The sequence below is a fragment of the Artibeus jamaicensis genome, unplaced genomic scaffold (assembly GCF_021234435.1).
Source record: "Artibeus jamaicensis isolate MK-2021 breed Jamaican fruit bat unplaced genomic scaffold, CSHL_Jam_final scaffold_1031, whole genome shotgun sequence".
NCBI classification, from domain to species: Eukaryota; Metazoa; Chordata; class Mammalia; order Chiroptera; family Phyllostomidae; genus Artibeus; species Artibeus jamaicensis.
Window position 1 is genome coordinate 258,167 of NW_026522026.1, and position 72,089 is coordinate 330,255.

The following is a 72,089-nucleotide window of genomic DNA, read 5'->3' on the forward strand; positions in this document are numbered from 1 at the left end:
CAATTTGATGAAGTTAATTCTTCCCTCCCATGAACACAGTGTATACTTCCATTTATTTGTGTTCCTTAATTTTTTTCTTTAGATTTCTGAATACAGGTCTTTTCTCTCTTTTGTTACATTTATTCCTAAGCATGTTATGATTTTTTTTGCCAAATTACAGAATACTTCTCAATTACAACATGATTCCCTTGATGACTACATTACCTTTTGAGTAGTCATCTAGTGGTTTCATGACCTGTTTTGTTCCCTCATCATTATGCACATAATCAAAAAATGCAGATTATAACAACACAGAGGCACAGAAAATCATGGCTTGCTTCCTGTCTTCCTCCTTACTCAGCCACAAGAACAACAACAGAACAACTATTACCCAATATAAAAAAAAGTCAGCTGTATGAGAATGCTGTCAAACAAGAATTTTTAAAAATCAGAGAGGAGTCAGCTACGGGATCTGGGACACTCAGCGATGGTAGGCGACCAGCACAGAGACCAGCGTGAGGACCAGCACAGGAGTAGGTGGAGATGGAGAACATCAAGATACCTGAAGGAGTCTGCACCACTGAAATTCACAGGTATTATACCACAGAAGTTCACACCATAAACCCAGGGAGTCAGAACAGGTCAATTTAGGAGCTGAGGCTAACAAGAAGAGTCCCACAAACAATGGGGAGACAAAGAAACAATCGCCAAATGAAAGAAATAGCAGAAGCTTCAGAAAGAATGTTAGATGAAATAGAGGCAAGTCAGCTATCAAATACTAAATTCAAAGCACTGGTTATTATGAAGTTCAAAGAGCTCACAATGAACTACCAGAAACTACAGGGTAACTACAATGACCTCTCTGCAAACTACATCAACAAGAAAAAGGAAATAGAAAATATCAGCAAGGGACAAGAGGAAATGAAGAATACAATTTCCCAATTGAAGAACACAGTAGAAAGTTTCCAAAGTAGAATAGATCAGGCGGTGGATCAGATTAGCGAGTTGGAGGACAAAGTAGAAAGCATCTTACAGAAAGAGCAAGAAAATGAAAAGAGGATCTGAAAGAATGAAGAGGGATTAAGAGAAATGCAAGACAATATGAAACGTAATAATATCCGAATAATAGGAATCCCAGAAGGAGAAGAAGAACAAGGGATAGAAAACATATTTGAAAGAGTAATGAGAGAAAATTTCTCTAAATTAATGAGAGAAAAAGTCACACAAATCCAGGAATCACAGAGAGTCCCAATCAAGAGGAACCCAAAGAGGCCTACTTCAAGACACATCATCATTAAAATGGCAAAATTCCAAGACAAAGAGAGAATCTTAAAGGCAGCAAAGGAAAAAAAGGAAGTAACTAACATACAAGGGAGCCCCAATAAGGTTAGCTACTGACTTCTCAATAAAAACACTCCAAGCAAGAAGAGAATGGCAAGAAATATTCCAAGTAATGAGAACCAGAGGCCTACAACCAAGGCTACTTTACCCAGCAAGGCTCTCAATCAAGATAGAAGGCCAAATAAAGAGCTTCCAAGACAAAAGAAGTCTAAAAGAATATGCCTCCACCAAACCAGCTCTACAAGAAATACTAAAAGGACTGCTTTAAGGAAAGGAAGGAAAAGAGGGAGACAGAGAGGAACACAGGTACAAAAATGGCAATGAATAAGTACCTATCAATAATAACCTTAAACGTAAATGAATTAAATGCTCAAATCAAAAGACACAATAGAGGATAACAGATAAGAAAGCATGACCCACTCATATGCTGCCTACAAGAGACCCACCTCAGGACAAAAGGCCATCATAGACTAAAAGTGAAAGGCTGGAAACAAATTTTCCAAGCAAACAGACAAGAAAAGAAAGCTGGGGTAGCAATTCTCATATCAGACAAAATAGACTTCAATAAAGGACCATAAAGAGAAAGCCAAAAAATCACTTCATAATACTCAAGGGAAGAATTCACGAAGAAGACATTAACATCATAAATATCAAACATAGAGGCACACAAATATATCAAGAAAATCTTAGAGGACTTCAAGAAAGATATTGACAGCAACACAATTATACTAGGGGATTTTAACACCCCACTGTCAAAAATGGTCAGATATTCCAAACAAAATATCAACAAAGATATTGGGGCATTACCACACCCTAGATGAAATGGACTACACTGATTTATACAGAGCTCTTCATCCCAAAGAAGCTAAATACGCATTCTTTTCAAATGCACATGGAACAGTTTCAAAGATAGACCACATAAGACATGAAACGAGCCTCAACAAATTCAAAAAAATTTAAATTATACCAAGCATCTTCTCTGACCACAATTTACTGAAATTAGAAACCAACCCCAAAGGAAAAAACCCAAAGCACCCAAAATCATGCAGACTGAATGGTATGCTATTAAACCTCAAATGGATCAAGAATGAAATTAGGGTCTATTCATTTACTGATGGGCACCTAGGTTGCTTCCAACTCTTGGCTATTGTAAATTGAGCTGCTATGAACATTATGGTGCATAGGTTCTTTGATATTGATGTTTTAGGAATCTTAGGATATAATCCTAGCAGTGGAATTGCTGGGTCAAAAGGCAGGTCGATTTTTATTTTTCTGAGAAAATTCCATACTGTTTTCCATAATGGTTGTACCAGTCTGCAATCCCACCAACAGTGAACTAAGGACCCCTTTTCTCCACACCCTCTCCAACATTTATTGTTTGTTGCTTTGTTTATAATAGGCCAGGCATTGAAAGACAAATACCATATGATCTCACCTTTAACAGGAAGCTAAACAACAAAACAAATAAGCAAGCAGAAAAAAACAACAACAATAAAAAACAAAGACACTGAAATAGAAAACAAGGGGACGGTGACAAGAGGGGAGAGGGAAGGGAAGTTAAGGGGAAAAAAGGGGAGGGATTTGGAGAAACAAATAGGAAGGACACAGGGATGAGAACTAAGGGGGGTGGAAATGGGAAGGAGGTGGGGAGCAAGGGGCGGGGGAGGCTGGGATGGGAGAAATAGACAAAAAAACTGTATGTGAAAAAAAAACTAAATAAAAGTAATAAAAAAGAATGAAATTAGGGAAGAAATCAAAATGTTCCTGGAAACAAATTAAAATGAACTCACAACAACCCAAAACTTATGGGACACAGCCAAGGCAGTCCTGAGAGGAAAGTTTAGAGTAATACAGGCCTACCTAAAGAAGATAGAAACATTTCAAACAAACAACCTAACCCTACGCCTGCAAGAACTCAAGGAACAAAAACAAAGACAGCCCAGAGCAAGCAGAAGGAAGGAAATAACCAAGATTAGAGCAGAATTAAATGACATAGAGACTAAAAGCACAATTCTAAGGATCAATGAATCCAGGAGGTGGTTCTTTGAAAAGATAAACAAAATAGACAAGCCTTTAAGTAGGCTCATCAAGAAAAGAAGAGAGAGGATACAAAAAACACAATCATAAATGAAAGAGGAGAGATTACAGCTGATACCACAGAAATAGAAGGGACTGTAAGAAATTACTATAAAGAACTGTATGCCAAGAAATTTGAAAACCTAGGGGAAATGAAAACATTTCTAAAAAAATATAATCTTCCAAAACTCAATGAAAAAGAAGCAGAAAGCCTGAACAGACCAATAACAGGAGATGAAATTAAAGCAGTAATCAAAAAACTTCCATCACACAAAAGCCCTGGACCAGATGGTTTCACAGGAGAATTCTACAAAGCATTTAAGGAAGAGCTAACCCCTATTCCCCACAGACTATTCCAAAAAATCCAGAAGGATGGAAACTCCCAAATTCTTTTTATGAAGCCAGCATCATCTTAATTCCAAAACCAGATAGAGACACAACAAAGAAAGAAAACTTCAGGCCAATATCGCTGATGAACATAGATGCTAAAATCCTCAACAAAATATTGGCAAATCGCATCCAACAATATATCAAAAGGATCATACACCATGACCAAGTGGAATTCATTCCAGGGATGCAAGGATGGTTCAATATTCGCAAATCAGTAAATGTAATATATCACATAAATAAAAGCAAAGACAAAAACCACATGATCATATAAATAGATGCGGAAAAAGCTTTGGATAAGGTACAACACCCATTTGTGATAAAAACACTCAGCAAAGTGGGAATACAGGGAGCATTTCTCAAAATAATAAAGGCCATACATGAGAGACCTATAGCCAACATCATACTCAATGGGCAAAAACTAAAAGCTTTTCCACTAAGATCAGGAACAAGACAAGGATGTCCACTTTCACCACTTCTATTCAATATAGTTTCGGAAGTTTTAGCCACAACCATCAGGTAAGAAAAGGAAATAAAAGGCATCCAAATAGGAAAGGAGGAAACAAATCTGTCACTGTTTGCACATGACGTGATAGTATACATGGAAAAACCTATAGACTCTACCCTAAAACTGCTTGGACTAATTAATAAATTTGGCAAAACAGCGAGTTACAAAGTCAATATCCAGAAATCAAAGGCATTTTTGTATACTAACAATGAATCAGCAGAAGCAGAAATCAAAGGAAAAATCACATTCAATATAGCAAAAACAAAAATAAAATATCTGGGAATAAACCTAACCAAGGAGGTAAAAGACCTGTATGCAGAAAAGTACACAGCCCCGAAAAAAGAAATCAGGGAAGACACAAACAAATGGAAACATACACCTTGTTCATGGATTGGAAGAATTAACATCATCAAAATGTCAATACTACCCAAAGCAATTTACAGATTCAATGCAATACCTAATAAGTACCAATGGCATATTTCACAGACATAGAACAAACACTTCAAAAATTTATATGGCACCATAAATGAGCCCAAATAGCAGCTGCTATTTTGAGAAAGAAGAACAAAGTAGGTTTAATCATAATACCTGATATCAAATTGTATTACAAGGCCACTGTAATCAAAACAGCCTGGTACTGGTATAAAAATAGGCACATAGACCAATGGAAGAAAACAAAGAACCCAGAAATAAACCCAACACTCTACAATCAGTTAATATTCGACAAAGGGGGCGGTAACATAAAATGGAGCCTCTTCAACAAATTTTGTTGGGATAACTGGACAACTGCATGCAAAAAAATGAAACTTGGGCACCAACTTACACCATATACCAAAATAAATTGAAGGTGGATAAAAGACTTAAATATAAGCCTTGAAACCATTAAAATCCTAGAGGAGAACATTGGCAGCAACACCTCGGATATTTCAAGTAGCAACATTTTTACTGATATGTCCCCTAGAGCAAGGAATATAAAGGAAAGAATAAACAAATGGGATCTCATCAACATAAAAAGTTTCTGCATGGCTAAAAAAAAAAGTATTAAATAAAAAACCCAACCAGCAGTATGGGAAAACATATTTGCCAATGATAGCTCAGACAAAGGGTTAATCTCCAAAATATACAAAGAACTTACATGACTCCACTCTAAGACAACCAACCCAATTAAAAAATGGGAAAATGACTTGAACAGACATTTCTCCAAGGAGGACATACAGAAGATCCAGACACACATGAAGAGATGCTCAATATCGTTAGCTATGAGAGAGATGCAAATTAAAACCACAATGAGATACCACTTTACACCAGTCAGGATGGCTATCATAAACAAAGCAACAAACAACAAATGTTGGAGAGGTTGTGGGGAAAAGGGGACCTTAGTTCACTGTTGGTGGGATTGCAGGCTGGTACAACCATTATGGAAAACAGTATGGAATTTTCTCAGAGAAATAAAAATAGACCTGCCTTTTGACCCAGCAGTTACTCTGCTAGGATTATATCCAAGAACCCGGAAACATCAATTTCAAAGAACCTATGCAACACAATGTCCATAGCTGCACAATTTACAATAGCCAAGAGCTGGAAGCAACTTAGGTGCCTGTCAATAAATGAATGGATCAAAAAATTGTGGTACCTATACACAATGGAATTCTATGCAGCAGAGAGAAAGAAGGAGGTACTACCCTTTGCAACAACATGGATGGAACTGGAAAGCATTAATCTGAGTGAAATAAGCCAGGTGTTGAAAGACAAATACCATATAATCTCGCCTTTAAGAGGAAGCTAAACAACAAAACAAACAAGCAAGCAAAATTAAAACAAAGACACTGAAATAGAGAACAAGGGGACAGGGACCAGAGGGGAGAGGGGAGGGAATTTAAGGGGAAAAATGGCAGGGATTTAGAGGAACAAGTACAAAAACACATGGACAAAAAACTAAGGGGGGGTGGAGCCCTGGCTGGTGTAGCTCAGTGGATTGAGCATGGGCCTGCGAACCAGACAATCACGGTTCGATTCCCAGTCAGGGCACATGCCAGGGTTGCAGGCAGGTTCCCTGCAGGCCACTTCCCAGCAGGGACGCACGGAAGGCAACCATACATTGATGTTTCTCTCCCTCTCTCCTTCCCTTCCCCTCTAAAGATAAATAAATAAAATCTTTAAAAAAAAAAACTAAGGGGGGTGGAAATGGCAAGGAGGTGGGGTGCCTGGGGTGTCATGGGCTGGGATGATAAAATAAACAGAAAACTGTACTTGAAAATTAAGTAAATAAAATTTTTAAAGAAAAGAAAAATAAATAAATAAATAAAAATTAAAAAATAAAATAAAATAAAAAACACAAACATCCAGATATGTAGGAGGATCAGCGGTATAGAGATGAGGAGCATGTGGTCCCACACCCATTTGTGGTCGATAAATATCAGGAGGGATATCTTAGGGTCCAGGAATCCTAGCACCAACACAGACAACCCAGCCCAGGGTTGCAGTGCCAGGAAGATAAGATCCCATAACTTCTTTAAAAAACAGTGGATGTTGTGGCAGTGAAAGAAACTTTGGGATTCTCAGGTATCTTCCCTTAAAGAATCCAAAACAGACTTAGGGTGTATGAAGACTCATTCCTTCCAGGCTCCAGCACTGGAGCAGCAGCTATAAGGGCACCAGTGGCATATGGGGAGAAAATGAAGTATCTGGCCTCAGGGCAAGGGCAGCAGGACAGCTTCCTCCTGGAAAAAACTCCAGAGGATTGGCAGCAGCAATTGTCCTTTTATTTAGCCCTCTCCTGCACAGAGCCACAGAACACTGACCCCATATCTGATACTCCATCAACCTCATTCACATGAGTTGCCCAGCCCTGGTGATCACCTAAGACTCTGTCCCATTCAACTTCTGTATGCACTTTTCAGCAATAGCCCATGTTACTAAGACAAAAAATATGTCAGCTATGCCTAATACACAGAAACAAACACAGGGAGGATGTCAAATTGAAGAGTCTAAGAAATGTAGGCAAAATGAAAGAACAAAACAAAACTCCAGAAGAAGAATAAAGAAAATGCAGATAAGAATTCTATCTGATGCAGAGTTAAAAACACTTGTTTTTAAGAGGCTCAAGTAACTCATTGGTTACTGTAGGAACATAAAAAAGACCAAGGCATAAACAAATGTTACACTAAATATAATTTTAAAAAATTACAGTGAATCAACAGTGGAGTTGATGAAGAGAATGAAATCAATAATTTGGAATGTAAGAAAGAAAGAAATGAAACATTCAATTAGAACAGTAAGAAGTAAGAACAATACAAAGTAATGGAGGATAGAATAAAGAGCCTCTGGAAAAACTTCAAATGTATCAGCACTTGATTCATAGGGATTCAGAAAGAGAACAGAAAGAGCAAAAAATTGAAAACGTATTTAAAAACAATGTTCAAGGAAAATGTCCTTAACTTGGTGAAAGATATAAACATACAAGTCCAGGAATCACAGAGAGTCCCAAAGGTGGACAAAAGAAGACCACAACCAGACACATCACTATTAACATGACACAGGTTAAATATAAGGGAGAATTTTAACAGCAGCAAGAGGAAAGCAGATGGTTAACTACCACTGAGTTCCCAAGAGACCGATTCCTCAAAAGAAACTTTGTAGGCTACGAGGAATTGGCAAGAAGTATTCAAAGTGATGAAAAGTAGTAATCTAGTAATCTAGTACTCTACAAACTAGATTACTCTGTCCAGCAAAGCTATCATTTTGAATGAAAGACAAGACAAAGTGCTTTCCAATAAGGCAATACTAAAGAGTTCACCATCAGCAAATCATTATTATATGAAATGTTATAAAGAATTATTTAAGAAAAAGTAGGAGTTCAATCTATAGGGATTAAATTATAATTAATTCACCATTATAAAAGAAAACTAAGCAAACAATCACAACAGAAAAGTCATAGATATAGAAATTATATGGAGGATCATTAGTTGGGAGGGGGAAGTAGAAGAATTGGGGTAAAGGTGCAGGGATTAAGAGGTACCAATTGGTAGGTAATGAATAGACAGGGATTTGCCAAAAACAGTACAGGAAATAGAGAAGTCAAAGAACTTAAATGAGTGATCCATAGATATGAACTAAGGGGAGGGTTGGTGAAGCGAGAGGGCGGTATGTGATGGATGGGCCAAAGGAGGACAAATTGAGAGAACTGTAATAGCATAACCAATAATATATAGAAATGTTAATGAGAATCAAGAGAAACACTGGTACTCTGCATTCAGTTGTGTCCTTACCTGAACATAAATTTCTGTCCTAAATCTCCATTTTTCAGAATATGATCTCACTTGAAAATATGGGTAATTGCAGATGTAATTATTTAAGATCTGAAAATCCAGGACTAAGGGTTTGTGTCCTCAATTAAATATGACTAATGTTTTTGTAAGAAGAGGCACATTGGATGAAGATGGTTTTCTGACTACAGAGACAAAGATTGCAGTGATGCACTGGCAAACCAAGGGTTCTCAAGGATTACAGGTAATGCTGAGAAAAAAGAAATGCAAAGAACTATCACAAAATGCTGTTGCTTCTCTGCTGTTCTTTTTTGCCACAAGATTTTGTGCTGGGTTTCATCAGTGTTAGGAAATTAAAACAATGGATATCCAGTATATGCTTCACAGATCGATTTATTGTTCCAGAAAAGATTTTTTTTGTTTAATTGTATGATACTTCAATACAGAGAACAAAACAGAAAACAATAAAATAGTGAAGAGATTATCAGCATTACTGTTACAATTATTGATCATGGATGAATCTGGGGTGTGTGTTTTTCATCTAACATGATTTGATTGACTTTTTCATCATAGCTGGAATGTGTACACAGAAAGTTTATTGTTGGGTTACATTTTTTAAGTCCCAATCTAATACATGAGAGAATACAAGTCATGATCTACTTTTGAAATTGTTTCACACAATATGCTTTCCAAGGTACTTCAGATGTATTTATTGTACACAGGCTGATAATATCTTGCTAGAAGTGGAAATTGTTCTTGAGTAAGAAGAATGGTCAAGGGTAGAGAGCAAAGAAGACTTCTGACCAAGGCTGTGGAGAAAGAGAAACATTCTTTTCGTTAAACTACAGACTAAGTCATTGGTGATACCATTATGCTTTCCTGGTTTTCAATTACATCTAGTTTGGCTCCTCTGTGTCTGACCAAGTGTTCACAATTGCCTTTTTGTTACTGTTTTCTTGGTCTCCATCAAATGATAGTCAGGCTCCTCTTGACCTCTCATTTCTGCTTGTTCTAAAGCTTGAAAAAGAACTAAAAATAGAACATGCTATTTTTTTTATCAACTTATCCTAAGAATCCATTCACCACAGAGCACCTATTTTCTACAGGTTATTTAAATGCTTGTCCACCCTCCCTTTAAAAGCTAGTGCCAATCTTTGCATACCTCTGTGTACCCGTAAAAAAAAACAAGCTTTGCTGTTAGATTTTGAGATGCTTTGAGGTTTCTGAGATTTGAGTACTCTCCTAATGGCCATGGTCTTTTTTCTGAATAAAGTCAGTCCTTGTCTGTTTTTGTGTAAGTAGTTCCCTGACATGACTGAGGATCCTTGACACAAACAATACAAAAGCATTCACATGGAAAAGCTTTACTAAAATTATCTAAAGTAGTTATGCACTCAAACTCTGTTTTAGAATTAATTGCTGGTATATCTACTACTTTCTTTTTTGGTTCAAGCTCTTCTTTTCACCTTAAGTAACTGCGATAGTTTCCCAATGAACTTCCTGATGGTCTGTCAGTACTCCCCGTCACCCTCTGGCCAGAATCCTGCCTGTGTAATATGCCTCAAGAACACAGCAATCAAAGCCATCACACCACTGCTTTGTCAAATGGTATTCTGACTGCTGATGGCCAGCTTTGATATCCATTTTTATCATAGGTAATAAGCTGTATACTGCAGAAACTCTGGCTCAATGGTATTTATATTCCAGTGCTATCTCACTGCTTGCTCACAGTGAGGCTCAGAAGCAGTGTCTGGTGACTCAATGAATACATATGTCAGCTGAACCCTATTTCCTCAAATAATATCACAAGTAACAGCTGTTATTCCCAATTGTTTCTTTCTGTCCACTTAAAGAATTCCTTATTTCTATGTCTTTAAATCTTTAATTCTCATCACGAAACTAATTATATAACAAGCTATGACTTTTTCTTGTACCTATCTCAGGGTCTTCAGAAACATTGAACAAATAATGAAAAATTTATTAAATAAATTTCTACCATTTTTGTTTTCACTTGTAACTTCTCACGTGAGGTTCAGTTCTGCATGCTAGCTCCAGTGACTTTTGAATTTGCATGCTATTCAATTTCAAACCAAACACACTTTTAACGTTTGATAATTTAAACCTAGTCACAGAGGCACAAAGCAAAATTCCCTCAAAACTAAAACACAAAAAGAGAACCCTCACCACCTCCCCAAACAGACAGAAATCACAGGATAACATTGGATCTTTTCTGAGAAGCATACTTGCTGAGCACTTTTATGCCCTAGTCCACTTTTGAGAATTTACATCCATTTTGTTTTGCAAATTATGTATTTATTTATGTTTAAAGAGAGGGGAAGGTAAGGAGAAAGAGGGGAGAGAAACATCAATGTGTGCTTGCCTCTTGTTTGCCCCACACTGGGGCCACGACTTGGCTTACAACCCAGGCATGTGCCCTGACTGGGAATCAAACCAGTGACCTTTGGTTTTCAGGCAAATGCTCAGTCCATTGAGCCACACCAGCCAGGGCTCCATTTCTTTTTCTTCCCCTTCCTTGCCTGGTTTCATCTTTCATTCAATCCATCATCAGATCTGATGATGCCTTTTCATAGCCTTTCTCCTAATACTTTTAAGTCTTTCTATCCTAAGCCTATTTCAGGTTCCCTGCCCCTTTCCTTAAATACATCATACACATTTCATTCATATTTGTGTCTCTCAAATGATATTCTTAATATATTCTTTCTTGATATATTATACTCACCTATTACCTAATGACTGGGGAGTAAATTCAGACTGTTTGTCCCGTCAATAATCGGAATTCTTTTAAAAATATTATCCATGTGCATTCAAAAGTAATTGAAATTTACTAGAAGCATTTCAACTTTGAATTATAGAACTACTCTATTCTCTAGAGATATTTAATCTTTCCTGAATTTTATATTGGAGCAGTGTCCCCATCCTTAATGTTCACTACAAAGCCAAGGCAAAGTGGCTCAAACTGTCCTGGTGTCTGATTCCCCTGGGGGCCTTATTTAAAATACAGATTCTGATTGAATAGCTCTGGGTGGGCTTCAGACTCTAAATTTCTGACAAGTTTCCAGGTGGCATGTGTGCTGCTAGTGCAAACATTACACCTTAGAAAGATGCCCAGGCACAGATTAGGTGGCAGGGCATCATGGAGTCACCGTTACATACAACTCTAATCACGGGCATTGATGGAATATGTCTCTCAATAGTCTCTCTGATTTTATGAAGTGGTCATCTAGTGATATAATGCCTGTTTGTCCATGATTAAAAAGCAGCTTAGAAAAGATTAGGAATAGTCAGGTAATGAAACTGCTAGTTGCTGAACCAGAATTAAAAAAAAAACACCAGAGCCCCCACTTGAAAATCTCACCTCTAATCACACTAAGACAGGTGTTTTCTCTTAGAAACTTTTAGATGAATAAATGCACTTTAGGAGAGGAACACTTGTTTATGTTGCTTCAGCTGTTCTGCTTTGGTTGGCTGGCTTGGTTTGGTTTATTCTTGTTTTAAGTATCACCACTGAAATTTCTGGAGAACTAAAAATGTCACTAGATCATTGGCTGGGTGGCTCCGTTGGTGAACCATTCTTTGCATTAGAATGGTTAGATGTTCCCTCTCCTGTCATGGGACCTACCTAGTTTGCAGATTAGATTCCTAATGGAAGCACATATGAGAGGCAACCATCCTATGTTTAACTGTCAGACATTAAAGTTTCTCTCTCTCTCTCTCTCTTTCTCCCTCAATTTGTCCCTCTCAATCTTTCCAAAATCAATAAAAACATATTCTGTAGTGAGGATTTAAAATTAATAATAAATGCAAATAGAGATAAACATAGTTTTTAATGTTATTATTTGTAGCTTACTTCTAGAATCCATCCCGTGCTTATTACTTTCTTCCATATAGAATAGGCCCTGGATATTCCTGTGAGTTCGATTGAGATGAATATGGGTCATCCCCTCCCTGGAGAGACAATGGCAGAGAATTGACAGAATGACAGTGTAAATATTTCACAGTAATTTCAATTAGAAGCTGAGTTTTAAAACGTAGACCCTCATAGATCATCTACATGTTTAATTTTTCAAATTTTTATTGGGCTTTCACTTTGTTAGAAAAAATGGTGAAGTGAAGAGATAAGTAGTAATCCATGTGCAGGTATACTGTTTATTGACAATTCTATTATTTTATATTATAGGTAAATCCATTCATTACAGACAACTACTCATACAATTTTAAGTGGTTTTAAAACTACCTCTGAGCTCCTACTTGCCAATCCTTGAACTTTCCAAGGAAAAACTATTTTTCAATTTTAGGTTTGGTGGAGTTGCTACTTCTCACTCTTGACCTATAATGAATGACCTTGCTCTCTCTTAAAACTTCTACTTTCTAAAATATTCGCTCCTGTTCATTTCACTATCTTTCATTTATTCCTTTTGATCTTTTAATTTGGTAGCATGTAAATTTCATCCATTTACTGTATTAGTAAGAATTTTGAGACCTTATTATATTGATATGGAATGTGAAAATTATATGTTATGAAGAATATATTTTTTAAAAAATGCTAGGTAAATGAAATTTCCTATCTTATGTAACAAGATCAATTTAACCTACCCTGATGACTTCAGCATCCCTCAAAAGGTGAAAACTTGCCACCTTTTAGCAGTCTTCTGCACTCCCTTTGACATGTATTATATTGTATAGATCTAGAATTTCAATTATTCTTTAGGCCTAAGAAAGGATTTACCAAAGATACTTACATTTTGTGAAATCTCTTGGCTTCTTCAGGGTAGCCTTAGAAGTCTCTATCTAAATGCTACCAGTACACACCCTGTGGATCCTTGACCAGTACATCATAGGTAAATTAACTCAGTGTATACTTTATGTCCTCTCTCAAGAACCATGTGTTCGAGATAAGCTTTAATTCTTCGAATAGAATAAATACACAAAGATGTCTTTCATTATATCACAGATAGGGAATACTTACTTTGTTCGGGTGTTGATTGAATTTATCTCTATAGAGACGATATCTCTGTTAAAATAAAGAACCATTAAAATTGTTCTCCATGTTTTAATATCGAGTGTTCTAGAATGTGAAAGTGTCTTACCGCTTCATCTGAAGCTAAATCAGCTCCCTTAAAAAAGAAAGAGAAGACAAGAGTGAACATCTCAGTTTCATAATTTTTGATTGAATATCAAAAGGCACTTAGCTGCCTCAATTATGATTAAACAAATGGAGGCAAAGTCTTAGGTAACTGAAACCTTAAGCTAGGGGTTTTATTTTTAGTGACCTCTTTAACATGAATGAGGACCTAGGCTTTGGCTACAGTTTATTTCTACATTCTCATACAAGTTCCCTTCAGTCATAGTTTCTGTTGTTTGTGATTAGAAACACTCTATCCCTGTGACTAGGAGACCAAAATGGAAAAATTAAAATTGGGTTAGCTCAAGACAAATATTTTAGGTGCGTATGTTTTAAGTTACCGAAATTCTATGGCTCTTGAAATATAGATTGGACAGATTTTTGGTGTTATGATTATGCTTTCTCTGTTCTTGGATTTTCATTTCTTCTCACTTGCACTTCTGTGTGTGTGCAGTTCTGGTCTCGTGCACTAGTGACTCTGAGTGGGCACCTAAGAAATATCCAAAGTCTTTAAAGTACTAATGTAAGGTAATACAAAGAAAATGTTCATTCAAAACATTAGAATTGACAAAGCCATGTTTGGGCAATGGAAACATGGTTCTTAGTGCAAGAAAATAGAACCTTTCTCTGAATAATTACTGAACACATATTCTTTAACATTTTCTGCTATACTTACAATCATGGCAAACATGAGAGCCATGATAAAGGCCAAGGCAAGGATCTTCATATTTGGCTGAGTCCTGTGAAAGTACATGTGACAAGTCAGTAATACATTCATTCCTGTGCTTTTAGATCATCTGTTGATCAGAGTATGACCTGCAATCTATGTGAATCTGGCTGGAGGTACAGAATATCCACACCCATTGCATTGCATCATGCAACTTAAGACAAGTTGGGGACATTGTTGTTCTATACAGATACTGAAAGATCATGAAAACAGATGAAATGGACATCTGAAACTGACCAAGACAGGAAAGGGATAGTAAAGAAAAAAGATAAATCTTCTGTAAGATTATATCTTGGGGAGGTCAGAAAAATTGTTTAGTTTTCTTCCATACCATGGCTTTAGTAGTGCTTAGTTGTCTTTTACTTCATTTGAAACAATTTTGTTAAATTGTATTCTGATAATTGTCATATCAGAATGCCTTTGAAGGCTGGGATGGAAGTAAAAGACAGAATACTGTACTTGAAAAATCATTAAATAATAAAGTAATAAAAATTATCAAAATTGGTGAATTTTTTGTAGCCATTTTTATAGTGAAGATGGAAGAAAAACAACATTTTCAGAATATTATGCTTTATTATTTCGAGAAGATAATACAACCGAAACACCAAAGATTTCAGCAGTATATACAGGAGGTGCTGTGACAGATTGACATTTTGGCCAAATAATACTTTGTTGTGGGAATGCATTGAAGGATGGTTAGCAGCAACCCTGTCCTCTGCCAACTAGAGGCAGGGGATATCCTACATAGTCAAAATATCCAAATCAATAAAGTTATTGGTGAAAAATGAAAGAAAACACTGTCCTCTTTTTGGTTAAACAGAAAATAGTAAATGGACTATTTGGCCAACCAATAGAATATATAAGGCACTGTTTGGAAAAGCTGGAAATAGACAAACTGAGAGTGAAGATAGCATGTAGAAAATGAACTCATTCACCAGGTAAGAAGAACAAAAATGAAGACAGGCTGATCATGTAGGTTGCTCTGAAATTATAGGGACTTTACCTAGAACGTATGGGGCATTGATTGGTTAAGGCAGAGTTTAAAGAAATATTAAGAAGTTAGAATGATAAGCAACAGGGACTGCTTTTGTAATACAGATAGAGAAGCAGTTGAGTTCCTGACGAGAATTATGGAGTTGGTATAACCCTAGTATTAGAACATGAAACATGATGGCAAAAGGACAATCAAATTATAAAGAAGTTTCAGAGAAAATATTTGAAGATACTTTGAGACATTGATTTAATCTCCAAATTATCTTTATCAATGAAATTACCCTATTCTGGAACTCTTTTATATGTTTTTTTTAATTCAGTGGATACAAATGAACTCAGTTCTCTTGATATTATATAAGAAATAAAGCAGACTATTCATTTCTCACTTATAGATTTCTAAATGAAAACTGTTTATGAACTATAAAGGTAAATAAAGATGAAAGGTTTTTTCTTCTACATCACTTTGGCCATCGGTTTTGCTAGAAGAATAGAATGACTATTTTTTCTGATTATAGGGTATCTTTTCCTCTGCCTAATAAGTTTAAATGTCTAACATATAAAACAGAATTTGTGACTGATGTTATTTTTCTTATCCCTGACCTGCTGATATTGCTGCATTTGTAGAAATTCAGGACTGTCTCATTGGAAAAATTTAAATATATATATTTATTTCTTGAAAAAGTTTTTATTGTTCTCTACTAAATATTCACTTGTGTTATGATACAAAGAGGGATGTAGCTTTTAGTGTTATTCAAACCTTAAATTTGATTGAAAGTAGAGGATTAAGGATAATTCACAGAAATTGGCCTTCTGCAGATAAACAGAAACCCACATGGAAATTTTAAGATTTTCAAAAGAATGTTATCTGAAGAAGACAATGTTGAAGTTTGACATAGTACAAAAACTTCTTTTTTACCAAATCACAAATGCAATGAATATAAATTAAATAAAATACATCAATAAAATCTGTTACACTGAGCTAATAATGCAAAAAGTCAGAAACTATTTTAATGATAGAAAGAATGAAGAAAAGGTAAATAAAATGAGTTAGTGATAGTACTGCAGTAACACAGATGAAGGTTAATTAAACCTTTAGAACAATATCCACATTCACCAAAAGAGAGCTTATGTTGTTCTAATGATTGTTTTCTTATAAAATATAACCATTCAATTTAACTTCAATGTAAAACACATGAGCAAATACTAGATATTTTGTATTTAGTCAAGAAAATATAAAGAGGTCTGGGTTCTGTCCCCAGCAGAGACCACTGAGAGGAGCTCACCCTGGCCCTCCTCATTCATTTTTTTTCAGTGTTGCTGTCAGTGCAGAGGCATTGTGACCCTGTCCTCACCTTCAGATCATGACAAAGGATCATTGGTTCCTTAAGTTTCTTTAGAAAAGTTATCAATAAATTATAAACATTTAAAAATAATTTAAAAGTCATTCTAGCAAACAAAAATTAGAATAAGACATCATATCAGGTTCTCAAAGAATACATTACCTTTACCCAAGATGAGACACAAAAGTTCAAGGTGAAATGGCGAAGCCCTTTCTTCTGATATTCTTTTCTAGAAGACTGGTGTATTTATATACACTGAAATCCTGCACTTGTTTTTCTAAACTATGTCAATTATGAGATCATATTACTGAACTAAAAATAATGCTCAATATCTGTCTTGGCAGGTACAACAAAAAAAACATATACTTTACAATAGATGATTGTGAAGTAGAGCCACCAGGAAAATATTTTTCCCATCACATTTTAATCCCAGTGTTTGTCTAGGTATGCATGAATAAGACACAGAAAGGGATGCTAAAATAAGCGTAGAGATGACTTAAAATGTTAGAAGCATTTCTGTAGAACACTGTCTGCCCTATCTCAACAAATGCATATCCAAAATGGAACTACTCTATGCCCCAAATGATGCCTTCTTAATAAAATTTTACTGGTTCTCTACTATAGGGTGACAAATGGCATCATAAAATTGAAGCTATTTAATTCAAATGTGTCTCCTAAAATTATTACAATGTATCCTTCTTCTACTGAATTTAGTGTATTTTTAATCTTTTTTGGAAAGAGATTTTATTTCTTCATTTTTAGAAAGAGGGAAAGGGAAGAAAAAAGTGAGGGAGAGTAACATTAAAGTGTAGTTGCCTCTCACATGGCCCCTGCTGAAGTCCTGACCTGCAACCCAGACCTGTGCCCTGACAGGGAATTGAACCAGTGACCCTTTCATTTGCAGGCTGGAATCCAATCCACTGAGGCACCACACGAGCCAGAGATGTATATTAAGTTTAAAGTATATTAAAATGTTTTACAGAATACAGTATTCCATTAGAATACAATAAAACAGTTCTTATTTTTAAAGCCCAATGACCACAGAAGCTCGGCATTCTATGTCTCATATAGGAACTTGATGTATATGTTTGGGTATCGATTTTACATCCTTGAGTCTTTAGGGGTTTGTGTTGCTCACTGGAAGCCATGTGTTAAGTAAGTAGGAGGAAGAGTTAGTGTTCACTTACTTCCTAGGCAAATTTGTATAAAATTCACCTCTTTGCTACTGGTTGGATAATGTAATAAACTCACAACTAAATATACCCCCAACACACCACTTTTAAAGTTTAGGTATATTTTATGTCCTAGTCCATTGTTACTCAAAATGTAGTACATGTGAACATCAGAGTCAGCATCATCGGAGATCTTGTCGCAAATGCATGTTCATAGGCTCTCTTTCTAGACATTTGTGTCAGAAGTTAGGAGATGCAGCTGGAATCTAATGTTATGAATATCTCCAGGTGATTCTTGGTTGACCATGAATTTTCAGAAACCCCATAATTAACTCATCATTATATTATGTACCCAGAGGCCTGAGCCTATAAATATAATTTAAGCTATACTTCTGTAGCAGATGTTTTAAGGAAATATTTATTAAGTCTATCTTCTCCACTAGGTTTGGATAAATGTATTGGAAATTATTGGTATTCTCTGAATGGAAAACAAAACATTATAAATGTTTAACTAGGGCCAATAAAGTCCAATTCCATTCAATCATTCTGATTTTTTATTGATTTCTATGCCTTTTAGGTATATAGTTGACTTTCAATGTAAAACAAATCTAATCTATAGTATATTTGTAATGAAACAAAGTTATACAAGGTTCAATAACTATTGAAATAAGTTGGCTATTTTAAAGGGAAATCCTGCTTTAACCATTTTGAAAATTTCAAATTGAGTTCTTTCCTTCCTCTTGGTTCCTCTCTTCATTACTTACTTACTGCACCTTCTTTCTTCCTTCATTTAGTCCTTTGGTGATTTCTCTCAAGCCATGTTAAAAGGCAGTACTCTAACAGGTTTATGGTATTCACAACCTATTAAACAATATGTGAACTAGTGCTTCAAAGGCACTAAGAACCAGAGATATCATAATACAAAAGAAAAGAAAACCTGCCAAGGTAATAAAAAAAAACAAATGATAAGATACTGAAATTAAACTTAAATTTAGTTGAACTTAGTCATATTTCACGTAGGGATACAAAAATGTAGACATTATTTCACACATCATTTTCTTCTTCAAAATGTCAGGAAATGTGGGGATTACCTGTGACAGAAGGAATCAAGAAAAGTGGACTCTGAACACAGGAGTAGCTTTGTATGTTTCTCATGGTTTTATCCTCTACAAACAGGTCGACTGACAATATTGATGAATCAGAACTTGTGCTGTTATTGTATAATTAAGTAATATAGGTATCATATTTGCTATAACCCAACACCACACTGTATGAAAATGCCATGGTATTTTATGCAAGAGACCAATCAATAAAGAGTGACTGGCACAACACAAATGTCGGTTTAAATTGGTGGCATTAACACACAGTGTCTGAATGGGTATTTATGGTGATATTTATGCTGGATTTCACATCTCATCTTCTTCCCTGTTATTTTTCTTTCTCACGTTTCTCCACTTTCTCTTTCCTTTCCTGCTCTTCCTCTTTTACTTATGCTAAAATGAAATTGTGCTCTGCAGTATATGAGGTAATCCATGATGTTTATTTATTTAATAAAAAAGGCTTGTGTTATATTCTTGTAGAGTCACACTAGCAGCAAGCACAGGACAGAACCCTTTGACAAAAAGTAGGTAATGTGGGAGAAAAACAGAGAAGTCCTTAAAATCTCCAGAAAGGAAAGGAAAGCAGAAGAAAGAATAAATTCTAGGCATTAGTGAATGCAAGCCAAAAATAGGAAATATCAGAAAGGAAGGTTAATGTTTGTGAACAAATTTTACATAGCCTTGGAGATTGCATAAGCTCCTTAAACTACAATTTTCTTATCTAGAATACATATAATATAATAGGACTGGATTAAATGAGAAGGTATATAAATTATATATGAACACTGCAGATAGAAATATTCATATATAGCCCTGGTTAGTGTAGCTCAGTGGATTGAGCATGGGCTGTGAAACAAAGGGTCACCAGTCTGGTTCCTAGTCAGGGCAGATGCCTGGGTGGTGGACCAGATCCCCATCCAGGGACACAAGAGATGCAACCACACATTAATGTTTCTATCCCTCTCTTTCTTACTCCCTTCCCCTCTCTACAGAAATAAATAAAGTCTTCAAAAATTTTAAACAAGAAATGTTCAGATATACATTTAAGTGTCATTTTTATGCTTTATCATAATCTTCATTAGGTAGACCATTCTAATGGACACGTGGACAAACCAACAAGGGGTAGGATCAAGAGCTGGGAGTGGGGACGTCTGGGGTGGGAAGAATGGTGGGGGTAAAATGGATGCATTTGTACTTCGAAAACAATTTTAAAAATTTAGAAAATGAAAAGTCAACTCAGGATGATGCAGAAAAATGAACACCAAAATACAGTGAGAAACATCTTTAGAAATCATTATCCTTAACCTATAAAGTCTGCTAACTGCAGCCTGAAGCCCCACTGAGACCCTGGACTAATGCAAACATTGCAAGTACTGAGTATGTGGCAGCTAGACTTAGTATCCCAGGGGACATTTGCTCAGTGGCCTCCAAACCACACTGTCACTGAATTTGAATCTGTATCCATTTAGTGAATGCAACTAGTCCCTACCTGGTGACTCATTGTGAACCTACCTCATGCAACTCAAGTAAACCAGAGTCTCACCCAGTCAATAAACATAAAAGGCAACCAGCAGGTGGAAACAGGTGGAAGCAGAACTTGGGATGCCTTGTGACCTTAATGGTCTTCCCATGGTCCCAGTACTGGTAAAAGCCAATCTTGGTGCAAGCACCTAGGCCCAGATAAATTTGCCACAAACTATGGATTGCTTATAGCTCCAAAAATGTTTCAAAGACGTAGTCTCAACCAGTGTTTTACATTAACCTGCACCAGCATCCTTATCAACAAGTCTAGAAACAACACAACCAGTGGCCAGCCTTGGACAACTATAGAGCAGGATTTAATAAGTTTAACAAGCAGAGTAACAAAGGGAGATTTCTGCAGGTACGAAAATTGCTAAGGCAAATCTGCTTTGTGTGGTAAGGACCTGCTAAGCAGTTTGAACACTGTGGATGGGGTAGATTCTCACAGCAAGCCAGCCTGAGGGTTAACACCAGGAATGAACAAGCCAATAATCATCAACACTATATTATGACAGGAGAGCCCACATAACCCACACAAGAAACCTTCTATGTTAACAAAGCTTAGGTCATTAAGATGACTACACCACTAACCCCACAGGACACCTACTTCATAAGTCCACCCCACAAAACTGGAAGTCAGAGAAGATCTCCCTTGTACATAAAACAAACATGAAGAGGCAGCCAATGTGGAAGACAAGAAACAGACCCCAGATGGAAGAACAGGAGAAATCTCCTGGAAAGGGGGCTAAAGAAAATAGAGGCAAGAGATTTAGCAGACACAGGTAAAACTAATTGTTATAAGGATGCTTCACAGAATGAAAAAGTAGAGACCATAAAAATGTAGAAATCAGAATTGAAGAATACAATACATAAAATGAAGAATCCACTGGAAGGAATAAAGAGTAGGTTGGATCAAGCAGATGATTGAATCAGTGATTTGCAAGATAAGATTAAAAACAAATACCCAGTCAAAGCAACAAGAAGAAAAAAGAATAAAAAAATAAGTTTAAGGGTCCTTTCAGATGTCATGAAGCAAAAAACGTGTACATCATAAGGGTACCAGAATTAGAAGAGAGAGAGAACAATAAATTTAGAACCTATTTGAAGAAATAATGACTGAAAATTTCCCTAACCTGGGGAAGGAAAAAGAAACACAAGTCCAGGGAGTACAGAGAATCCCAAATAAGATAAACTCAAAAGTCCCACAGCAAGACACATCATAATTAAAATAGCACAGGTTCAAACTGAAGAGATATTCTTAGAAAGAGCAAGAGAAAAAATGTTATTTACCTTCAAGGGAGCTGCGATAAGACTGTCAACTGATTTCTCTAAAGGAACATTTAAGGCCAATAGGAATTTGCACAAAATATCCAAGTGACAAAAAGCAGGGACTTACAATCAATAATACTTTAGAGAGCAAGATTGTCATTTATATTGAAGGAGATGGAAAGTGCTTTCAAGACAAGAAAATGTTAAAGGAGTTTGGCACCATCACACAAGCATTACAAAAAATATTAAAGAACCTGCTTCAGGGAGGAGGAGGAGGAGAAGAATGAAGAGAAGAAAAAAAACAGGATGAGGAAAAAGGAGGGATAGAAGCAGCAGATGGACAGGTTTAAAAGAATAAAGTAGCAATACATATGTACCTATTGACATTCACTCTAAATGTAAATAGCTTAAATGCTCCAATCCAAAGGCATAGGGTAACTGAAAGGATAAGAAAACAATTCCCAGATATCTGCTGTCAAGCAAAGACTCACCTCAAAACTAAAGATGCACACAGCTCAAACAAAGCAACAAACAAAAAATGTTGGAGAGGTTGTGAGGAAAAAGGGACCCTAGTTCACTGTTTGTGGGATTGTATACTGGTACAACCATTATGGGAAAAAGTATGAAATTTTCTCAGAAACTAAAAATCAACCTGCCTTTCCACCCAGCAATTCTACTGCTGGGATTCTATCCTAAGAACCCTAAAACACCAATCCAAAAGAACCTATGCACCCCAATGTTCATAGCAGCACAATTTACAATACCAAGTGTTGGAAGCAACCTAGGTGCCCATCAGTGAATGAGTGGATCAGAAAAGCATAGTACATTTACACAATGGAATCCTATGCAACAGAAAGAAAGAAGGAGCTCCTACCCTTTGCAACAGCTTGGATGGAACTGGAAAGCATTATGCTGAGTGAAATAAGCCAGGCATTGACAGACAAATAATATATAATCTCACCTTTAACAAGACGCTAAACAACGAAAGAAATAAGAGATAAGAAAGCAAGCAAATAAAAACAGTGACACTGAAATAGAGAACGGGGGACCACAAACAGAGGGGAGAGGAGATGGAATTTCAGGAGACAAAGGAAAAGAATGTACAGAAACTAGTATAAAGGACACATGGACAACGATTAAGGGGATTGGAAATTGAAGGGAGGTGGGGAGCACCAAGAAGGGTGGGCTGGGATCGGAGTAAAAGACAGAATACTGTACTTGAAAACTAATTAAATAAAAAATAATAACAACAGAAAATGAATAAATAAACAAAACAATGGATATCCAGTATATGCTTCATACATCAATTTATTGTTCCAGTGAAGTTTTTTGTTTAATTTTATCGTACATCAATACAGAGAACAAAACAGAAAACAATCAAATATGAGGAGCCTATTAGTACTACTCTTAGAACTATTGATGATGAATCTCAGGTATGTGTTTTTCATCTAACATGATTTGATTGACTTTTTATCACAGCGGGAATTTGTACACAGAAAGTTTATTGAGGGTTACATTTTTTAAGTCACAATCTAATACTTGAGAGAATACAAGTCATGCTCTAGTTTTGGAATTGTTTCACGCAATATGCTTTCCAAGGCACTTCAGATGCATTTATTGTATGCAGGCTGATAATATCTTGCTAGAAGCGGAAGACTTCTGACCAAGGCTGTGGAGAAAGAGAAACATTCTTTTCGTTAAACTACAGACTAAGTCCTTGCTAACACCATTATCTTTCCTGGTTTTCAATTATGTCTAGATTGGCTCCTCTGTGTCTGAGCAAGTGTTCACAATTGCCTTTTTGTTACCCTTTTCTTGGTCTCCACCAAATGATAGTCAGGCTCCTCTTGACCTCTCATTTCTGCTTGTTCTAAAGCTTGAAAAAGAACTGAAAAAAGAACATTCTATTTTTTTCATCAGCTTATCCTAAGAATCCATTCACCACAGAGGACCTATTTTCTACAGGTTATTTAAATGCTTGTCCACCTTCCCTTTAAAAGCTAGTGCTAATCTTTGCATACCTCTGTGTACCCGTAAAAAAAAAACCAAGCTTTGCTGTTAGATTTTGAGACGCTTTGAGGTTTCTGAGATTTGAGCACTCTCCTAATGGTCATGGTCTTTTTTGTGAATAAAGTCTGTCCTTGTCTGTTTTTGTGTAAGTAGTTCCCTGACATGACTGAGGATCCTTGACACAAACAATACAAAAGCATTCACATGGAAAAGCTTTACTAAAATTATCTAAAGTAGTTATGCACTCAAACTCTGTTTTAGAATTAATTGCTGGTACATCTACTACTTTCTTTTTTGGTTCAAGCTCTTCTTTTCACCTTAAGTAACTGCGATAGTTTCCCAATGAACTTCCTGATGGTCTGTGAGTACTCCCCGTCACCCTCTGGCCAGAATCCTGCCTGTGTAATATGCCTCAAGAACACAGCAATCAAAGCCATCACACCACTGCTTTGTCAAATGGTATTCTGACTGCTGATGGCCAGCTTTGATATCCATTTTTATCATAGGTAATAAGCTGTATACTGCAGAAACTCTGGCTCAATGTTGTTTATATTCCAGTGCTATCTCATTGCTTGCTCACAGTGAGGCCCAGAAGCAGTGTCTGGTGACTCAATGAATACATATGTCAGCTGAACCCTATTTCCTCAAATAATATCACAAGTAACAGCTGTTATTCCCAATTGTTTCTTTCCAGTCACTTAAAGAATTTATTATTTCCATGTCTTTAAATCTTTAAATCTCATCAGCAAACTAATTACATAACAAGCTATGACTTTCTCTTGTACCTATCTCAGGGTATTTAGAAACATTGAACAAATAATGAAAAATTTATTAAATAAATTTCTACCATTTTTGTTTTCACTCGTCACTTCTCACATGAGGTTCAGTTCTGCATGCTAGCTCCAGTGACTTTTGAATTTGCATGCTATTAAATTTCAAACCAAACACACTTTTAACGTTTGATAATTTAAACCTAGTCACAGAGGCACAAAGCAAAATTCCCTCAAAACTAAAACACAAAAAGAGAACCCTCACCACCTCCCCAAACAGACAGAAATCACAGGATAACATTGGATCTTTTCTGAGAAGCATACTTGCTGAGCACTTTTATGCCCTAGTCCACTTCTGAGAATTTACATCCATTTTGTTTTGCAAATTATGTATTTATTTATGTTTAAAGAGAGGGGAAGGTAAGGAGAAAGAGGGGAGAGAAACATCAATGTGTGCTTGCCTCTTGTTTGCCCCACACTGGGGCCATGACTTGGCTTACAACCCAGGCATGTGCCCTGACTGGGAATCAAACCAGTGAACTTTGGTTTTCAGGCAAATGCTCAATCCATTGAACCACACCAGCCAGGGCTCCATTTCTTTTTCTTCCCCTTCTTTGCCTGGTTTCATCTTTCATTAGATCTATCATCAGATCTGATGATGCCTTTTCATAGCCTTTCACCTATTTCTTTTAAGTCTTTCTATCATAAGCCTATCTCAAGTTCCCTGCCCCTTTCCTTAAATACAGCATACACATTTCTTTCATATTTGTGTCTCTCAAATGATATTCTTAATATATTCTTTCTTGATAAATTATATTCACCTATTACCTAATGCCTGGGAAGTAAAATCAGACTGTTTGCCCTGTAAATAATGGGAATTCTTTTTAAAATATTATCCATGTGCATTCAAAAGTAACTGACACTTGCCAGAAGCATTTCAACTTTGAATTATAGAACTGCTCTATTCTCTAGAGATATTTAAACTTTCCTGAATTTTATATTGGAGCAGTTTCCCCATCCTTAGTGCTCACCACAGTGCCAAGTCGAAGTGGCTCAAACTGTCCTGTGGTTTGATTCCATTTGGGGCCTTATTTAAAATACAGATTCTGATTGAATAGCTCTGGGTGGGCTTCAGACTGTAAATTTCTGACAAGTTCCCAGATGACGTGTGTGCCGCTAGTCCAAACATTACACTTTAGAAAGATACCCAGGCACAGATTTAGTGGCAGGGCATCATGGAGTCACCATTACATACAGCTCTAATCACAGGCATTGATGGAATATGTCTGTCAATAGTCTCCCTGATTTTATGAAGTGGTCACCTAGTGATATAATGCCTGTTTGTCCATGATTAAAAAGCAGCTTAGAAAAGATTAGGAATAGTCAGGTAATGAAACAGCTAGTTGCTGAACCAGAATTAAAAAAAAAAACACCAGAGCCCCATTTGAAAATCTCACCTCTAATCACACCAAGACAGGTGTTTTCTCTTAGAAACTTTTAGATGAATAAGTAAATGCACTTAGGGAGAGATATACCTGCTTATGTTGCTTCAGCTGTTCTGCTTTGGTTGGCTGGCTTGGTTTGGTTTATTCTTGTTTTAAGTATCACCACTGAAATTTCTGGAGAACTAAAAATGTCACCATATCCTTGGCTTGGTGGCTCAGCTGGTGAACTGTTCTTTGCATTAGAATGGTTGTATGTTCCATCTCCTGTCATGGGACCAACGTAGGTTGCAGATTAGATCCCTAATCGGACCATGTATGAAAGGCAAACATTCTGTTTCCCTGTCACACATTAAAGTTACTCTGTCTCTCTTTCTCTCTCTCCTTCTCTCTCCCACTCCTTGTAAAATCAATAAAACTGTATTCTGTACCGAGCATTTAAAGCTAATAATAAAAGGAAACGAGAGATAAACATAGTTTTCAATGTTATTAGCTGTAGCTTACCTCTAGAATCCATCCCATGCTTATTACTTTCTTCCATATAGAATAGGCTCTGGATATTCCTGTGAGTTTGATTGAAATGGATATGGGTCATTCCCTCCCTGAAGAGAAAATGGCAGAGAATTGACACAATGACAGTGTAAATATTTCACAGTAATTTCAATTAGATCCTGAGTTTTAAAATGTAGAGCCTCATAGATCATCTACATGTTTGATTTTCCAAATTTTTATAGGGTTTCACTTTTTTGGAAAAAATGGTGGACAGAAGAGATAATTAGTAATTCAAATGCAGCTATACTGTTTGTTGACAATTCTATTCTTTTATAATATAGGTGAATACATTGATTATGGACAACTACCCATACAATTTCAAATGATTTTAAAACATTACCTCAGAGAAAGTTTTCCTACTTGCCCATCCTTGAACTTTCCAAGGAGAAAGTATTTGTCAATTTCAGGTTTTGGTGGAGTTGCTACTTCTCACTCTTGACCTATAATAACCTTGCTCTCTCTTAAAACTCCAACTGTTTAAAATATTCAGTTCTATTCATTTCACTATCTTTCATTTATCCCTTTTGATCTTGAATTTGGTACCATGTAGAATTCATTCATTTACTGTATTAGTAAGAATTTTTGAGACCTTATTATACTGATATGGAATGTGAAAATTATATGATATCAATAATATATTTTTTAAAAAAATGCTAGGTATATGAAATTTCCTATCTTATGTAACAAGATCCATTTAACCTAACCTGGTGACATCAGCATGTTTCAAAAGATTCAAAAGAGTGAAAACTTACCACATCTTCTGTGTTTTTAGCAATCTCTGTGCTACCTTAGGCATGTATAATAATTTATAGATCTAAAGTTTCAATTATTCTTTAGGTCAAGGTATGGGTTTACCAAAGATAGTTAACATTTTGTGAAATCTCTTGGCTTCTTCAGGGTAGCCTTAGAAGTCTCTATCTAAATGCTACCAGTACACACCCTGTGGGTTTGTACATCATAGGTAAATTAACTCAGTGTAGACTTTATTTCCACTCTCGAGAATCATGTGTTCTAGATAAGCTTTGATTTTCTAATAGAATAAATACACAAAGAAGATGTATTTTATTGTATCAAGATAGGGAACACTTACTTTGTTTGGGTGTTGATTGAATTTATCTCTATAGAGATGATATCTCTGTTAAAATAAAGAACCATTAAAATTGTTCTCCATGCTTAATCTTCAAGTTTTCTAGAAAATGAAAGTGTCTTACCACTTCATCTGAAGCTAAATCAGCTCCCTTAAAAAAGAAAGAGAAGACAAGAGTGAACATCTCAGTTTCATAATTTTTGATTGAATATCAAAAGGCACTTAGCTGCCACAATTATGATTAAACAAATGGAGGCAAAGTCTTAGGTAACTGAAACCTTAAGCTAGTTTTCTTCTGTTTAGTGACATCTGTAACATGAATGAGGACCTAGGCTTTGGCTACAGTTTATTTCTACATTCTCATACAAGTTCCCTTCAGTCACAGTTTCTTTTGTTTGTGAGGAGAAACAATCTATCCCTGTGACTAGGAGTCTAAAATGGAAAAGTTAAAATTTAGGTTATCTCAAGACCAGTGTTTTTTAGGTGGGTATGTTTTAAATTTCTGAAATGGTATGGCTCTTGAAATATAGACTGTACAGGTGTCTGGTGTGATGATTATGTTTTCTCTGTTCTTGGATTTTCATTTCTTCTCACTTGCACTTCTGTGTGTGTGCAGTTCTGGTCACTTGCACTAGTAACCCTGTGTGGGCACCTAAGAATTACCCTCAGTCCTTAAAGTACTGATGTAAGGTAATTCAAAGAAAATGTTCAGTCAAAACATCAGAATCGACAAAGCCATATTTGGGCAATGGAAACATGGTTCTTAGTGCAAAAAAAAATAGAAACAGTTCCTGAATAATGACTGAAAACATATACTTCAACATTTTCCACTATACTTACAATCATGGCAAACATGAGAGCCATGATAAAGGTCAAGGCAAGGATCTTCATATTTGGCTGAGTCCTGTAAAAGCACATGTGACAAGTCAGTAATACATTCATTCCTGTGCTTTCAAATCATCTGTTGATCAGACTATGATCTGCAGCTTTGCGAAACTGGCTGGAGGTACAGAGTATTCACACCCATTGCATGACATCATGCAACTTAGAGACAAGTCGGGGACATTGTTGTGCTATACAGATACTGAAGGATCATTAAAACAGAGGAAATGGACATCTGAAACTGACCAAGACAGGAAAGGGATAGTAAAAAAAAAGATAAATCTTCTGTAAGATTATATCTTGGGGAGGTCAGAAAAATTGTTTAGTTTTCTTCCATACCAAGGCTTTAGTAGTGCTTAGTTGTGTTTTACTTCATTTGAAACAATTTTGTTAGATTGTATTGTGACAGTTGTCATATCAATATGCCTTTTTAAAAAAATTATCAAAATTGGTGAATTTTTGTGTACCCTTTTAATAGTAAAGAGGGAAGAAAAACAACACTTTCAGCATATTATGCTTTATTATTTCAAGAAAATTAGAATACAAACAAAAAACCAAAGACTAGTACAGTATATACAGGAGGTGCTATGACAGATTGAACTTGTCAAAAGGGATTTACCAAGTTTCTTGGTACTTTTGACATTTTGGCCAAATAATCTATTTTCGTGGGGATGCACTGGAGGATGTTTAGCAGCAACCCTGTCCTCTACCCACTAGAGTCAGGAGACATGCTACATACTCAAAGTATCCAAATCAATAAATTAATGGTCAAAATGAAAAATAAAACTGTCGTCTTCTTTTTAAATGAAAATAGTAAGTGGACTATTTGGCCAACCAATAGAATAGATAATGCACTGTTTGGGGAAGCTGGAAATAAACAAAACTGAGAGTGAAGATAGCATGTAGAAAATGAACTCATTCACCAGGTAAGAACAAAAATAAAGACAGGCTGATCATTTAGGTTGCTCTGAAATTATAGGGACTTTACCGAGGATGTATGGAGTGTTGGTTTAAGGCAGAGTTTAAAGAAACATTCAGAAGTTAGAATTATAAGCAACAGAGGCTGGTTTTGTAATACAGATAGAGAAGCAGTTGAGTTCCTGACTTGAGAATCGTGGAGTTGGTATAAACCTAGTAATAAAATATGACAGATAATGGATAGAGGGAAATAAAATTATGAAGAAATTTCAGAGAAAATATTTGAAGATATTTATTTATTTATTAAATAGTTGATAAATATGAAGATATTAAATATTTATTTCTCAGTTGTAGATTTCAAAATAAAAACTCTTTGTGAACTATAAAGGTAAATAATTGATAAAGGTTTTTTCTTCATCATTTTAGCCATCAGCTTTGATAGAAAAATAGAATGGTTTTTTTCTGATGATAGGGTAACTTTTCTTCTGCCTAATAAGTTTAAATGTCTAACATATAAAACAAAATTTGTGACTGATGTTATTTTTCTTATCCCTGACCTGCTGATTTTGCTGCATTTGTAGAAATTCAGGACTATGTCATTGGAAAAATTGAAATATATATATATTTATTTCTTGGAAAAGTTTATTTTTGTTCTCTATTTACCAAATATTCACTTGTGTTATGATACAAAAAGGGATGTAGATTTTAGGGTTATTCATATCTTAAATTTAATTGAAAGTAGAGGATTAAGGATAATTCACAGAAACTGGCCTTCTACAGATAAACAGAAATCCAGATGGAAATTTTAAGATCTTTAAAAGAACGTTATCTGAAGTTTGACATAGTATAAAAACTTGTTTTTAACCACATCACAAATGAAATGAATATAAATTAAATAAATACATTAATAAAAATCTGTTACACGGTGCTAATAATGCAGAAAGTCAGTATTTCAATGATAGAAAGGATGAAGAAAAGGTAAATAAAATGAGTTAGCGGTGGTACTGCAGTTACTCTGATGAAGGTTAATTAAACCTTTAGAATAACACCCACATTCTCAAAAGGAGAGCTTATGCTATTCTCACGATCATTTTCTTATGAAATATAATCAAGGCAAATTAACTTCAAGGTAAAACAAATTATCAAATTGTAGATATTTTGTATTTAGTCAAGAAAATGTAAAGAGGTCTGGGTTCTGTCACCAGCAAAGACCACTGAGCAGAGCTCCCCCTTGCTCCTCATCATTCATTTGGTGCAGTGTTGCTATCAATGCAGAGGCATTGTGACCCTGTCCTCACCTTCAGATACTTACAAAAGATCATTGTTCCTTTAAGTTTCTTTAGGAAAAGTTATCAGTACATTATAAACTTTTAAAAATAATTTATAATTCATTCCATTAAACAAAAGTTAGAATAAGACATCATATCAGGTTGTCAATGAACACATTACCTTTACCCAAGATGAGACACAAAAGTTCAAGAAGTTGAAATGGTAAAGAACATCAGAAGATGTTCTTTTCTAGAAGACTGGTGTATTTATATACACTGAAATCCTGCATTTGTTTTTCTAAATTATGTCAATTATGAGATCATATTATTGAACTAAAAATAATGTCCACTAACTCTCTTGAGAGGTATAAAGAATAAACTTATACTTTACAATAGATAATTGTGAAGAAGAACCACCAAGAAAATATTTTACCCTTAACATTTTAATTCTAGTATTTGTCTAGGTATGCATGAATAAGATGCTAAATTGGGCACAGAGAAGATTTAGCATGAATGCATGCTAAATTAAGCTTAGAGAAGAATTGAAATGGTAGAAATGTTTCTGTTGAACTCTATCTGCCCTATTTCAACAAATGCATGTCCGAGATGGAAAAATTCTATGCCCCAGTGATGCCATCTTATTAAAAATTTACAGGGTCTCTAATAAACGGTGACAAATGGCAAAATAAAATTGAATCCATTTAATTCAAATGTGTCTCCTAAAATTGTTGCAATGTATCCTTATCCTACAAAATTTAATGTATTTTAAATCTTTTGAAAAGAGATTTTATTTATTCATTTTTAGAGAGAGGGTAAGAGAAGGAGAAAGAGAGGGAGAGTAACAGTAAGGGTAGTTGCCTCTCACATGGCCCCTGCTGGAGACCTGGCCTGCAACCCAGACATGTGCCCGTGATAGGGAATTGAACCAGCCACCCTTCAGTTTGCAGGCTGGCATTCAATCCACTGAGGCACCACATGAGCCAGAGCTGTATTTTAAGTTTTAAAGTATATTCAAATGTTTGACAGAATATAGTACTCCATTAGAATACAATAAAACAGTTCTTATTTTTAAATCCCAATGACCACAGAAGCTCAGTATCTATGTCTCACATAGAAATTTGATGTATATGTTTGGGTATTGATTTTACTTCCTTTTAGTCTTTAGGGGTTTGTGTTCCTCACTGGAAGCCATGTGTTAAGTAAATAGGAGGAACAATTAGTGTTAACTTAGTTCCTAGGCAAATTTGTATAAAATTCACCTCTTTGCTACTGGTTGGATAATGTAATAAACTCACAACTAAATATTCCCCCAACACACCACTTTTACAATTTAGGTATATTTTATGTCCTAGTCCATTGTTACTCAAAATGTAGTACATGTGACCATCAGAGTCAGCATCATCGGAGATCTTGTCGCAAATGCATGTTCATAGGCTCTCTTTCTAGACATTTGTGTCAGAAGTTAGGAGATGCAGCTGGAATCTAATGTTATGAATATCTCCAGGTGATTCTTGGTTGACCATAAATTTTCAGAAACCCCATAATTGACTCATAATTCTATTATGTGTCCATAGGCCTGACCCTATAAATAGAATTTAAGCTACAATTTTGTAGTAGATGTTTTAAGCAAAATATTTACTAATATTATCTTCTGTCCTATGTTTGGATAAATGCATTGGAAATTATTGTTATTCTCTAAATGGAAAACAAAACATTATAAAGGTTTATTAAGGCCAATATAGCCCAATTAAATTCAATCATTCTGATTTTGTTATTGATTTCTATGCCTTGTTATTGATTTCTATATAGTTAATTCTCAATGTAAAACAAATCTAATCTATAGTATATTTGTAATGGAAAAGTTATACAAGGTTCAATAAGTATTGACATAAGTTTGATATTTTAAAGTTAAATTTTTCCTTATTTTGAAAATGCCAAATGGAGTTCTTTTTTTCTTCCTCTTGATTTTTCTCATTACTTACTTACTGCACCTTCTTTCTTCATTCATTTAGTCCTTTGGTGATTTCTCTCAAGCCATGTTAAAAGGCAGTACTCTAACACGTCTCTGGTATTCACAGCCTACTGAACAATATGTGAACTAATGATTCAAAGGCACTACCAAGCAGGGACATCATAAAAAGAAAGAAAAAAAAGCCCAGCAAGGTAATAAAAACAAACAAATTATAAGATATAGAAATTAAAACTACATTAATTGAACTTATCCATATTTCAGGTAGGGACACAAAAGTATAACCATTATTTCACAAGTCATTTTCTGCTTCAAAATGTCAGGAAGTGTGGGGATTATATGTGACAGAAGGAATCAAGAACAGTGGACTCTAAACACAGGAGTATCTTTGTACTCTTCTCATGGTTTTATCCTGCAGGAACAGGTTGACTGAGAATATTGATGGACCAGAACTTGTGTTGTTATTGTATAAGTAAGTAATATAGGTAACATATTAGCTATAACGAGACACCTCACTGTATGAAAATGGCAGTGTCTTTCATTCAAAGAAACAATCAGTAAAGAGTGACTGGCATAACACAAATGTGGGTTTAAATTGGTGGCATTAATATGCAGTGTTTGAATGGGTATTTATGAGGATATTTATGCTGGATTTCACATCTCTTCTTCTTCCCTGTTATTTTTCTTTCTCACTTTTCTTTACTTTCTCCTTCCTTTCCTGCTCTTCTTCTTTCACTTCTCCTAAAATGAAATTGTGCTCTGCAGTATATGATGTAATCCATGATGTTTCTTTATTTAACTAAAAAAACAGCTTGTGTTACATTCTTGTACAGTCAGAGGAACAAGGCAAAAGACAGAACCCTTTGATAACAACAAAGTAATATGGGAGAAAAAAAAGTCCTGAAAATCTCCCAGAAAGATAGGAAGAGAAGAAGAAAGAATAAATTTAAGACATTAGTGAATTATGCAAGCCAAAAATATGAAATATCAGAAAGGAAGGTTAATTTTCATGGACAAATTTTACAGTAATCTTGGAGATTGCCTAGCTCCTCAAATTACAATTTTCTTATCTAAACTAGATATAATAAAGCAGGACTGGATTAAATGAGAAGGTATATAAATTACATTGCAGAAATAAATGTTCAAATATAGCCCTGGTTTGTGTAGCTCAGTGGATTGAGGATGGGCTGCGAACCAAAGGGTCAGAGTCTGATTCCTAGTCATGGCATATGCCTGTGTTGTTGGCCAGATCTCAAGCCAGAAACATGGGAAAGGACACCACACACTAATGTTTCTCTCCCTCTCTTTCTCACTCCCTTCTTCTTTCTATAGAAATAAATATCTAAAATTAAAAAAAATTAAAACAAGAAATATTCAGATATAAATTTAAGTGTTATTCTTATATGTTTTATCATAATCTTCATTAGGTAGAGCATTCTAATGGACATATGAAAAAAACCAAAAAGGGGTAGGACTAGAGTTGAGAGTGGGGATGGCTAAGGTTGGGAGAATGGTGGGGGTAAAATGGAAACAACTGGACTTCAACAACAATTTTTAAAATTTACAAAATGAAAAATTAATTCCAGATGATGCAGAAAAGGAAAACCAAAATACAGTGACAAAACATCTTTAGAAATCATGATTCTGAACTTTTAAACTCTACTAACCTCAGCCTGAGACCCTGGACTAATGCAAAAATTGCAAGCATCCAGTATGTGGCAGTTAGACTTAGTATCCCAGGGGATATTTTCTGAGTGGCCTGCAAATCATCACCGGCAATGAATTTGAACGTATATCAATCTGGTAAATACAAATAGTCCCTATTTGGTCCCTCACTGTGAACCTACCTCATGCAACTCAAGTACACCAGAGTCTCACCCAGTCAATAAACATAAAAGGCAGCCAGCAGGTGGAAACAGGTGGAAGCAGAACTTGGGATGCCTTGTGACCTTAATGGTCTTCCCATGGTCCCAGTACTGGTAAAAGCCAATCTCGGTGCAAGCACCCAGGTCCAGATGAATCAGCCACAAACTATGGATTGCTTGTAGATCCAAAAATGTTTCCAAGAGACAGTCTCAAACAGTGTCTTATATTAGCCTGCACCAGAGTCCCTACCAACAAGTCCAGAAACAGCACAACCAGTGGCCAGCCTTGGACAACATTAGAGAATAATTTAATAAGCTTCACAAACAGAATAACAAAGGGAGATTTCTGCAGGCATTGAACTTGATAAGGCAAATTCTGCTTTGTGTGGTAAGTTCCTTCCCGGCAGTTTGCACACTGTGTTTAGGGTAGATCCTCACAGCAAGCCAGCCTGAGGGTTAACACCAGGAATGAACAAGCCAATAACCATCAACACTGGATTATGACAGGAGAGCCCACATAACCCACACAAGAAACCTTCTATGTTAACCAAGCTCAGGTCATTAAGATGACTACACCACTACACCCACAGGACACCTACTCCATAAGTCCACCCCACAAAACTGGAAGTCAGAGAAGATCTCCCTTGTACATAAAACAAACATGAAGAGACTGCCAATGTGAAAGACAAAGAAACAGACCCCAGATTAAACAACAGAAAAAATCTTCTGAAAAAGAGCAAATGAAATGGAGGCAAGCAATTCAGCAGACACAGAAGTCAAACTAATGGTTATAAGGATGCTTCACAGCATGAAAAAAAGTGGAGACCGTAAAAATGTAGAAGTCAGAAATGAAGAATACAATACATGAAATGAAGAATCCACTGGAAGGAATAAACAGTAGGTTGGATCAAGCCGACAAGTGAATCAGTGATTTGCAAAATAAGGTTGAAAACAAATACCCAGTCAGAGCAGCAAGAAGAGAAGAGAATACAAAAATAAGTCTAAGGGTCCTTTCAGATGTCATGAAACATAACACATCTACATCATAAGGGTACCAGAATTAGAAGAGATAGAACAAGAAATTTAGAACCTATTTGAAGAAATAATGACTGAAAACTTCCCTAACCTGGTGAAGTACAAAGACACACAAGTTCAGAGAGCACAAAGAATCCCAAATAAGGTGGGCCCAAAAGTCCCACACCAAGACACGTCATAATTAAAATAGCACAGGTTCAAGCTGAAGAGATATTCTTAGAAACAGCAAGAGAAAAATTGTTATTTACCTTCAAGGGAGCACCCATAACACTGTGAATTGATTTCTCAAATGAAACATTCAAGGCCTATAGGAATTCACAAAGATACCCTACTGATAAAAAGCAACGATTTACAATCAATAATACTTTATGCAGCAAGATTGTCATTTAAAATTTAAGGAGGAATGAATAGCTTCCAAGACAAGAAAATTCTAAAGGAGTTTGGCACCATCAAACAAGCTTTACAAAATAATATTAAAAAACCCGCTCCAGGGAGGAGGAGGAGGAGAAGGAGGAGGAAGAGAAGAAAAAACAAGACAAGGAGAAGAGGAGGGAGAGGAAGCAGCAGATGGACAGGGTTAAAAGAATAAAGTAGCAATTTATATCTACTTATCAACAATCACTCTACATGTAAATAGCTTAAATGCTCCAATCCAAAGGCATAGGGTAACTGAATGAATAAGAAAACAATTCCCACATATATGCTGTCAACAAAGGACTCACCTCAAAACTAAAGATACACACAGCTCAAATGTAAAGGGATGGACAAATATTCCATGCAAATGGAAGTGTCAAAGAGCTGGGGTAGCAAATTGGACAAATGAGCACAGTAGAACAGATTCATGGAAGTATGGAATAATCTTTCAGTGGCCAGAGGGGAAGGCAAACTTGATAATGGTAGAAAGAAGTGGAAGGGAATAGTCAAAGAGCATATATAAATAACCCATGGACATAGCCGACAGTGTGGGGCCTGACAGTGGGAGTGGGATGTGGATTATGTGGAGAAGGGAAAACGGTGAAAATTGGGACAACTGTAATAGAACAATAACATGATTTTTATAAACCCTAAAACATTTGAAGACTGTTCTTTCAATAGGCACATACTATGTATTTTTGAGGTCTGCTTTAGACCTCTTCATGGACTTTGGGCAAGTCTCTGTTTCTCTCTGTTTCTCTCCTTCTTCGAACATTAGCCCATAATCACTCACTACAAAAGATACCAGCTCAAACCTGAGAAACTCATTTTAATAAATTTTATCATTATCAATGATTTTCAAGAAGTACTTATTTTCTCAGTGTTACTTTAATCCTAAAACCCTTCAACCAATCCCCACTCTCTACAGAATAAAATTCATCTTCTCAAGGGACACAGCAGGCTTTGCTTTTCATGATCTTACCTCTTGCTCTTTCTCTGTTCTCATCTCCATCTACACCCTTGGTTGTAATTTCTGGCCCTGATTCACTACTTGACTCTGTTGTAGTTACTTGTGTCTGATATCTAAGACCCTTGTCTTCCTCACTTTTTAGCCTATAATTCTCTCCCCTACTCAGACCAAACCATTCATCCAGCTTCAGAAACTTACTCAGGATCCATATCTTCATGAAGATCTCTAGCTCCCCTATCCAACCACAAATTACAGTAGGTATTTCCTCTGTGCCTATTGTCCCTTATCATGGCTTTATTAAAATGTTTATTACATTTGACAACAAATAGGTTCATATTAGTTTATTCTAAAGGCTCTGATCTCTTTGGGGATACAAATTTTGTGTTGTAGACCGCTCTGCCTAGTTTTAGGAATTATATCTCGATCCCTTGTGGCTAATGGCGAGAGACAACCTTTGGAATGCCATCCACAGGAGACAAAGCCTGTCTCTGGTAGCAAATGTTGCCTCAGTTTCCTCTCCCTGCCCCAAAAACTTGGTCGGAAGTCAATGATGGGTAAGACCCCTCACAGCAGGAGGCAACCTAAGCCAGAATGGATCACCTGGGAGGCCTTCATGAAAGGATTCAGGGGGCTGCAACAAAGAGCAATGGACTCTCGTCCCGGCTTTGACATAGCCCAAGTCCCCATGTTCTCTGGGAGAAACGCTTCTTCGCTCTAATCCCCTTAAGCCTGAATACCTTTTGGGGAGAGGTGCAGCTCCTTGCCTTGCTAGAGTATGTCCTGGGAAAAAATCTGGCATCACAAAGACTTCCTGATAAACCTGTGAAATTTGCTCTGCTAAGAGTGCTTTCATTCATATGATAAGGGTTGGAGAGGAAATGATTACATCTCCCAAAGTTTCTACACCTCTCTTCCTGACAGACACTGACTCAGACTCTGAAGCCCTCAGATTTCTTTGAAGTGTTATCTACTGTTTGATCCTTGCCACCCTGTATTCCTGTGTATTACAACCCAATAAAAGGCTATGGAAGGGGCACTTGGGGCCTTTTTCTCCCCAGAGAAACTGGTCATAGCCCACTTCTCCTTCCCAAACAGATCACAGCATGTCTCTGCCATTATTCATTCTCGTGTCCATGGACTACTGAAGAAGTCGCCCCCACAATTTTGCCTTTTTATTTATTTTTGCATGATTGACAACTAGCAACATCCTGGCAAGCATAGACATTTAATATGGAATATACTGTACCATTGCCTCCTATAACTTTCATGTTCACCTGTCTATAATGTACAGTACTGCATGGAGGACTATTCTTTGCATCTGGCCATCACCTGGAACTCTCTTCTTTCTGATGCTGTAATTCCCATGCCATAAAAAACTCTAATCTGTACTTAATTGCATTGCTCACACTCAAAAGGCCTTGTTTTTGCCTTTTGTCCTACCTGTAGTCATGCAAGTCCTTTTGAGGGTACTGCTTTATTACTCAACTGCTGCCACCTCCTCCTCCCTGGAACAGCCAGCACTTTGTGATTAGTCATTTCCCATAAACACATTCTATTCCCTGTCCCCACCCCAACAATTCCCTTGATCTACTGATCTACAAGAGTCTTAAAAGAAATCCACTTAGGTAAAGAAAACAAGGTGATTTCTACTCTCATATAGGTATTAATGCTGTGGAAAATAAATATTATTCATTTCTATTTTCACATTAATCAAAAATATTTCCTCTTCCAAATATCCAAAAGCTATATCCACTTCCCTCACTGTCAGTTGAAAACTCCATCCTACACCTATCTGGAAAAGTGGTCCATCTTTTTTTCAATTTTTAACCTGAATTTCAAAGTATGTGTTATATTTACTGATCTTGTCCTCCTTTTCTTTATTCTCAGAGAAACTAGTACACTCTGTGTAGTTCTATTTCTTTTGGTTCTAACTCTGATCCTACTGGATTTTGCCTTATCGATGGAATCCCCACCCCTTTCACATGTTGCAGTCATTTCTCACCACTTGCTTCTTTCTTTTAAGCTAAGAATCTCTGTCCTAAAATTAACTTCATATGTTTCTGGTTGTTCCTTTAGTCATAGATGCTATTTCCTAGGTGCCTTTAGTTCTATTTCAAAAATATCTGAAGAGTCTTGTTGCTTTTAATTCACTAGACATTACTTACTTCTTAACCACTTGGGGTGTATTTCAACAGTACAGTGATAATGACTCCATATGTCCAAAAATCTCTTCTCTGTTTCCACCTTATTCCATACCTGTGTAGCATTTTCACTCTTGCCTTGACTTGTTTTTACTAGCTATTTGTTTCCATGCTGCCAATGATCCTCTCCTTTCTTATCCATGATTCTCTGAATTATTTCCTGTTTCCTTTTGTTGGACCGGACTCTGAAAAACAGGCTAGACTTGAACTCTGTTAGACAATTTCTCTTTTGACTTGCCTGGTTTTCCCCTGAAAGAAGTGCATTGATTCCTTTGCCAGAAAATAGGAATTATTTTCTGCAATTGTACATATGAGTCAATTGAGCATCATATTTAATTCACATCACATCTTAGGCACATTCAAACTTAACATGTGAAGATTTAACTGAGTGTCTCCTTTCTAATTTCAGCTGGGTTTACAAATTGGCTTAAAACTTGCATAACTTTTATGATTCATATTCCTGACATCTATGATCTCTCTTACTTTAATGTCAGTCTGCTTTCCATTGCCTAACATGTCTGGCATCATTTCTGTAATTGAGGTCATCAGAATGTCTCTTATAATAACCTCTTTTTTCTAGGTTGCTTGAAATATTGTCATAAAAACATATATTCCAGAAAATGTACAATCCTTTTTCCTTTCAAATCTCTAATATCTTCCCTATTTTCACTGAATTATTTCACAATGCAGGTGTCAAATTCAAAAGCACCCATAATCTGACTGAATCAAAACACTGTAATAGCCCTGGCTGCTGTGGTTCAGTGGATTGAGTGCCAGTCTGTGAATCAAAGGACCCCTGGTTTGATTCCCACTCAGGAGACACGCCTGGGTTGCAGGCCAGGTCCCCAGTAGGGGGTGCATAAGAGGTAACCACACAATGATGTTTCTCTCCCTCTCTTCCTCCCTCCCTCTCTTTCTAAAAATAAAAAAGTAAAAATCTACCAAAAATTCGAAGAAAAATTCTTGTAACAGTAACTTACACATTCTGTATTCTCTGTGTTTTCTAAAATGCAGAATCCAGCAAACATGGTATATCACTGTTCAAGCATCCATATTTCTGTCAGTCAGACTCATTTATTCACATTTAATTATGTCTCAAAATTGTCCTCATTCTTTTAAGTTTAAACTAGAATAATAGCTCCTGAAAAACCAGAATCCTTGCTTACACTTAGCAAAGGTGCCCATTACTCGAATGCAGGGATGACAAATGTGCAAGTTTAAGCCCAAATGCTACATTGATAGATAAATTTTATAACAACATCTCAGGGTGTTAATACATGGGCACTGCATATAATCAAATAGAAACACATGTACTCAGATATGGCTTTAAATGGCATCTTTGCAATTAACAAATTATATGAATTTTGCAAGTTACTTAACTTATTGGTGTCTCAGTTTCTCCCATAATAGAAATTATGGAAAAGAAAGCACTCCTGAAGTTTTTGGTACAAACATACAAGATAAGTCTCTAAAGGGCATAAAGCCTCACATAAGGCTGGAACTAAATAAAAAAGTAAAACTATTCTAGTTATTATGCTTGATTTGAAAAAGTTAACCAATATTTATCAGATAAATACATTTTCATGACATTTTACAAAAGATTTAGAACAGATTTACAAAAGATTTTGCATATATGAGCCACCCAGATTCCTTCACTGAGGTGTTTAATTACATAGAAAGGCCTAATCCTCTTGAGTAAAAGACATTAGTTCTTTAATTTAACTATTTATTGTGCCTACATCAATTGGCCATGAAGCTTTGCAATTTGATTCATACGACTAAGCTACCATCATGGACTTGTTATCTTGTCATTTTTCTCCATGGCATCATAAAAAACTAACAGCTGCTCAGGTTAGTGTGCAGTTGTAACCTTTGTAAGTTCTTGCGCATGTCCAGTGGTCACATAGCATCTCCCACAAGTGAGTTCTTGAGGACCCACCAACTGCTAGAGACCTAATTAAGTCTGAACTTGGGGACTGAGCCAGAGGGTCACTGTCCTCCAATGATTGTCTTCAGTTACTAGAAAATTGCATTTTATGGAGAGAGTTCCTTTGCCAGATGTGAATTGTTCCCTGGTTCAAATACTTTCCAGCATTTCTGAGGACAGATATTGGGCAGAATATCAAAAAAGTATTAACACATATTTTATTTTATGCTTCAATAATAAGTAGTCTGCCTTGGAGACTGGGAAAAAGAACCTGATGCTTTGGTAAATCATAGATAAATCAGAGAAAACGTAAGCATGGTATATGATGTGTAAAGTTATATGGCACAAAAGGAAACAGACATCATTAGGCCTGTGGGGATGAAGACTGTGGAGTGGGAACACATAGAAAATAAATGTAACAGCCTTATAAAAACATCTGAATAAATGCAGCAAATGAATTGCTCAAATAAAATCTGCCTTATTAGAAATAAAGAGATATGATTAAATATAATATTCATAAAATGCTTTCATTTAATAAAGAAAAGGTAAAATAAACTATGATCTTCTATGTGCATACATTTTTCAATCAGCCTGTTCCCAATGAATATGAGGATTCATCAGGGCTGAAACATTAATATTTTGTTCACCGCTTTAAACGCAGACCCCAGACAGCTTTGGGCAATTCAGAGTGCTGAATAAACACTACTCAATTTGATGAAATGAATCAATAAATAAAGCCTTATGTATGTACAATATTTTTCTGTCTTTAAAAAATATACATTATACTCTAAATGAGATTTAAAAAGAGTGAGGTAGGGTAGAGTTGAGAGCTGAAAACTCTGAATGGCTTTCCATTGAAGTATAAAGTTGGTAAGTAAGCCTAAGCAGCCGTGGAAGGTTTTGACTTTAGTTATATAATAAAACATTAGTATTTTTCTTAAATACAGTCACTTTGTTTTTTTTTTAAAGAGAGCTAAGCCTACGTAATTAAGAGAATATATCACATTGGCAGCCACAGCACTTCTTTCCCTCTCACAGACCTTGAGCGCCATGAAAGTCCTCATCCTTGCCTGCCTGGCAGCCCTTGCCCTTGCACGGGAGGTAAGAAAATCTCTAGATAATTGACATGAAGTGAAATGTCTTCCCATGTGTGGAGAACAATACCATCAATTTCATAAGTGTACAAATAAAGCAGAATTTATAAAATCCTTTAAAGAAAATCACGTACGTAGACTCACTATTTTAACCGTGTCCTCTAGGGCCACAAACCTGAGTTAAATTTCACCAGTCCCTGAAATAAAAACAAACCAGCAAATAAGCAACAGACAAAGCAAGAAGAAACAAACATTAAAGAAAGTAATACTGCACAAGATCAAGGGCATGCATGTCCAACCTAGATAAATATATCATGGCCAGTGATGAAACTCCTGCATCTCTTTCCCCGGGGCACTGGGCCAAATCCTACCCGTGTCTGTCCAAACCCACCCCCAGGGTGAAGTATCAGGCAATAATCATAGTTATAAATGCATGTGTAATCATAATAAAAAGTGTTGGATGCATATTGAAATAACTCCCTCTCTGTTACTCATCCAATTTGTTCTTCCTTCAGGTAAAATAAAAACATGCCACTTAGAGTATCCAAGTATAAAAGACATAAAACACAATTACCTTCCAAGGCTCTCAGAAGACATACAACATTTTTATTTCTTACATTTATGAAGGAGATGCCTCTGCATAATGAAGGTGAAAAGTAACTAGGAAAAATGATTTAGTTATGGAAAGTAAGTGGTGTTTTCTTCCCCCCCCACAAGGAAGAATGCAGTGTATCCACTGTGTTAAGGTATTTTTTATTCAGAGAAAAATTTCACCATAAAATAGTAATGTTCTCTGGTGATCCAGTTATTGATTTTACATTTTGTTCTTTATAGACTGTAGAAAGCCTTTCAAACACAGAGATAAGACAATGTTCTTTCTGAGGCAATTCCCAGGTTTAGGACAGCAAAATGCTGTCCCAAATGTAGACTAGCTGTGAACATCTTTTGCACCTGTTATGTTTTATAAAACATTTTAATTATGATGAACAAAGTACTTTTCTTTTTGCTGTTTGTCATTTGTACTGTGTTTCTTAGGGCATTTAAATAATGCACTATCTGATACATAAGTTCTAATGCAAATTTCCATTATATATGTTGAAGGGCAAAATAAATGTCAGCAGAATTCAGTATTCAAGCATTTTCTGTGCTGGCTTGCTAATTGAAATTGTGTCACTGTGTCCCACCCCCTTCCTTACATGTACTGTGCAGTCCTTTTATCTGTCTTGAGCTTTCTCCATGGTGACCTCATTCACTGATCTGACATTTATTGGTCACCTTCTGTGGATCAGACATTGACTAGGAGCCAAGGTTCAAACTGAAAGGAGGCTGCCCATGGGAAAGAATGGCTCTACACTAGGTGGGCAGACATGCAAATGGACGTTTTTGTAATTTCAGTAGTCACTTTAGTGAGTAAGAGGCAGTGCGACTTGGTTTCAGTCTCACATCTGCCTGTGAGAGGCAGGTGGTTATTCACACTTGCACTGCTTTGGGGCTCTGTCAACACCTGCTAAAGGGTACATGGGTAAACTTTACCATAAATATTATCAGATTCTCGGGGAAAGAATTCAGTTCTTACAATTCATTTGAAGTGTAACCATAACAAATAACCTAAGAATGATTCACAGGGTTATTATATCAAGGGTTATTATAACTGGTGATCAATGAGTTACATTCTTATGGAATGAGATGGTACATTAGAGATTATTTGTCATCATGGAGAGAACATAGTGAGGGAGCAAAACAGCACCTATTAAATTCCTCTTATTGTACTATGTTTACTAATTTTCTTTTTCTTTTTAAAAACTTTTAATTTTTAATTAAATTTATTGTGGTGACTCTGGTTGCAAACCAATAATAAATTTTGTGACTGCATTTATCTCTCTTTTATACAACTCTCTTATGTAGAAGAGGGCAACATATAAGTTTTACTAAGAATAATTTCTACTTGAGTTGTTAAGGATGTTATCAAGCAAGGTGTCCACATTAGCCTATTAAATGCCTTATTTTCTGGTTTATATGGACAAATAACAATTCTGTGAAAATATAACCTAACTTGATTTTTATTTCTCTGAAGGAATCCATTGTACACGTTAACAAGGTAAACCTATTTATTTATTTATTTATTATTTATTGTAAATTTATTGAGGTGATATTGGTTAATAAGGTCATATATGTTTCAAGTATATACTTTTATGTCACGTGACCTGTACAATGCATTGTGTGCCCACCACCCAAATTCAAATTCTCTTCCACCACCATATACGTGGCCCCCTTCACTTTCTACTATCCCACCAGCCCCCTGCCCTCTGGGAACCACCATACTGATGTGGTCTGTAAGTTTCAGTTTGGTATCCCACATTACGGGTTAAATCCTGGTATTTCAATGTACCTATTTTCATAATTTCCTACATTCAGTTTTTACAGATCATACCATATCTTTTCATGTGGTTTGTTTTCTAGCAGAAACCCGAGAAGTTTGAAAATGACAAAGAGCAGCCACACAAATAATTAGTTCCTAACATTTCTAAAATTTTTGTAAAATATGATAAAACATTTTCCTTTTCTAAAACCTCAAAAGTTGTTCATGGTTAGTCTAAAGAATTGTAACAAAAGAAATATTAGTGAAAGAAATGACAATATATTTTGAGACAAATGCATTTAGTCTCTCTTTGCAGAAAATAGACTAAATACTTAAGAATAATGATTAATTTGCTAACTTTGCTAGCATAAACACACATGAGTACATATATTTCCAGGATGGGAACTAGATTCCCCTGATTCTCAAAATAGACAGGCTAATGAAAGAAAGAAGAAAGCAACATGGCACAAATCTTCATTTCATCATTGATTAGCTCTGTATATATAAACTTGGCCCAAAGTTTCTCTGTACTTCAATTGCTTCACCTGAAACCTGAAAATATTCATAATCCCTTAGGGTTGATGAGCCGACACAATAAATATTCAATGGTTTACATTAAAATCGTGCGTGTTTTATAGCAACATTTATGAATACATGCAGTTAAAAGACTTTCCATTACGCAGGCGAGAGCAGTGAGTGAGATACAGGACAATTTAGTACACAATTGTGTGCCAGCATCACACAGGATTTTAGTAGCAGAGCCTGTTTAAAATGAAAGATCTTCTCAGACAACATCAAGTTCTTCATTTAAGTAAATTATACATGTGCTAACGTATTTCTCCTATTGTAATATTTTAGTGTGCTGTTCTATCAGTGGAGTGGGTTTGTTTAGAACTTACAACAAGTATTTTTCTTAATCAGAATAAATGTAACAATTGATGCTTCTTAAACACTTATGCTAACTACCATCTACCAAAGGAAGTATTGCTGGAAGTTAACTGGTGTAGACTAAATCCTTCAATTAAACCACAAATTCAGATTTACTTTTCATTAAAACACACAAAAGCCAACTTGAAGTCATTTCTCCAACTATTTTTAAAATAAATCTTCCTTAAGAAAACAATTTGGTAAATTATCATCACGTCATGTTGATATTTCAATGCCCTCTCCATACCAAACTGTACAGCTAGCCAAGAGTTGCCTAGCTACTGAAGGCAACTTGGAAAAGTTGGGGAAACAAGCCTGAAATCCCCAAACATTGATTTCAGTTTGATCTGTGTTCACCTATGAAAGAAGTAGGTTAATGAGAAATCCCTCATTGAGAATTTAACTCATTAGTCTTCATGTGACCCTAAATAACATCTTAGCCAGCATAAATAAAAGACTATCTTACTTTCCTTTTAGTCAATTGTGATTGTTCAAAAGAGAGGAGTTTAATTCATCATGAATGGGAATGGTAGCTGAATCATGGACTCAAAGGTTCTGTCTTCTTCTCCCCAGGATGAACACCAGGAGAAAATCCAGTCCCTTGTCCAGCCACAGCCTTTTGTCTATCCTTTTGGTGAGCCCATCCTTCACACTGTCCTTCCACAAAACATCCTGCCTCTTGCTGAGCCTGCTATGGTGCTGCCTGTCCTTCAGCCCCAAGTGATTCAAGGCCCCAATACTAAGGCAACCATCTTTCCTAAGTGCCATGTGATGCCGTTTTCTAAATCTCTAGGAGTTCCCATTTTTCTATGCCAAATCCCAAATCTCACTGGTCTCAAATACCCACAGCTTCCTCTGCCTCTGCTTCAGCCCTTGATGCACCAGGTCCCTCAGCCTCTTATTCACACTCCCATGCTTCCTACTCAGCCCCTGTTTTCCCTTCCTCAGCCCAAAGCTCTGCCTCTTTCCCAGCAGGTGATCACCTACCCCCAGAGAGATATGCCCATCCAAGCCCTTCTGCTTTACCAAGAGCCTCTGCTTGACTCTACCTGGGGGTCCTTCCCTGTGACTCAACCTATTGCCACAGTTTACAGCTTGCAACAAGTAAGCCCTAATTTACCAACTCTGCTGTCTTATCCATGGTGTTTGCATGATATTAGAAGGAATGAGAAATACAGAATAAATGAATGAGTGAATAATGCATGGAGCCAAATGCACAAAAATTAAATCGGGGATTCTCAACACTAGTCATATAATAAAATAACTGAGAAAATTTTCCCACAAATCCCAATGTCTATTACTACTCACAGAGATTTAGATATAATTTTTCCTGTTTTCTATATAGAAGATACTGAGCGTTGGAAAGAAGTAATTTCAGAGATTCTGACTCAATGGATCTGTTGAGAATATAGATAAAGAAGTACTAAAGGCAGATTTAAATTAGTTAATTTGGATGTGAAATAAAGTTTTATTATTTGTACAGTTTTGAATTTTTTCCACATATATTCTTGATGTGCTTTAATCCGCATCTTTTTTTTTTGGGGGTTATATGCCCATGGGAAGGCAAATGATTGAGATACTTATTTCATTACTCACAGCATTTTTATAAATTTTTATTTTTTATTTGTTTTTTTTAGAGCGAGGCTAAGAGAGGGGAAAAGAGAGGGACAAAAACATAGATGTGAAAAACATCAATAGATTGCCTGTAATACACACCCCTACTGGAGACCAAACCCCCAACTGAGGACTATGCCCTGACTGGGTATTGAACCAGCAAACTTTTGTTTCGTGGGATGGCCTTCAGTCAGCTGAGCCACAATGGTCATGGCTCACAGAATTTTTAGAAGAAGTGTATTTGTCAAAACATTAATTGTTTTATTTATTCACTTATTACTTATCTATTTATTTTTTAAGGATTAAGAGGATTTCAAAGTTGTTTGTCCCTCAGTTTTGGTAAGCTTTGGGAATTTGAAGATTACACTAATTATGTTTCTAATTAATACATTTTTACATTTCTTTGACCTGAAATAAGCCCAAGGAGTGAGGAATTCCAGTACTAAAAAAGTTCAATAAATATGTACTTATTTATTAATTATCAATGTGTCAGGGGGCATCTGATTAGTTGACTATTACATACTCACCTGAAATTATGTACTTGTATTTAAATAATTTTAATTCTAATAGTGTTGTTGACACATTTGTGGTTTGCTTTTAAGTGCCTATGTCCTTAAGCTTGATTATCATCATTTTTAGGGCAAAAATACTGAAGGCACTTTCTTCTACTTTTGTGTCAATATGTTTGAGCTTTAAAAAAAATCAAATTGTATTCTCATTTCTACCTTAAGTCCCATAAAATGTTATTGTTTTCATTTCATTTAAAATGTACATGTTGTCTTTCAATTTATGGGTCAAAATAAAATCAATTCCTCACACTGTGAGAATTAAAAGGGGTAGAGAATATAGCTTTTGGATTCTTAAGATAGAAACTTTTTAGTGTTTATGTTAGACTAGATATTTCATTAAAACGATTCCAAGTGAGTGGTTATTTGGTCTTTGGAGAATTTTACAAGCAAGGTGGGGCACAAGTCGGTACTAATAAAATGTTACCGGGTTAGTTGTCTAAAGGGTTAGTCTAAAAGGTTAGTTAAACTAAAATGTCTAAAGGGTTAGTTAAACTAAAATTACAAATGTAAAGGGATGTATGGTTACATAATTAAACAACTAATTTTATAGTTTTCTCTATCCTTTAGAATGGACTGTGACTGTAAATGTGACATCTTTTCAATGTTTATATCAACTCATCAAAAAATTAACAATTTTTAATGATTCTACACAGATAGAATAAAAATGTATTTCTTTATTCAATTTATTGTATTATATAGCATTTATCTTAATTTGTATTCAACTTATAACCTCTGTTTTTTAAATTTTAATTCAAAAAGTACCACAGAATGTCACTTTGAGTTGGAAGTTCCATTACCATATGAAAAGTATGTCTAAAAATAGTTTCTGGAATTGTGCTTGTTTTCAATATTTCCTAGCCAGGCATTTCAATAAATTAATCCTTTGTGCATATTTATATTTCCTTATGCTTACTACAATTTCTCAAACCTAATTGGGCTCTTTAATGTTACTTTTAGATTATTACTGTTGTTAAAAGTAGCTGTGGAAAAACACAGACAACAGTGCAGTGACAGATGGATAGACGGGCATGGTTGGAGGTGGAAGAAGATATAGGGGGGATAAATGGTGAGGGAAAAATATAAATAAAAAAATACATAAAATATTCATGGGAGAATTGAAATAAAGTGGGATGCTTTGAAGTGAATATTAAAATATACCAAGGAGCGGAGAGAAAAGATTGTCATATGCTGTTTTTGCTCAAGAAAGTCTTGGTTTACACTTACTTTTCCAGTTAAACCATTAGACCTTTGAAAGTACCCAGCATCAGATGTCAGGTTTAATGCTCACCCTGCATAAAAAAAAATGTTTCAATTGTGAAATATGAGTCAACGTCCTGTATCATAACAGCTAAGATGTGCTTTAAAAGTTACTTGATTTTTGGAGCTTCGATGTGCACATCGTTATGACAGCCAACTCACAGGGTTTTATTGAAGTTTTAATGTGATTCAGGCACTGCACAGAGCATGGTAAGTGTGCCGCTGCTCCATATTACTGACAACTTCCATCAGAGCAGCAGGAGCCAGTACTACAGTCAGAATGAACTGGAATCCCTGCTTTAAGCCAGTAATGCCCCCAAACCAAAGGCTAACAGGAAGCAATGCATTTAAATTAATCCACTTGAGTTTACATAATGGTTCATCTCTAGCAATTATTCCGTCTTTCCTGCACCTTCAATGTTTTCCTCACATCAGGATCAGGTACAACCAAACTTATGCTACCATATCTTCCATCTGTAAAGAAAAAAATTGTCTTAATGGTAGATTCCAAATCCCTTCCTGTTCTTAATGTTAATCTGTGGTAATGATCATGGAAGTATTCTTATATTCTCTTCAATTATCTCATATGTTATTCTCTCATCAACCTGCCTCTATGAAGCTTTTGTTTCTTGAATAAATAAAGCACTTTTTCAAGGTCAACAACAACTTTCACCTTGCTATAATGTGTTCATGTTACCCTTCCTCTCAGTGCTATTTCAGAGAGTTGATCAACCTTACAGTTTGAAACATATGTCTCTTCATTGGAAACCCTAAACCTGTTGTGCCCTCAGTTTCTCTCTTAACTCACTAGAGATTTTTTTCCAGTCTCCTTCGATATTTCCTTTTCCAAGACTTTCAGAGTTGTAGTACCTTTGGAATCAGCCTTCCTCTGTGCTGGTGTTTTTTTCTTAATGGCTTTAGGTCCATCCATAGTCTATGAGCATCTCAATGTATACCTTCAAACTTATTTCTGTCCTCTTCTCCAAACTCATAGGGTCCATTTTTCTTCTTACCCTTCACACCTGCGTACCTATTTAATATCTCAAACCTCGCCTGTCCAAGCATAACTCTGTATCTGGATCCAGTCTCTAACTTCCTTAAATTTAATTGAGCATACTTCAGTGAGAAAGGCAACTGATAAAATAATATGTAGGCAATAGACCTGAACAGGAATTTCACTAAAGGAGGATATCTTAATGGCCAATAATCATGTGAAAAGTTACTCAACAACATTAGTCCTCATAATAATACAATTGAAAGCTGATATATAATATCATGAAACAACCATCAGAATGACTAAAATTAAAGCAGTATGCCATACCAAGTGTTTGCAAAAACAAGCAAAAGGAATGCTAAACAATGCAAACTGGCACAAGCACCTTGGAGACCAGTGTCCATCTCTGTCAAAGATAAACATTTGCATATGTCATGACTCTGGGTTTCACTCAAGTATGTAGCAAAGGGAAATATGTATGCACTATACAGATGTGCCCAATGTTATTAGTGGTATTATTCTGCAGACTATAAACTAAACCAACACCAATGTGAATCAACAACATTTTGTATGAATAAATTGTGATATACAGTGGAATACAATATTATATTATGGTTGACGTGGATGAGTGACTGACATAAAAAGCACCTTGCATGATTCCATATACATACTCTTGAGTGACAGTAACCAGATACAAAATAGAACAATGCTTAAAACCAAATAAATAGACTCTATTAGGATGTATAAAAATTAATTTCTGGTGAAATAAGTTAGACTAGTAGTTATCTGAGGGGAGGTGGATCTTCATAGGGAACATCAGGGTGTCTTCAGGTACTAGGGATATTATTTTCCATTAACCTGGATGATGGATGCTTTGTAATGATTCATTTTAATATGTCAGTTTTCCTAAGAGCATGCTTGTGGCTTTAAAAATTTAAATGTATCTTAAATTTAAAATCCCCTGTTTTTCTACAGTGTCTAGCCCACTTGCTTTTTCTTTCCTTTGTGAGGGGCCTTGCTAATACAGCATAACCTCTTCCCCTTTGGACTTGAATGCCTTTCAATAATAGGGCATAGGACCTGGATTCCTCAGTAGCTATGGAGGGGCTGGGTAATACTATTGTGAGATGCATAGATTTAGTTTTATTGGAGCGAAGTTTGAAAAATAAGAAGCAGGATATGGGAGAAAACTTGCAGCTTAGTTCCCGCTTCCTTCTCTACTCTGTATCTTATTCAGAGGTACAGTTTCATGCAGCCTGTGTTAGTTATGCAATCATTGTCTTAAGTGTTTGATTGCTGAAAGGATTCACAGGGTTGGAACAGTTTACACTGACAGAACAGCTTTATTATGGACCATGAACCAGACACAACAATATCAGGACAGGGATATACGTTAAAAGAGGTGCTGAGAACTCAGGAGCAAACTTATCTGTCCTTCCACTATTTAGTAGCAAAGGATAAACTATCTCCAGGTCATAAACCACAAATGGAGGGTCGGCAAAGCTCCTACAATAGTCCTTCTGTCATATTTTATCCACATGTGCAGCCCTAATGATTATTGAAAACCACCCCCATTTCAGTCCTCTACTCCTGGATTCGACTGAACCTGGTGCAAACTATATGAATTGATTACTAAATAATTCTGAAAGATTGATAATTTCCTTCCCTAAGCAACTCACAGACATATGCTTGAATAATAGCATTTATCTTTAGTTATTAAGACACCTCAGTGTTGGCAAAGTGCTAGTGACTGGAAATAAGTGTGTAGTTAAAGTGGACAAGCTGAGTTTAACAAATGTTATGCTTTCACCTTCTGGAGAAATCTCGTATACTGACAAAACATACCTGCTGAAAATCCTTCAACTTGTAGTGAAGCGGCTTCTGCATTGTTTTGCATCTTCCCTTACATCAATTTCCTTAAGGTGCAGACATCTACATAATTGCTTGCCAACAAACTTCAATAAACAATCCCCTTAAACAGAAGCTGAAGTTATAGAAATATTTCTATACAGAATTATATGACTATCATATGAAGTATAACTTCATTGTGAAGTTATACAAGTATTTCTAAATACACAAAGTAAATGAATGACAATATCTTGTGACAAAGTTGATATTGAATTTAATGAAATACTTCATCATGACAGAATGTGACTTCTCTCAACAATTATCTAGAAGACCAAAGAATCAAACTGAAAGTCAGTCTAATGTGCCACAAAAATACTGAATTTTCTGTTTAAATGAATGTAGTGGGTGGACTTTTGTTTCTTCAAAACTTCTGTTTAAGTCCTAACCCCTGGTACCTGTATATGTGACCTTCTCTGAAAACAAGGAGTTTGTAGATATAGTTTAGTTTAGAGGAGGTCATACTGGATTACGATGGGCCCTAAATCCAATGATTGTTCTCTTTACAAGGAAAGAAAAACTTGGACACAGTTATACACAGACACAGGACTGTCCTGTGAAGACAGACACAGGCATTGGAGTTGTGCATTACAAGATGCAGCCACAAATATAGGAATGCTACCAACGAGGAGAAACTAGGAAGAGGCCAGGAAAGATATGTAGGGCCTTCAGAAGAAACTGGCGTAATCCTCATATTTCTTCCCTGATGTATGGAGTAAGGAGGTCAAATGTGCTGAATAAAAACCAATGTTGTGTCTCCTGCTGTAATGAAATGCTAATCTCATATATCTGAAGGAACTTCAGTGACTGTCAAAAGATGAAAGGATAGTGAATTATATCATCGTCCTTTTCTTCATTTGGATTTTCAATAGCTTCTTAGAAAATAGCAAGAAATTATCGCAAATTTAATGAAGTGGTAGTATCTATTACAGTTGGGATTTCAAATATGCTGCCAGATATATTCCTAAGACTTGCATTATAGATAGTAACATGATACAGTTTTACCCATTCTGTTTTTAAAATTAAAGAAAAAGAAGAAAATAATAAAAGAAAAGGTTTACTTCTACCTTACAAAATAGTAGCTTCTACTTAATGGGACAGTTTTAAAAACTAGTCTACTCTAATCTGGCCATCCAGGTTAGTCTGCAGAAAACATGTTTGTCTTATTGTCCTAAGGTTCACATGCATTCATTAACTTGATGTCTTCATTCCCACAGAAGTGGAGACACAATGAGTATTAAGTAGCCCTGGAACCTTGGGAAGTGACACAACGACAGAAGCTAAGAGGTACATTATATGAGACACGGGCCAACACCTTTCTAACATTTTTGCAGAGTCAATAGTCTGGATACATTGACAAATCTCTAGATTGAAAAACGAACTGTTTCATCTTGTGCTTAACACTGAGAGAAAACCAAACACCTAATATTAAATGGCTTTATTTTTAAGGCAAAAAATTTTTGTGTGGGTGTTAGGAATATATATATTAGGAATATATAGAGATAGATAGATACTATTCATTATATATTTATTATATCTATTCAGTAAGATATAGAATAACCAATGACCATGTTGATGGTTTAGGGGGTGATTTTACAAGGGGCCTTGTCATTTGTATTTTATAGCCTGGCAGATACAATGTTGCTTAAAGGGTCATGAAATGTTATTTTGAAGAGAGAATCTCAAAAGATGGTCATATGTGTGGTACTGGAAGGAGATTTAACTGGGTTGTAAACACAATACCAGCTATAGATAATGCATCACATTAAGGTATACTTGAAACCTACATGACTTCATTAATTGATTAATTAAATATAAGGAAATAGACAGGGATGAATAGTTGGTATGTGCTTTAATTATACAAAATAAATAAACATTTAATTATGGTAATAGGGATATAAAAATTTAACAGAGACATAGAAATAAAATGACTTATGTCAAGCTTTAAAACAATAAATAATTTTGCAAAATAAAATCTTTTTAGGCTACCAAAGAGATAACATATGTACAAATTCTGAATTTACTTTAAGGTTAAAGTGTAATTATAACAAAATATGTGTTATAATTTTCAGGCAATAAATATGCTTCTAGGTGCTCACAACACCTCACTAGCAACTCTTGCTCTACATTGCAAATTGCCTCTTTTTTGGATCAAAAGACAGTAATAAGAATATTTGATTGAGGCAACTGGGTAATTCAAATAAATAATTTTGATATTTGGTTTATAAATATTATAGCAATGTAGTCTCCTTCTAAATAATTATTGGAGTAAGTGTAACTTTTAAAATATAGTAAGTCATATTCAAGGTTTACCCTAACATGTTTGATTATATCCTCTTCCCTTCAAGTTTTCCTCCCTCTTTCCCTCCCTCCCTCCCTTCCTTCCTTTCTTCCCTTTTTTGCTTCCTCCCTTTTCTCCCCTCTTCCATTCATTTATTCTTGTATTTATTTCCCTATTCTTTCCAATGACAGATTTAAGCCCTATTGTAGGTATTCCAGTTCCATTACTGATAGAGAAAAAGCAATACATGATCAAGTTAATATAAGGAATTTGGAGATAATATTCAGAAAATGCTACTTTAATATAAATACAGATATTTATAAAATAGTAAAATTTAACACATTATACAGGAACACACTTTAAACTGGAACACAAAAGATTATAGTGTTACATATTAAATAGGATATATTCAAAATATATTCAAATTAGGACATAAGTGTATTATGTTTGATCTTCAGAAATAAGAACTGCCATGTCTAATCCTAGGAATGGAATTCTCTATCTATTTCCATATTCCATGACCAGTTAATGAGTTTAGAAAACTAATAAACCAAAACTTGTATTACTATCTTTATATAAAGGAAGAATTATTAATTTTTCTCCAAGACTAAATGTTATGCTCTTGAAAATATCAAGGTGTTTTACTTACAAAACAGCTCAACCAAGAGATATTAATATCCCCTAAGTATGGTGCTGTAATATTACAACCCATAGGCAACAACTACAAGGTGTTTACCTGTTTTGTACTTTTTAATCTCTTCCATTTACAAGGTGATATTTTACATCAATTCCTAACAAAGACAAAACCAAAGGTGGTGAGTCCTTGCCAGATTCTTAGAGTATACTTTTTAAGTCCTAAACACCTTAGGTGTATATTATATTACCGTTTCATCCTACTGTAATAAAGAAATAAGAGGTGATACACTAGAAACAAACTTTGAGTGCAAATATTGTAGATGGAATATATAGTTTTGAGTTCTAGGGATTCAAGTGAAAAGACATTGACACTATTATGTTTGATAATTTAGTCTGTTCATTAGATTCTATATATAAATAAAATTATATATTTTCTTTCCTTTGAGTAACATTTCACTTATCATGATACTCTCCAGGTTCATTAATGATGTTCCCAAAGGTAAGATTTTCATCTTTTTTGGAGCTGAGTAGTATTCCATTGTGTAAACTGACCTCAGCTTTTGTTTAATCCACTCATTTAAAGATGGAAATGGGCCTTTGGCTGCTGCCAAATCTTGACTATTGTAAATAATGCTGCAATGGACATATAGATGCATATATTCTTTCAAATCAGTTTTTCAGATTTTGGGAAATAAGTTTCTAGAAGTGGAATTGCTGGGTCATGAGGCAGTTGTATTTTTAATTTTTTGAGGAAACTCCATACTCTTTTCCACAGTGACTGCACCAGTCTACATTCCCAACAAGAGTGCTGATGGTTTCTTTTCTCCACATCCTCACAAAACTTGTTGCTTGTTGATTTATTGATGGTAGCCATCAATAAGTCACTGTAGTTTTAATTTGCATTTCTGTGATTATTAGTTCCACTGAATATCTTTTCCTATATCTTTTTGCCATCTGTATGTCCTAACAGACTCATAGATACAGACAATAGACTGACAGCTGTTAGAGGGGAAAGGTGTCGGGTGGCTAGATTATGTGCTAAGCTAAAGAAACAAGAAAAACCCTCATAGACATAGACAAAAGTATAGTGGTTCCCAGGGAGAAAGCAGGGGTGGGGAGAAGTATGCCAGGGTAAAAGGTGGAAAAATGGTGATGGAAGGAGACTCTATTTTGGATGGTGAACACACAATACAGTGAGCAGGTGAACTATTATAGAATTGCACACCTGTAACTTATATGATTTTATTAGCCATTGTCACCCCAACAAATGCAAAAAATTAAAAATAAAAAGGTGGTATAAAGAGGAAATGTACTGACACTGTTCTCATGTTACTTATGTATGATTCTGAATGACATACAAATATTTAGAGGTGTCCAGGAGACAGTTGAATGTGTTTGTGAGTCATAAGTTATAGAAGGTGGATAAGATGTGGGTGAGATGCTATAGGGAAAATGCAGTCAGATATGTAGTAGGCTGAGGTCAGCACCTTAAAGAACATTGATATTACATATTGGAGAAAGAAGAGAAGTCTGTGAAAATACCTGGCAGAAATAACCAAATAAAGAGAATTATAAGTAGAATTACCAAGAAAAAATAAAACAAAGAGAACTGAATTAAAATAGATACTTTCAGAGGCATGTCACTTGATCTTTTAGATGCAATTCTCTCATTTGCAAGATGCTGTAGTAACAGTTTTAAGAAGAAGGTATGAAAATGCAAGTAAACACATTGTATATTCTAGTTGGAAAATAAATTTTAGGACGTAAAATTGTAATTGTGATTCTTCTCATCATTGTTACCATTCAGAGAATAGATTGGATAGGAAACAAAGGACAGAGAAGAGTGCAAGTTATCATTTAAGACTGGAAGAAACTTAACCTTCAGATTTATATTGAACTACATAAAGGTCTGACTTGAAGGTTGATGGTCTTATGGTCTCAATATTTTGCACAAAGTAAGGCAAGAAAGGAAAGCATTATTATAGAATGAAGCAAGAATAGAAATAAATTTAAATGAGATATGTGTATCTATAAACTACCACCAGTTATGGTTTAAAAACATCAGATCCAAATGCACATTCTAGTATGAAAAGGAACACCCACAATGTTATTAAGTCACCCTGTTTGCTCTCACATAAAAATATATGTCAAAATAAAATTAGAGTTTTATTACTAATTTTGACTATGTTTTATTAAAATTCATATTTATATTTTGCTATTTAATTTTCTCTCAGTTCTTTACAACAATAACATAAATACAACTCCTGCCAAAATTCAGTGTCGCACTAGGTAAATTGTGGTAAATTTCATTTGGTAAATTTGTCCTAAAACTGTGTGTATTCACACACACACACACAGACACATATGCTTTGCAGTCAAACTCTGTATGTCTGAATTCACAAGTTCAACCCTACTACACAGAATATAATCTGGACATGGAGGACTCATGTGCTTTAAGTAAGGCTTTAGGTTGACTTGTTTACATGTGACAGAAAAATAACTCTTTTCCCTGATTCTCTCCACGAATTGACTTCACATTATTTTACTTAGGTTGGATAATTTAGTCAAACAGGATATTATTTTAACTCTCTTTTGGTAAATCTCCCGGACTCAATAACATGTTATTTGCCTGTGGGTTTAAGCTCAAAATTACACTTAAAGCTTGATTTTTGATCATTTGTTTAAAAATATTTCTAGGGCATATTAATTGAGTCCTACTTGAAAGCATCTCAGGTGCTTTCTGGGCAATATGGAGAAGAAAGTGTATTTGACAGGGGCAGATAAATAAGTAAATCATTTAAGTGAGAGTGTTCTAAATATGGTAGTGCACAGGCTCTTTCTTGGATGTGTGTAATTTCTGTTATGCCCTTTGTATTTGCTGGGATAATTTTTAAAGAAAAATATACCCAGCACTATTGGAAGGGATTGTAGGATGTTTCTCATCCTATTTTCCTATGTATCTGTCCTTTCCCCCATCTTTCATTTTTCTTTGTTTATTCCCTTATTCATCTAAACAATACTTTCTGAGCACTATTTAAGAACCTGAAAATACGAGTTATGAGGCCCATTGGAGAGAATTCATTGTGACTATCAAAAGACTACAAGGCATTTGGAAACTGAAGCTCGAAATAATTACTATCATTTAAAAGAGAAGATTAAAAAATAATTTATAACTTAAACTAAACCTCTGTTTTAATTTGGAACATTGAAGTAGAGGCAATATTGCTCATTCTTCTTAACTCAGCTTTATAGGAAGTGTGCAGATCCTGCCTGAAGGTCAGAAATAAAAACACAGAGTGACACTTTATACATCTACAATCTCACACTCCAGGAAGACATGGATGTCTTAGAAGACTGGTGGGTAAGAACATGACCTTCTATTTTGAAGTTGAAAGAGGAAAGTGCACTTTTAACTCCACAACTCATTTCCATGTCCTTTAAAAGGAAAAAAGAAATCATTTAAGTAGAAGAACTTAAGGAAGCAGTAATGCAGTTCTATCAGATTAGTGTCATGGTTTTATACTCCCTTTTTGTTGTATTTTTTCTTTCTTTTTCCGTATTACTTAGAAGTATAATATTTTAAGTAATTTCATTTTTTATTTTTAAATTGTTTTATTGTTCCCCAAGTACAGTTGTCTCCATTTTCCCACCACCAAATCCGCCCACCCCACCCTTAAACCTACCTACCTCCCTTTGGCTTTGTCAATGGGTCCTTCCTTCATGCATGTTCCTTGATGACCATTCCCCTTCTTTCTTCGGTTATCCTCCACCCCAACCCTCTGATTACTGTCGGTTTGTTCTTAATTTCAATGTCTCGGGTTATATTTTGTTCAATTGGTTGTTTTGTTGATTAGGTTCCTTTTATGGGTGGGATCATATTATATTTGTCGTTCACTGCCTGGCTCATTTCACTTAGCATAATGCTCTCCAGCTCTATGTATCCTGTTGCAAAGGGAAGGAGTTCCTGTTTCTTTCTGCTGCATAGTACCCCTTTCTGTGAATGTACCACAGTTTTTGATCCACTCATTTACTGATGGGCACTTGAGTTCCTTCCAACACTTGGCTATTGTAAATTGTGCTGCTATGAGCATTCAGGTGCATAAGTTCTTTTGAATTGGTGTTTCAAGAATCTTGGAGTATAATCCCAGCACTGGAATTGACAGGTCAAAAGGGAATTCCATTTTTAGTTTTGTGAGGAAAATCCATACTGTTTTCCACAGTGGCTGTACCAGTCTACATTCAAACTAAGAATGTACTAGGGCTCCCTTTTCCAGCATTTATTGTTTGTTGATTTGGTTATGATGGCCACTCAGACCAATGTGAAATGGTAAATCATTGTGGTTTAAATTTGCCTTTCTCTGATGGCTAGTGATATTGAGCATTCTTCCATATATCTATGGGCCCTGTGTATGTCCTCCTTGGAGAAGTATCTGTTCAAGTCCTATCCCATTTTTTAATTGGAATGTTTGTCTTCCTTCAATAGAGTCATTTATAAGTTTTGGAGATCAAACCATTGTCCAAGGTATCATTGGCAAATATATTTTCTCATATGGTTGGTTCTCTTCATTTTGCTGATGTTTTCTTTAGCCCTGCAGAAGCTTTTTAATTTGATGAAGTCTCACTTGTTTATCCTTTCCTTTACATCCACTACTGTAAGGAACATAGTGGTGGAAATATTGCTGTGTGGACTATCTAAGATTTTCTTGCCTATGTTCTACTCTAGTACTTTTATGGTGTCATGACTTATATTTAAGTCCTTTATCTATCTTGAGTTTATTATCATGTATGGTGTAAGTTGGGGGTCAAGTTTCATTTTTTTGCATGTAGCTGTCCAACTCTCCCAACATTATTTTTTGAAGAGGTTCTTTTTACTTCATTTAATGCTTCTGCCCCCTTGGTGGAATATTAACTGACCATAGAGACTTGGGTTTATTTCTGGACTTTCTACTCTGTTCCATCTATCTATGTGTCTGTTCTTATGCAAATACCAGATTGTTTTTATTACTGTGGCCTTGTAATATAGTATGATGTCAGGTATTGTGATCCCCCCTACTTTGTTCTTCTTTCTGAAAATTGCTATGGCTATTCAGGGTCATTGACTGGTCATTAAAACTTTTTGATATGTTAGTTTTCTATTTGTGAAATATGTCACTGGTATTTTTAAAAAGATTGTGATTCATCTGTAAATTGCTTTGGGTCATTATGGACATTTGGATGAAGTTAATGTTTCCAGTCAATGAACACAGGGCATGCTTCCACCTATTTGTGTTCCTTCCTTTCTTTCTTTAGATTTCTGTGCACAGGTTTTTATCTCCCTGGGTAGCTTTATTCCTAGCTGTTTTATTATTACTTTTTTTGCTAAAGTACAGAATACTTTTCAAGTAAGCAGTGATTGCCTAGATGATTATATAACCTTTTGAGTAGTCATCTAGTGGTGTCATGACCTCCTTCCTTCCCTAATCATTATCCAAATAATCAAAAAACTCTGATTATAACAACACAGAGGCACAAAAAATATGGCTCTTTTTCTATCTTGCCTCCTTACTCAGGCACAAAACAATTTACAGCTAAAAACATAACAACTATTACACAAAATCAAAAAATGAGCTTTATGGAGACTCTGAAAACCAAGGAATTAAAAAAATCACATTTATCCACATATGTAGGAGAGGAAGAGATATAGAGATGAGGAACATGTGGTCCCACACCCATTTGTGGTGGATAAATATCAGGAGGGGTATCTTAGAAGCAAGGGATCCTAGCACCACACCAGACAACCCAGCCCAGGGTTGCAGTGCCACAAAAATAAGATCCATAACTTCTGGCTTTAAGAAACAGTGGAGGTTGTGGCATAGGAAGAAACTTTGAGATTCTCAGGCATCTTCTCTTAAAGGGTCCAAAACAAACTTAGGTGTATGAAGACTCATTCCTTCCAGGCTCCAGCACTGGAGCAGCAGCTATAAGGGCACCAGTAGAGAAAATGAAGTATCTGGCCTCAGGGCAAGGGCAGGGGGACAGCTTCCTCCTGGACAAAACTCCAGAGGCCAGGCAGCAGCAATTGTCCTTTTATTTAGCCTTCTCCTGCACAGAGCCACAGAACACTGATCCCATATCTGATATTCCATCTACCTGGTTCACATGGGTTGCCCAGCCCTGGTGATTACCTAAGGTTCTGTTTCATCCAACTTACGTGTGCACTTTTCAGCAATATTCCATGCTACTAAGGTAAGAGATGATGTCAGCTATGCCTAATACAAAGAAACAAACACAGGGGGGTTGTCAAATTGAAGAGACAAAGAAATGTAGGCCAAATGAAATAACAAAACAAAACTCCAGAAGAAGAATAAAGAAAATGCAGATAAGAATTCTATCTGATGCAGAGTTAAAAACACTTGTTTTTAAGAGGCTCAAGTAACTCATTGGTTACTATAGGGAACATAAAAAAAACCAAGGCGTAAACAAATGTTACACTAAAGATGATTTTAAAAAATTACAGTGAATCAACAGTGGAGTTGATGAAACAGAGAATCAAATTAATAATTTGGAATGTAAGGAAGAAAGAAACATTCAATCAGAACAGTAAGAAGTATGAACAATACAAAGTAATTGAGGATAGCATAAAAAGCCTCATGAACAATTTCAAAAGTATCACCACTTGATTCATAGGGATACCAGAAAGAGAACAGAAAGGACAATACATTGAAAACTTATTTGAAAAAAATGATCAAATAACATGGCCCTAACCTGGTGAAAGATATAGATATACAAGTCCAGGAATCACAGAGAGTCCCAAACAAGATGGACACAAGGAAGACCACAAAAAGACACATCATAATTAAAATGCCACAGGTTAAAGATACAGGGAAAATTTTAAAAGCAGCAAGAGAAAAGCAGATGGTTACCTCCCAAAGAGTGCCCAAGAGACTGTTACAGATTTCTCAAAAGAAACGTAGCTGGCTCCAAGGGATTGGCAAAAATTATTCAAAGAACTGAAAAGTAGGCTCATACAAACCAGATTACTCTGTCCAGCAAAGCTATCATTTAGAATGGAAGGGAAGACAAAGTGCTTCCCAAGAAGGTAATGCTAAAGGAGTTCTCCATCAGCAAATCACTATTATATGAAATGTTATACAGGATTAATTCAGAAAAAGGAAGAGATCAAACTATAAGCATTAACATGATAATTCACCAGTATAAAAGCAAACAATCATAATATAAATAATCATAGATTTAGAGATTATTTGGAGGATCATTAGCTGGGTGGAAGAAAGAGGAGAATAGGGGAAAAGGTGCAAGGATTAAGTAGTATCGATTGGTAGATAATGAATAGACAGGGATTTGTCAAGAACTGTATAGGAAATGGAGAGGCCAAAGAACTTCTATGAGTGATCTATAGATATTAACTAAGGGGAGGGTTGCTGAAGGAAGAGGGTGGGTATCTGATGTAGGGGGCCAAAGAAGGACAAATGTAATAGCATAATCAATAAAATATAGAAATGTTAATGAGAATCAAGAGAAACACAGCTCCTCTGCATTCATCTGTGTCCTTACCTGAAGATAAGTTCTAGTCATAACTCTCCATATCCCAGAATTTAATCTCACATGGAAATATGGCTAATTGCAGATGTAATTAGTTAAGACCTGGTTATCCATGACTAAGGTATGTGTCCTCAATTAAATATGACTAATATTTGTATAAGAAGGGGCGCAGAGGGAGAGGGCAACTTTGTGACTACAGAGATGAAGATTCAACGATGCACTGACAAAACAAGGGTTGTCAAGGATGGTCAAAAATGCCAGAGAAAGAGAAAATGCAAAGTCGAACTGCACCCTACAACTATCACAAAATGCTGTTGCTTCTCTGCTGTTGTTTTTTTTGCCAAAAGACTTTGTGCTTTGTTTCATCAGTATTAGGAAATTAAAACAATGTACATCCAGTATATGCTTCATAGATCGATTTATTTTTTCAGGAAAAAAATTTTTGTTTAATTGTATTATATTTCAATACAGAGAACAAAATAGAAAACAAGCAAACAGTGAAGAGATTATCAGCACTACTGTTAGAATATGGATCTTGGGTGTGTGTTTTTCATCTAACATGATTTGATTGACTTTTTATTACAGGTGGAATTTGTACACAGAAAGTTTATTGATGGGTTACATTTTTAAGTCCCAATCTAGTACATGAGAGAATACAAGTCGTGCTCTACTTTTGGAATTGTTTCACACAATATGCTTTCCAAGGCACTTCAGATGCATTTATTGTATGCAGACTGATAATATCTTGCTAGAACGGGAAGTCGTTCTCCAATAAGAAGAATGAATGGTCACCAGTAGAGAGCAAAGAAGACTTCTGACCAAGGCTGTGGAGAAAGAGAAACATTCTTTTCATTAAACTACAGACTAAGGCATTGCTGATACCATTATGCTTTCCTGGTTTTCAATTATGTCTAGATTGGCTCCTTTGTGTCTGACAAAGTGTTGACAATTGCCTTTTTGTTACCCCTTCCTTGGTCTCCACCAAATGATAGTCAGTCACTTCTGGGCCTCTGTATTCTGCATGTTCCAAAGCTTGAAAAAGAATTAAAAATAGAACATGCCCGTTTTTTATGAGCTTATCCTAACAATTGATTGACCACAGGGGACCCTATTTCCTACTGCTTATTTACATGCTTTTCCATCTTCCCTTTAAAAACTAGTGCTAATCTTTGCTCACCTCTGTGCACCCTTTTACAAATGTTATTTTGTTAGATTTTGAGATGCTTTAAGGTTTCTGAGATTTGAGCACTCTCCTCATGGCCATGATTTTCTTTTTCTGAATAAAGTCTTTCATTCTCTGTGTTCATGTAAGTAATTCCTTGACATGACAGAGGATCCTTGACACAAACCATATCTTAGTTCAAATCTTTCACATGGAAAAGCTTTACTAAAATTACCTAAAGTAGTTATGCACTCAGACTTCTCCTATACAATTAATGGCTGGTACCTCTACTCCTTTTTTGGTTCTAGCTCTTATTTTTCACCTTAAGTAACTGCGATAGTTTCCCAATGAAATTCCTGATGGTCTGTCAGTACTCCCCGTCACCCTCTGGCCAGAATCCTGCTTGTGTAATATGCCTCAAGAACACAGCAATCAAAGCCATCACACCACTGCTTTGTCAAATGGTATTCTGACTGCTGATGTCTAGCTGTGATATCCATCTTTGTAATAGGTAATAAGCTGCAACTGCAGAGACTCTGGCCCAATGGTGTTTGTATCCCAGTGGTATGTCACTGCTTGCTCTCAGTGAGGCCCAGAAGAAGTGTCTTGTGACTGAATGAATACATATGTCAGCTGAACCCCTATTTCCTCAAATAATATCACAAGGAACAGCTTTATTTCCAAATGTTTCTTTCCAGTCACTTAAAGAATTTCTTTTTTTCTTCATAATTTTCTATTTAATTATTTTTCAAGTACAGTTTTTTTTTTGTCTATTTCTCCCATCCCAGCCCCCGCTCGCTCCGTGCTCCCCACCTCCCTCCCATTTCCACCCCCTTAGTTCTAGTCCCTGTGTCCCTCATATTTGTTCCTCCAAATCCCTCCCCTTTTCCCCCTTAAATTCCCTTCCCTCTCCCCTCTGGTCACATTCCCCTTGTTCTCTATTTCAGTCTTTGTTTTTATTCTGCTTGCTTATTTGTTTTGTTGTTTAGCTTCCTCTTAAAGGTAAGATTATATGGCATTTGTTTTTTAATACCTAGCCTATTTCACTCAGCATAATGCTTTCCAGTTCCATCCATGTTGTTGCAAAAGGGTAGTAGCTCCTTCTTTCTCTCTGCTGCATAGTATTCCATTGTGTATACGTACCACCATTTTTTGATCCATTCATTTACTGATGGGCACCTAGGTTGCTTCCAACTCTTGGCTATTGTAAATTGTGCTGCTATGAACATTGTGGTGCATAGTTTCTTTGAAATTGATGTTTTAGGATTCTTAGGGTATAATCCTAGCAGTGGAATTGCTGGGTCAAAAGGCAGGTTGATTTTTATTTTTCTGAGAAAATTCCATACTCTTTTCCATAATGGTTGTACCAGTCTGCAATCCCAACAACAGTGAACTAAGGTCCCCTTTTCCCCACAACCTCTCCAACATTTGTTGTTTGTTGCTATGTTTATGATAGCCATCCTGACCAGTATAAAGTGGTATCTCATTGTGGTTTTAATTTGCATCTCTCTGATAGCTAACGATATTGAGCATCTCTTCATGTATCTCTGGATCTTCTGTATGTCCTCCTTGGAGAAGTGTCTGTTCGAATCCTTTTCCCATTTTAATTGGGTTACATGTCTTCTTAGAGTGGGGTGGGGTAAGTTCTTTGTATATTTTGGAGATTAAACCTTTGTCTGAGGTATCTTTGGCAAATATGTTTTCCCATACAGTTGGTTGTCTTTTTAATTTAATACTGTTTTCTTTAGCCATGCAGAAGCTTTTAATTTGATGAGATCCCATTTGTTTATTCTTTTCTTTATATTCCTTGCTCTAGAGGACATATCAGTAAAAATGTTGCTGCGTGAAATATGTGAGATTTTCTTGCCAATGTTCTCCTCTAGGACTTTAATGGTGTCACAGCTTATATTTAAGTCTTTTACCCACCTTGAATTTATTTTGATGTATGGTGTAAGTTTGTGCTCAAGTTTCATTTTTTTGCATGGTTCTCCCAACACCATGTGTTGAAGAGACTATCTTTACTCCATTTTATGTTACTGCCCCCTTTGTCGAATATTAACTGACTGTAGAGAGTTGGGTTGATTTGGAAGTTTTGGCCACAGTGATTAGGCCAGAAAAGGAAATGAAAGGCATCCAAATAGGAAAGGAGGAAACAAAATTGTCATTGTTTGCACATGACATGATAGTGTACATGGAAAATCCTATAGACTCTACCAAAAAACTGCTCGAACTAATTAATGAGTTTGGCAAAACGGCAGGATACAAAGTCAATATCCAGAAATCAAAGGCATTTTTGTATACTAACAATGAATCGGCAGAAGCAGAAATCAAGAAAAAAATCCCATTCGATATAGCAAAAAGAAAAATGAAATATCTGGGAATAAACCTAACCAAAGAGGTGAAAGACCTGTATGCAGAAAACTACACAGCACTGAAGAAAGATATCAGGGAAGACACAAACAAATGGAAACAGATACCTTGTTCATGGATTGGAAGAATTAACATCATCAAAATGTCCATACTACCCAAAGCAATATACAGATCCAATGAAATACCTATTAAAGTACCAATGGCATATTTCACAGACATAGAACAAACACTTCAAAAATTTATATGGAACCATAAACAACCCCGAATAGCAGCTGCACTTTTGAGAAAGGAGAAGTAGGAGGGACCACAATACCTGATATCAAACTGTATTACAAGGCCACTGTAATCAAAACAGCCTGGTACTGGCATAAAAACAGGCACATAGACCAAAGGAACAGAACAGAGAGCCCAGAAATCAACACTTAAAGAATTTCTTATTTCCATGTCTTTAAATCTTTAATTGTCACCACCAAACTAATTATATAACAGGCTATGACTTTTCCTTGGACCTATCTCAGGTCCAAGACCCTATCTCAGGGTCTTAAGAAACACTGAACAAATAATGAAAAATTTATTAAATAAATTTCTATCATTTTTGTTTTCACTTGTCACTTCTCACATGAGGTTCAGTTCTGCATTTAGATCCCTTGCCTTTTTAATTTGTATGCTATTCAATTTCAAATTAAACATATTTTTAACATTCGATAATTTAAACCTAGTCACAGAGGCACTAAGCAAAATTCCCTCAAAACTAAAACACAAAAAGAGAACCCTCACCACCTCCCCAAACAGACAGAAACCACAGGATAACATTGGATCTTTTCTGAGAGGCACATTTGCTGAGCACTTTTATGCCCTAGTCCACTTCTGAGAACTTACATCCCTTTCTTTTTGTAAAATAATTTCTTTATTAATTTTTAAAGAGAGAGGAAGGTAGGAGAGAGAGAGGGGAGAGAAATAGCAATGTGTGCTTGCTTCTTGTTTGCCACACACTGGGGTCATGACTTGGCTTACAATTCAGGCATGTGCCCTGATTGGGAATCAAACTAGTGAACTTTGGTTTTCAGGTGAATGCTCAATCCATTGAGCCACACCAGCCAGGGCTCCATTTCCTTTTCTTCCCCTCCTTCCCTGGTTTCATCTTCCACTGAATTCATCTTCAGAACTGATGGTGCCTTTTCATAGCCTTTCTCCTATTACTTTTAAGTCTTTCCATCATAAGCCTATCTCAAGTCCCCTGCCCCTTTCCTTAAATACATCATACACATTTCTTTTATATTTGTGTCTCTCACATGATATTCTTAATATATTCTTCCTTGATCAATTATAATCACCTATTACCTAATGCCTGGGGAGTAAATTCAGACTCTTTGCCCTGTCAATAATGGGAATTCTTTTAAAAATATTATCCATGTGCATTCAAAACTAATTGAAATTTGCCAGCAGTATTTCAACTTTGAATTATAGTACTGCTCTATTCTCTAGAGATATTTAAACTTTCCTGAATTTTATATTGGAGCAGTGTCCCCATCCTTAATGCTCACCACAGTGCCAAGGCAAAGTGGCTCAAATGGTCCTATGGTTTGATTCCATTGGGGACCTTATTTAAAATACAGGTTCTGATTGAATAGCTCTCGGTGGGCTTCAGACTCTAAATTTCTGACAAGTTTCCAGGTGGCATGTGTGCTGCTATTCCAAAAATGACACTTTAGAAAGATGCCCAGGCACAGATTTAGTGGCAGAGCATCACGAAGTCACCGTTACATACAACTCTAATCATGGGCATTGATGGAATATGTCTCTCAATAGTCTCCCCGATTTTATGAGGTGGTCACCTATTGTTATACTGCCTGTTTGCCCATGATTAAAAAGCAGTTTAGAAAAGATTAGGAATAGTTTAAGGTCATGAAACTGGTGTGTTTCTTCTTGGGTCCAACTTCTTTGGGACTCTTTGAGCTTCCTGGATTTCTTGAAGTCTATTTCCTTTGCCAGATTGGGGAAATTCTCCTGTATTATTTGTTCAAATAAGTTTTCCACTGGTGGCTGTTCCTTTCCCCCTTCTGGTACCCCTATAATTTGGATGTTGGAGCACTTAAAGATTTCCTGGAGGTTCCTAAGTCTCTTCTCATTTTTTTGAATTCTTGTTTCTTCATATTTTCCTGTTTGGCCATTATTTTCTTCCTTCTGGTTCACTCCCTTGATTTGAGTCCCAGTTTCCTCTTCATCAGTATTGGTTTCCTGTGTAATACCCTTCATTTCAATTAGTTTAGCCTTCATATGTTCCTCCAATTTGTGACTATAATCAACCAGTTCTGTGAGCATCCTGATCACCAGTGTTTTGAACTGTGCATCTGAAATTTTTGCTGTTTCTTCGTCGCTTAGATTTATGGGCTCTGGGGCTTTGAGATCCTCTTGAGCCATTTTTGGTCTGTTCGCACCCGTTAATTATGAGGAGCAGAGCTTAGGTGTTTACCAGGGCAGGGCCGCCCAGTTAGCTGGGTTGTGACACTGTATGTGGGGGCGGGGTCAGAGCAGAGAAATGGTGGCCCCCTCTGTTGCCTCTCACCACTGGGGACTGCTTGGTCCCGTTGTCTCACTGTCCACTCTCTCGTCTTGTTGGTCTATCTGTGCAGGAATGCGGGACCACAGTGAACCTGCCGCACTGCACCCTCTCTGGGTACGCAGGTCGTTCACTGGGTGGCTCACTGAGTCGCTCACTGGGTCGCCAGTTGCAACCCCACACCTAGGATCCGCGTGCCTGAGTCTGTCTGACCGATTTTTCCTATGCAACCCCGCTCCGCCAGCTGCTGGCTTCGCCTCTCTTACTGGTCAGGCTGAAGAATTTGTTGTTATCAGACTTCCGAAAAGTTCCATTTTCTGTGTTCTGGCTGTGTTTTCTGTTGCTAATATTTTGTTGTCTTCAACTTGGTTGTGGGAGAAAGCCCGAGGTCTCCACCTATGCCTCCATCTTGGCAGAAGTCTCTCTTAGAAACTTTTAGATGAATTAATGCACTTTAGGAGAGCTACACCTGCTTATGTTGCTTCAGCTGTTCTGCTTTGGTTGGCTAGCTTGGTTTGGTTTATTCTTGTTTTAAGTATCACCACTGAAATTTTGGAGAACTAAAAATGTAACCAGATACTTGGCTGGGTGGCTCAGTTGGTGAACCATTCTTTGCATTAGAATGGTTATATGTTCCATCTCTTTTCATGGGACCTACCTAGGTTGCAGGTTAGATCCCTAATCAGAGCAGGTATGAGAGGCAACTATTCTATGTTTCCCTGTCACACAATAAAGTTTCTCTCTCTCTTTATCCCTCCCACTTTTTCTAAAATCAATAAAAACATATTCTGTAGTGAGGATTTAAAATTAATAATAAATAAAATAAGAGATGAACATAGTTTTCAATGTTATTAGTTGTAGCTTACCTCTAGAATCCATCCCGTGCTTATTACTTTCTTCTATATAGAATAGGCTCTGGATATTCCTGTGAGTTTGATTGAGATGGATATGGGTCATGCCCTCCCTGAAGAGACAATGGCAGAGAATTGAGACAATGACAGTGTAAATATTTCACAGTAATTTCAATTAGAAATTGAGTGTTAAAACATAGACCCTCCTAGATAATTTACATGTTTGATTTTTCAAATTTTTATCAGGCTTACACTTTGTTAAAAAATGATTAAAGGAAAAGATAAATAGTAATTCATGTGCAGCTATACTGTTTGTTGACAATTCTATTCTTTTATAATATGGGTGAATCCACTGATTACGGACAACTACTCATACAATTTTAAATGATTTTAAAACATTACCTCAGAGCTCCTACTTGCCCATCCTTGAATTTTCCAAGGAGAAAGTATTTGTTAATTTCGGGTTTCATGGAGTTGCTACTTCTCACTATTGACCTATAATGACCTTGCTCTCTCTTAAAACTCCTACTTTTTAAAATATTCAGTTCCATTCATTTCATTATCTTTCATTTATCCCTTTTGATCTTTTAATTTGGTACCATGTAGAATTCATCCATTTACTGTATTAGAAAGAATTTTGGAACCTTATTATATTGATATGGAATATGAAAGTTATATGATCAAGAATATATTTCTTTTAAAATGCTAGGTAAATGATATTTCCTATCTTTTTTAATATGATAATAACCTAACCTGATGAATTCAGCATCCTCCACAAGAATCAAATCGGTGAAAACATACCACATCTTCTGTGTTTTTAGTAGTCTCTTTGCTCCACTAGGCATGTATTATATTTTGTAGATCTAGAATTTCAATTGTTCTTTAGGCCAAGGCAAGTATTTACCAAAAATACTTACATTTTGTGAAATCTCTTGGCTTATTCAGGGTAGCCTTAGAGGTCTCTATCTAAATGCTACCGGTACACACCCTGTGGGTCCTTGACCAGTACATCATAGGTAAATTAACTCAGTGTAGACTTTATTTCCCCTCTCAAGAATCATGTGTTCGAGATAAGCTTTGATTCTGGTAATAGCATGAATACACAAAGAAAAAGATGTATGTCATTATATCACAAGTAGAGAATACTTACTCTCTTTAAGAATTCATTGTATTTCTTTATATAGAGACGATGTCTCTGTTAAAATAAAGAACAATTAAAATTGTTTTCCATGTTTACTTATTAAGTTTTCTAAAAAAAAAAAAGTCTTACCTCTTCATCTGAATCAAAATCAGCTCCCTTGCAATAGAAAAAGAAAACAAGAGTGAACATCTCAGTTTCATAATTTAAGATTGAATGTCAAAAGGCACTTAGCTGCCACAATTATGATTAAACAAATGGAGGCAAAGTATCAGGTAAGTGAAACCCTAACCTATCTGTTTTAAGGTTAGAAACATCTTTACCATGAACGAGGAGCTGGGGGTTGCCTATACTTTATATGCTGCATTCTCATACCAGTTCCTTTCAGTTTTTGATTAGAAATGGTATCTGGTGTTATGATTATATTTTCTCTGTTCTTGGATTTTCATTTTTTCTCACTTGAACTTCTCTGTGTGTGCAGTTCTAGTCAGTTGCAATAGTGACTGTGTGTGGGCACCTAAGAATAATCTTAAGTCCTTCAAGAACTGATGTAAGGTCATTCAAAGAAAATGTTCATTCAAAATTTTAGAATTTCAAAGCCATGTTTAGGGAATGGAAACATGGTTCATAGTACAAGAAAATAGAAACAGTCTCTGAATAATTATTGAAAACATATCCTTCAACATTTTCCGCTATACTTACAATCATGGCAAACATGAGAGCCATGATGAAGGCCAAGGCAAGGATCTTCATATTTGGCTGAGTCCTGTGAAAGTACATGTGACAAGTCAGTAATACATTCATTCCTGTGCTTTAAAATCATCTGATCAAATGATCAGAGTATGATCTGCAGATTTGTGAAACTGGCTACAGGTACAGAGTATTCAAACCCATTGCATTACATCATGGAACTCAGAGACAAGTAGGGGACACTGTTGTGCTATACAGTTACTGAAGGATCATGAAAACAGAGAAAAAGAATATCTGAAACTGAACAAGACAGGAAAGAGATAACGAAGTAAAGAACAAAGGTTAAGCTTGTGTAAAGTTATAAATTGGGTTGGTCAAAAAATTTGTTTAGTTTTTTCCATATGATGGCTTTAGTAGTGCTTAGTTGTCTTTTACTTCATTTGAATCAATTTTGTTAGATTGTATTGGGACAGTTGTCATATCACAATGCCTTTTAAAAAAACTTACCAAAATTGGTGAATTTTTGTGTAGCCATTTTAATAGTGAAGATGGAAGAAAAACAATATTTTCAGCATATTATGCTTTATTATTTCAAGAAGATAATAAAACCGAAACATGAAAGATTTGTGCAGTATATACAGGAGGTGCTGTGACAGATTGAACTTGTCAAAAGTGATTTGCAAAGTTTCTTGGTACTTTTGACATTTTGGCCAACTAATTCTTTCTTGCTGGTATGCATTGGAGGATGTTTAGCACCAACCCTGTCCTCCACCCACTAGAGGCAGAAGACATCCTACATACTCAAAATATCCAAATCAATAAAGTTACTGGTCAAAATGAAAATAAAATGTCCCTTTTTTGTTAAACTGAAAATAGTAAATGGACTATATGGCCAACCAGTACAATAGATAAGGCATTGTTTGGGGAAGCTTCAAATAAACAAAACTGAGAGTGAAGATAGCATGTAGAAAATGAACCCATTCACCAGGTAAGAAGAACAAAAATGAAGACA

The 72,089-nt window shown here is 35.9% G+C and overlaps 1 protein-coding gene across 1 annotated transcript; it reads left to right on the forward strand.

Annotated features, from left to right (window-relative positions):
* The first annotated feature begins 42,181 nt into the window (after positions 1–42,181).
* LOC119053009 (beta-casein-like) lies at positions 42,182–46,702 on the forward strand. The gene is given in 3 exon segments (XM_053655667.1): positions 42,182–42,232; positions 43,060–43,119; positions 46,085–46,702. Coding segments are annotated over 3 exon segments (729 nt in total).
* Positions 46,703–72,089: the final 25,387 nt, after the last annotated feature.